Here is a 72089-nt window from a genome sequence, read left to right as displayed (position 1 = left end):
TAATGAAAGCATCACAATGGGTTGCTTCTTAGATGCCCATGCTATCACACCTGAAAGGTGGAACACATAGTGAGAAGTTCTCTTCCTATCATCCAAAATACCTAGAAAGTCACTTTCTGTGTAACCGTTCAAATCCTTCTTTTATGTGCTTTCATACATTATGCCACAATCCCTAGTTCCTGTTATGTATCTCATAATTATTTCTCCTACTCTTCAATGTGTGTCTTTTGGAGTCCCCATAAATTTGGAAATCAAACTTACTCCTTGCATAATATTTGGTCTTGTAGCTATGAGATACATGAGGCTACTAACCAATCTTTTTAATAGAGTTAGATTGACATATGTTCCTTCATCATCCTTTCTTAACTTTGTACTTGTTGCAACTGGTGTAGGGACAGTTTTCAAATTATCCATCCTAAATCTTTTTAGCAAATATTTGGCATATTTATTTCGACAAATAAATATTCCTTTTTTAGATTTGTCAACTTCTATGCCAAGAAAATATTTCATAACCCAGATCTGTCATCTAAAATTCTTTCATCATGGCTACTTTAAATTCATTCAATTCAAAATCACCTGTATAAATCATGTCATCAACATATAAGCAAAGAAACAAAAAATGTCATGCTCATTTACTTTTGTGTACAAGGTTGGCTCAATGTTTCTTCTGCAAAATCCCTTCTTAATCATGTAGCTATCAATTCTGCTATACCAAGCTCTAGGCACTTGATTTAGTTGATAGAGTGATTTCTTCAACCTATAAAGTTTATCTTCTTTACCTTCAACTCCATAACCTTGTGATTGCTGCACATAAATTTCTTCTTCTAGAATTCCCTTCAGGAAGGTTTATTTCACATCCATCTAATATAATTTCCACTTATTAGAAGTTGTTGTGGCTAGAACTGCTCTTACAGTATCCAATCTGGTTACTGAAAAAGTGTTTCTCCAAAATCTATTCTCGGTTGCTCCAAGAATACTTTTGCTACAAAATCTATTAATTTAACCTTTCTCATTCGAATTTTTCTTGTACACCCATTTCACAGTAATGAAACTTTTGTCCTTTGGCAAATCAACCAAATCCCATGTATCATTCTTTTCAATAGCTTCAATTTCTTCACCCATGGTTTGCACCCAATTTTCTTATCTAATTGCTTCTTCAAACGAAGAAGGTTGGAATTAAAACAATGTAAAATTTGAACTAACATCCAAATCATCATAAATATCCTTCAGACTTCTCATGTTTATCTTACCATTTCTTGATTCATCACCTGATTTACAATTAGGATAATATCGACCTATTGATCTTCTTGAAGATCCATGTTGCTCAGAAAATCTTGGAGTCCTTATTGATTTGTCTCTATTTGGTGTCTTCACTTGTAATTCTTTCTGCTCCTTTTTTGTTACATCACCTTCTTTGATTAGTGGCACTTGTGCATAAATTTCTTTGTCTACACTACCATTCCATGACTCTTGTTCATTAACACAAGATATATGCTAATTATGGTCTTCTTGGTGGCATGGTTATACAATTTGTAAGCTTTTGATTGCTCACTATAACTAGTAATTATGCATTTTTCACTTTTATCATCCAATTTGCCTCTTCGCTCCTTAGGCACATGTGTGTAAGCTACACATCCAAACACTTTGAGATGAGTTACACTACAAGATATACCTAACCATGATGGTTCTGGTACTCTATTCATTACACTCTTTGTAGGAGACTCATTGATCACATAAATAGCACCGGCAACTGCTTCATTGCAATACTCATTAGATAAGTTTTTTCCTTTCAACATGCTTCTTACCATGTTCATATGGTTATTTTATTTCTATTTGCTGCAGTGTGTACCTGGTTGTAAATTGTCGTATGATTCCACATTGTCTTTAGTAATCATGGAATGCCTTTGAATCATATTCTCCACCACAATCTGACCTCAATAGCTTGATCTGTCGATCACTTTGGTTCTCTGCTAAGGATTTGAATTATTTGAACATTGAAAAAGTTTCAGAGTTCTTCAAGAAGAAAATCAAAGTCTTTTTGTTGTAGTAATCAATGAAAGTGAGGAAGTAACAACTTCCACCAATGGAATCTGCCCTCATAGCTCCACACAAGTCTGTATGCACTAGCACAAGAGGTTGCTTTTCTCTATATGTAACTCCCTTTCAAAAAGTTTCACGGTGTTGCTTTCTCAAGATGCAACACTCACAAGTACTAGTAGGTTATTCATGGGAGGTAATCCTATGAACATCTATTTTTTTTGCAATAATATTAAACCGAAAAAATGAAAGTGTCCAAACCAAAAATTCCATAAACAATCATCATTAGAACATGAAATTGTAAGAAAAATAACCTGATCACTGTAATTCATGACTAAAGGAAAGAGTTTGGTCCTTGTCATTTACAACTTTTCTACTAGCTTCTTGCTTGGGGTCTTATCATAAATAACAGACTCTCGTCCTTGAAAGATAAATTTGTATCCTTTTTGTGTCAATTGACCAACACTTGCTAGATTATGCTTGAGACCAGGAACATAATATAACTCTGATATTATCTTCGGCTGCCCCTATTTGGTCAGAATGTTGACCAATCCTTTGCCGTCTACGTCTACAATGTTTTCAGTCCCCAACTTTACCTCCGTCTTCATAGATTCATCCAAATTTGCAATGAAATTCTTGTTTCCTATCATGTGGTTACTGAAACCACTATCTAATAGCTACACATTATTAGAAGGTTTAGGCATGGTATGGAAAGCTAGGAACATGGAGTTAGTACACTCTGTAGTGACATTAGCTCTCTGGTTTCCTTGATCAACTATCCTCTTCTTGAAATCACGGGCATAGTGACCAAATTTATTGCAATAATAAAATCTCACCTTTGATATTTCAACTCTTTGATTATTGTTGAATCTTCTGCAGTTTCTTCCACTTCCATGTTCATTCTCTTGTCGGTCATCTCTCTAACCACCATGTCTTTCGCCTCATCCTCTACCTCTCAATATACTTTTTCCTCAACCTCGGTTTCTTGAGATAGAAACGTGACTTTTGAAAGTAGTTTCTAAAGTGGAATCCTTGTTTCTATCTATCCTTGCCTCATGTGATAGAAGTGATCCCATCAACTCATCAACTATAAGTGATGTCAAATACTTCACTTCTTCTATGGCTACTACCACAACATCAAATTTGGTAGACAAATATCTGAGGACCTTCTCAATCACCATTTTATCATTAAATTTCTCACCTTAAATTTTTAATGGATTTACGAAAATCATGACCCGATTCATGAAAGAATCTATGTCCTATGTCTCCTTCTTCTAGAGACATTCAAAATCTCTCCTAGTATTATGCAACTTAATGATATTGAATTTGGTCATACCTTTATAGCTTGTATCCAAGGTATCACATTATTCCTTTGCTAAAGACGCGATGATAATATTCTAGAACATTGCTCTGTCCTCTCCCTGCTAGATAAGCTGCAACACTTGTGCATTCTTATTTTTTTCTTTCTTCCATAGATCCCTCTCTGCATTAGAGAGAGCTCATTCTTCTTCTTCATTTTTAGGTTATGAAAACTGGAATTGGACATAATCCCAAACATCATGATCCTACAATGTGTTCACCATCTTAATTGCCCATACATCAAAATCCTTCCATGTAAACGGTGGGAATTGGTGCTAGAAATTTGATAAAACCCTTTTTCTTCAAAAAACCCTAAAATTTCTCCTTTCCAATTCTTTAAAACCTTTTCAAAAAACCCCTTTTTGAAAACTTTGATATAATAAAAAATCATTTTCACCACCCCTTTTTTATTAAAAAATAATTAAAGAAAACATTTCAAGCCTTTCATATAAACCTTCACGTTGTATGAACTTCTCAATTGACGTTATATGAACCTCTCATATATAAACCAAATAAAATTGAATTCACACTTTTAAAAAGTATGTTATTTTCTCTATTAACATGCCTCGTGTGATGATGGGTTGTGTGCTAACGTCGTTCATGACAATGATGTCCTGCATTAGTCCTCTAACGCTACCAATGTGAAAGTAAATCGATGCGTTTGTAAAACATGGTAAGCTTGCACCCTGTAATGTGGCTCTTGGCTAAACCCACGTGTTATAATGCATTAAATACCATTTTAAGGTGCTTTATATCTCAACTGAGAGGATAAAATTATTTATCTCTTCTCTCTCACAGAATATTGTTGATCCGCTCTCCGTGGCTCTTTGAAAAGTTGCTTCGATGCTAATTTGATGGAAAGGAAAAGGAGCCAGAAAAAAAATTAACACACAAAACACAAGAGTTGCAACTCTTCTATTGATCACATAAAACATGATAAATTACAATCAACCCAATGAAGGGTATTTAAACCTTTTTGACTAGCAACTCACCTAAAATAACTTGACATGCAATCACATACTAATTTCAACTATGAATTAAGTCGACTTTACTCAACACTGAGTTAACTAAATCTCTAATTTTATATTATTCTCCATGCGGGAGTTAATTATCTATTTTAACATTTTTCTAAAGAATTAAAGGCTCAAAGGTGAATGTGGTGATAAATGACCATCAATTCAAGATTGCTTAGGTGACGGTGTCCCAAGGAAATTCCATGCCAGCAGTTGTGGATATATCCTCTTGCGAGTAGGGAACGACTATCTCTATAGCGATAATTGATTCTATAATTGTTGAGTTCATTTCCACTACTTAAATATGTAGTAAAGGGACTAGTGTATCATCAATGAATAAAAAATACAATGTGTTCATGCTTTAAATATCTTGTTTGAGGAAGTGTACAAAAAAGGAGTCATGTATAATAGAGTGATTAATATCACTATGGCTATATGCTATAACCCTCACCGATTTGAATGGAGATCTGTTGCACACAATCATGACTTCACTTTGGTCAAGGCACTATGGTCTTGCCTTCGAATGTATTAATCCTATAAATTTGTGCCCTAGCCAAGAATCTCAAGTTATTTTTCCTACAAGCCCAATTCCTAAGACTATATGGGTTATGGCTAATCAGCATTATGGCATAATGGATTTTGCTCAACAAAGGTCCTGACTAAGCACAACAGAGTTAAGCGCATGGGAATTATGGTCAGGCTTCACGTTTAATACAAATGGAAGATTTAAAGAAAGGAAAGAGGTGACCCCTGACTACCGACCTGTCGAGTGCTGAAGGGGGTTGTTATGAGGGAAAATCCCTCTTGTAAACAAGAGCAATATCCTTACACTTCTAAGAAGACCTAGTAACAAACACATAGTAATTTCTACCTTTATCTAAGTTCTGATCATTCGAAAGAAAATAGAATGAAATATGCATCTTACTACTTTACAGAACTGATTGACGAAGTCCCTCAAACCTTTTGATCACTCACCTTTTCATGCTCTAAATGTCCTCTCATCGCTCTCAATAAATTCTTTACAATTTTCTAGAAGAGACCTACAAATATAGATACAAACAACAGATCAAAGCAGACAACGTATAATCAAAGAAAAAAATGAATTAATTAATCAATTAAACATGTGAACTGATCAATTATGCAACCAAAACTCATGTAGGTTATCAAGGAAACCTACAAATTAAATAAATGGAGATATAACCTAGAAAGAACAATTTATTATATTCATAAAAATGGAGAGAAAATCCTTACAAACATGCCTTGATTTATCAATCCCTTTCTGCAATCTACAACCCTCTCCCTTGCAACACAAGCCTTCTAACCTAATCTCAACAACATAAACCTACTTCCAACTAACCTCCCTCAAATTTCAGACCTATAAGATATTTATAGGCTAAGGATGAGAAGTTATGGATCCATTCTCTAAGGGATGAGATCTACTATTACTGGGATATAGGTAACACAAAATAATGGGAGTTACTCCATAATGAGAGGGATAAACACTGAATAGGCACTCATTCAAAGCATGTTCGTTGGGATAAATTCTACCAATAATGCTTCCATAGTTTACCTTTTATTTGTACGTACTTCAAGTCATGTTCACAGGTCATAGTGGAGGACAATGCATAGTTTTTCGCAGAAAATAATGGTCTTCCCTACGTATGCGCAGGAATCAACTAGGTAACTGCAAACCTAGCCAAAATCAGGGTTTTGTACCATAGGATCTAGAAATTCCACTTTCTTTGGGATAATGTAGTTTTAAACTCTACAGGGTAATGCTTCAGAATACATGTGCGGATAACGATTGATCCAATTGATAACCATTTTCGTATATGACAAAATGATGTGTAACATATTGCCCCTTAAAGCACAAAGTCAGAAAAAATATTTTGATGAGTGGAGTCCCTTATCATGCGAAGGTTTGAGTTAGATACTGCAGTTGGAGAACTAAAACAATCCATAAAATGTTACAATGTAATATATAATATCATCACTGAGGTAGGCATTCCCATACTCATAATCTAAATTTCTCAATAGCATAGTATGGAAATACATCTGAAGATCCATGTCAAAATATGGCATAGTATGGATGTATCCATCAATGGACCTATGTTTACAATCATGAATATTTAGTAACTCCACGTAGCCTCAATGGATGAAACTAGATCCAGGGTCTTGATCTCCAGCTCTCAATCGATTGTACAAATCTAGCCATGCGAGTGAATGTCTCGAAGTCCAAAATGGTAGAAACCACTTGATTAATGATCAATGATGTGAACCATTAACAAGTGCGAGAGAAAAAAACAATAATGAAAATGGCTCTCAAGGTACTTTCAATATAATATATCAAGTGTGAATAGATTATTTGATGTCGAACGCTCATAGAATCATTCAAGCGAAGGCCAATTATGAGAACATGTCATCAAAGGTGAGAAACCTGCCATTAAGGCATGTAGGCCTCAAGGTACTGAAGGTTTCTAGATCAACTTGCTAGATAATGAGTTGAAGTCAATAGGAAGTGATATGTCACATAAGGGCCTATGACACGAAACTCATGTCAAGTTTTTAAGAACAACAACTTAGAGTGATTCAAGATTGATTCAGGGATGGTCAACGCAACTGAAGTCTAAGACTGACAAAGTAGTTTTGACTTAGTTTGAACTTTTATTAAACATATCAAAGACATGAGATGATGACTCAGAATCATTTGAATCAATAAAGAAAACCCAAACCAACTGAAGACTTTCAATGAGGTATGGTCAACTGAGTAACAAATGGATTTCCCAACCCAGACACAAAAGTGACTGAGTGTCATGTTCAAGAGTGACATACTACCTTGTACAAATGCAAAACAAAGATTCCTTCTCACTTTTTCCCCCACTATTATTGGAAAGAACCTCTTTATTTTTTACAAGGTTGAGGAGGATAACACATTCTTGTACTGTAAGCTCATCGTTCAGATGAGTCCTTCGAAGTATTTTTAACGAACCCTAAGCAGGAGTGGTTCGGTTTTGTCATGCTTAACGAGTCCTATACTTTTTAATTTTAACAAGTCCAGTAAAGGGGTAACTCGATGTCATTTTCATGTTTAAAGTGTTTGAAAAGGCAGAAAAGGAAAAATCATTCAGTTCTTTTACCATAAAGTTTTAACGAGCCCAGAGAAATTAAATCTCGATGTTTTTCAGTTTTAGGGAGTCAATAGAAAAACATAATGCAAGAGAGAACTCTATTAACCATGATTGGTCAACATATACCTTTTTCATAATATTCCAATTCATTCCATGAGAGGGGTAAACTTATACTGAATGGATGGTTGTTCATTTACTTTTACGAGTTCGAACAATCAACTACTTGGAAATCTTTTCATTTTTAAGGAGTCTAAAGAGGGCGTGAATAGAACTCCATGGTTTCTCTTTTTCACAAGTTTTAATGAGTTTGAAAAAGTTATAAAATGTACTCGGTGCCAAAATGATTTGTTTTCGTAATTATCCTGCAATCTGCACACTTAAACTGAAAATAATTATCTATGCTCAAAAAATAAACATGAAAAAATTCATAAAATCTGACTTAAAAGAAGCAATATGTAAAAATAATATTTCGATAACCCTAAAATCTTATCAAAAGTCTAGAAAGTAAAAAAATTCCACCATTTGCACTTTTACCCTTCTGAGAGAGATACAAGTCATTTTTTACCAGAAACTTCTGAAGTTGTTTCCGAGAAAACCGTTGGACAAAATCGTGAAACACTTTCACCAGGTAAATGGTTTATCCGAGATCTTCATTTTCTTGTCAATTTTTTAATTTTTCACCATGGATTTTGGTATTTTGGGAGTGTTTTTAAAAATGATTTTTGCCCTCGTTGTGCATAGGTACCCTTCATTGGACCTGTGCACATCGAGAATATTTTTAACACTATGTGCACAATTTCAAGGAAAGAAGCTATGCACATGTTCACTACTTATCAAAGTCAAATGCACATGTTTTTTGTTGCTAAATGGTAAGTGCGTAGATCTATGCAATTTGCCTAAAGTAAAAGTGCAGACAACAAGGAAATTCAGGTAAAACTAAAAATAAATCAAATTGAATTCAAAATCCATATTTCTAAACTTTCCAGGCACTCAAGTAAGGTTTATGCAAGAGGTTGAAAATATAAAACAAGGAGAAAGTCAAAGATTGAGACACTCCCCAGTGGAGTTGCCTATTTTTTATGTGGACAAATCCCTCTTCCAGATAAGATTGATCTCCCTAGACTTCTAAAAATACCTAGTAACAAACACACAATAATTGCTACCTTCCTCTAAGTTCTAATCATTTTAAATAAAATAGAATGAAATAAGCCTCTTAATGGTTTAGCAAACTGATTGACGAAGTCATTCAAAGCTTTCGATCACTCACATTTTGATGCTCCAAATGTCCTCTCATCACTCTTAACAACTTCTCTACAGTTTTCTGGAAGATATCTGCAAAGACAAAGACAAACAAGAGATCAAAGAGTACAACATCTAACTAAAGAGAAAAATGAATTAATTACTCAATTAAAAATGTGAACTCATCAGATTATGCAACCAAAACTTGTGTAGGTGATCAAGGAATCCTACAAATTAAATCAATGGAGATATAACTGAGAAAGAAAAAAATCTTATATTCATAAAACTAGAGAGAAAATCCTTACAACCATGCCTTGATGTAGCAATCCCTTTCTGTAATCTCCAACCCTCTCCCTTGCAAGACAAGCCTTCCAACCTAATCTCAATAGCATAAACCTACTTCCTACTAACATCCCTCAAACCTCAGACCTGTAATGGCTTTATATGCCAAGGATGAGAAGTTATGGATCCATTCTCTAAGGGATGAGATCCACTATTAGTGGGATAGAGGTACCACAAAAGAAGTGGATTTACTCCATAATGAGAGGGATAAACGCTAAATAGGCACTCATTCGAAGCTTGATGGTTGGGATAGATGCTACCAACATTGTTTCTAGAGTTTTTTTTTTTTTTTTTTTTTTTTATGTACTCCAAGTCATGTTCACAGGTCATAGTGGAAGACAGTACATACTTCTACACAGGAAATAATGGTATTCCCTGGGTATGCGAAGGAATAACCTAGGTAACTGTGAACATAGCAAAAATCAAGGTTTTCTACCATAGGATCTAAAAATTACACTTTATTTTGGATGATTTAGTTTCAACATCTACAAGGTAATGCTCTAGAATAAATGTGTGGATAGATATTGACCCAAACTAACAATCATTTACCGATGTCACAAAATGATGTGTAACAAGGTCCAACGTCACCGACCTCTAGTGGGCTAGTCTATTAGTCAACCCACAAAGTAGTCAGCTTAGTGAATGAAATGAGACAAATTTCAGTGACGTCCATGAGACATCTCAATCTAAGGGACCACTCACTATTGCTTAATCCATATTTAGATTTTTTTTCTCGGTTGATTCTATTGTTATGGATCTTGAATAAAAAATATAATGTTTTGTGAAGCCTTGTTTCCTCAAAATGTTCACTGAGAATATTCATCTTCAGGCTGCTATCAAACTAATGATGGATAACTTTGTACGCTTCACACTCTTTGTTAAAATTCCATTCTTTTTCCACCATCCCTCAGTTGCAAAAAATGCAAGTTTGTTCTTCCCAATCTTCTTTAGGGACAACCCCTCTACCAGTATCATATATAAACTGTGTGGAAAGGGAAAATGCTAACCTGTGACCAATCTAGAGTTTGATGATAGCGCAAGCATTTTGTGGTCGGTGAAGTGAAAACTGTACACGTGAAATAGGTATATCATTTGTGGATTATTAAGTCAGTTTGAGGACATTATATGGGCATTCCTATGTTTCTTTGAAAGTGATTTTAAAAAGAAAGTACACACCCTCCAAAAAATACCAAAGGTCAGCGATAATGTTTAGTTGGGAAGTGTGGTAGTGGAGGTTGATGATCCTCTTAAAAAAATATTGAGATTGTAATGTCCCCTAATAATAATAAAAATAATATATCATAAATAATAAATAATAAATAAAAGATAATAATAGTAAACAAATAATAAATAATTATGATAATGTAATAATAATAAAATAAAATAGTAAATAATAAATTGGAGTTCTAAATAAATATATATTAAAGTAAAATGTAAAAGTAGTAAAAATAAGTAAAGTTAACAAAAAGTAAAAAGGAATAATATTAGAAAGAGTTAAATTAAGAGAAACATTAAATTAAATAAAACTTAAAATAAAGAAATGAAGGTTGCATGTTGACACATGGAATGTGTGCATGCGGTCCCATTTTCATTTTTTTGTCTCTTTAATAGACAATGAGGGAGATTAGATTCATCATTCCTTCATCCATTCTATTGGGAGAAAATATTGTGAGATGAAGGATTCCCTGGCAGTAGTAGGTTGATAGTATGTTGATTGAGGTATCAGGGGTGGCCAACTGTAGAAAGATTATGTATAGTTGAGCCTATGGCTGGGTGGGGATTTGTCCCCAAAACTTTGTTGTTTTTAGCAGAATTCAAATAAAATCAACTCCGAAATCACAAGTAAGGAATATTGTCTCCACAGGTAAGTCATCTTTCCTCGTGTTTTCAGAAATTATATGTTAATTAGTGGAATAGTTATGTGCTGACTATTAATCATATAAATTGGTGTAATCATTTGTGTATTTTAAATCGAAGCTGTTACATATGGTATCAGAATTCTATATGACCTCAAGGTAAAAATTTGTGGAAAATATTTAATTAAATTCATCAATCATTTTGCCAACCATGACGAGGAGAAATTTAATGAAAGTAAATTTGAGAAACAAATACAATTTTTATCTTTTTTCTACCATATTTATTATATAAATTATTAAATAAATATCAATTTTTTTTTAAATAATCTTTGGATGTGTATACATACTATACAATATATAGTAACATGCATACTCTAATTATATTTTTCTATTTAAAAAAATAAAGAAGAACAATTAATAATATATATATGTGCAAATGTTATTAATCTCAAAGTATTAGTTTTGCATATTAAATATAAAAGTGAATTATTTGTGCTTTCAATTAAAATTTTATTTTAAGTTTTTATTTATTTAAATTAAAAATTATTTTAAGTTAATTGTTCATATAATTGTTCTTATAAGTTTTGTGGTTTACTTGTGAAGTAAAAAGTTATTTAAAAAAAGAGACTAAAAATAGTTATATTTCAAATTGAAAACTAGTTATTCATAATTAAAAGTTATATTTCAAACTAAAAACTAGTTATTAACTAAAAGTATTTTAAATTTTAGTATCATTATTTATTTAAATTATAAGTTATCTTAAGTTAGTTATATATAATTGGTCATAAATAACTAAAATTTATATTGTTATCTTAAACTTTATGATTTTCTTTAAATTAAAAATTACTTTGGAAATAACTAAAATAAAAGCTAATTATAAATAATTAAATTGTATATTCTAAATTGTAAATTAATTATAAATTAAGTATAGATAACTATTCTTATTGCACCATATTCTCTTTATTCATGGCCAACCTAGGTAGATCCAACAAGTGCATCAGCACCCGCTGCAACTAGCGGGGGGCTTTAGGCAGGTTCAACTTATCCATGGCTCGTTCATATAGTAAATAGTCAACTAGTTGAGGTGCACATAGGTTAACAAGTATATATGCCAACATCTTATATGAACCATTTATTTATGGACCACCGTAGACTAGGCAGAGTCTCTCTGATTGAGCTCAGCTATGGCAACGGACGACACCACAGGCCTTAGTCGTGGATATCCATCAACGATTCTCTTAGCCGCCTAGCTCTGGCATCAACTGGAACTAGGAAACCAACGTGTGGATCGACAACATCAACTAGCCCAAGCTCATATGGCTCATATGGCACTACTCCAGGTTCAACCAACTTCGTATCGATGCTAAATACGGACTAGGGCTAGTATGATCCTAGGGTCCCATGGCGATTAGGAGCTAGCCAGTAGAGTCATTCCCAGTAGAGTCAGTCCCAGTAACTTATAAGGAGTATTAATGATATGAAAATGTTTGATTGATCACTGATAAAGGGTCGCCATGTTGTACTTGTAATAAATCATCTCAAACCTTTCAACCTCAGGCAGGTCCCTCCTCATTAAGGCGGGAGCACCCCGAGGATCTCTCCAGCCATATCTGTACACCACTGTGTTGGCCATCCAGTGCAGCGTTAATGCACATAACTATAGTCTCCCATAAGGGTCTCGAGGTTTTACACCTGGCTTTCCATCCGTCGTTGGATTTGTTAAGTTCTACGACCTCGATCCTTCAGGTTTGGTGGGGAGGTATAATGTCTTTACCGGTGATGAGGGAGGTTCATTTTCTCCTCGTTCGGCTCAGCTCTCGGCTCTACTACGGTGACCTAGTGCATTGCTTCAGTAGACTTATGTCTGAAAACTCCAGGTGCTTTGTGATTCTTGTTGCTCTTACCATAGTAATTCTTCATTACAAATCTTGTGTGGGAGCTAGATGCACTGTGGTGGTTTGAGAGGTACCTGACGGGTTCCTGGGCCACTCTAGAATAGGTGCGATGTCCTCAGCATGGATTCGAAGACCACGGTGGAGCGGGTCGATTCCACGGTAGAAAAAGGTAAGCAATGATTCAGTTTCAAGTAGTCATTTAAAGTCTTTCTCCATTGTTGTTTTCGCTGAAGCTGCCTGATGTATTTGTAGGTTCGATTGCCACTGCGAGGGATGTCCAGCTCCTACTTAGGTAACCCACTTCGCCTTAATGGTTTTCATATAATAGTATTGGACTTGCATGTTTTCGGTCCAAACCTTTGGATTTTCCTGTGTAGGTAAGCCCACTTTTGCTCGCTTAAAACCCTTGTTCGACATGTCATCTGTGGGATGTGACATTCTTATTAAACTGTGTTTTGTTCTTCATTTTTCCAGGTGGGTCTTGGATTTTGACTTGTCTTGTGCTTGAGCTCCTTGAGCCAATATTTCCATGACAGAGATTTCAAGGACTATTTGATAGTTAGGGTTTAAGGCTACGGCCAAAATCTTAGTTTTTCGATAAAGAATGTATTAAATTATCTTTTCAGGACTCTTGGACTTAGAAATGCTAATACAGTTCCGGAATTTGTTTAGTATTTGTTTATGTGACTTCTCTGGAGGTTAACTAGGAATTTCTTGGTATGAATTCTGTATATTTATCTATTCTTACACCGATATATGGAGTTCGTTGTCGTAACTTGTCTTTGGATAACTTGATTTATGAAATTACAGTCTTATTTCTTATCAGTTTAGAATGAAAGATTTTAAAGTTTTTGTATACTTCCAGTTCGACCATGATATTATACTATGGCCTTGAATTCTAGTTTCTGGTACTCATATTTTCCTTTTTGTATTGTTTTTGTTTAATGTAATTCCTCATTAAGGATTTAGAGGTTTCGGTTCAACAAATCCTGGGTACTTGGTTCTTAATGAGTTCCTTCTGAAACTCATTCGGGAACTGATAAACCCTTGGCTGTTGTTATAAGTATCTCAATTGTAAGGTGGTTATCGTTTATATTTTTTTATGAAATTTCCTTCTGGTAAATGTAAAGAAATATTACCAGAATGTAGTCTGAGAACTAATATGTATATTTTGTCGAGGTATTAGTTCTCTTCCATGGATTGAAATTTAAGCGTTATAGAAAATTTACTGAAAGACTAGAAAAGAATATTGGTTTACTGTTGTAGCTTAGCATGTTCTTCAGAAATTGACCATTAAACTATCTACTGAAAATAACAGTGAGCTAGTATATTCACTTCCTTAGCATATTTAAACTATGAGTAAAGATCTACTAATAAAAAATCAAAATAGAAATCCCTACTCTATTCAAGAATCAATAAATGTTAATTACCTTTGCTAGTCTATCAATGTACTTTTCTACTATAACAGTAAAAGTCTATTCCTTCTACTAATATTGATTGATTTGGTGATAACACTTATCTGTTTCCTTATTATTGCATGTAACCTTTTGTTTTTGGAAGGTCTCTCCACCCAGCCTCGGAACTGGAAATTACGTCCAGATTCCCCCTCCGAGCTCTTCCACCTCTGATAGTGATGAACAGTTGGGCACCTTGGGCGCCAGGACTCTATCCAACCTCAAGTCTTGTAGCCCACAATTGTTATCACAATTTTCCTTCCCACTGGTTAAGCCTTTCCCAACTCATTGAAGAATTCAACACAGTCCAGTTCCTCCAACCCCCCAAGGTTTTTCCCTTTTTCCTCCTAAAGGAAAAAATGTGGAGGAACAATTGTAACCGTTCTTAGAAGTTAATTCAACTGCTTCTCTAGTATTTTAACAAACTGATCCATAATCTATTAATTATTAATTAACAACATTTGTTCTGGCTTTTCAGCCCAGTAGTTTTAATAATTCAAATAAAAACTAAAATAAAATTAACAGTGATAATTAAACTTGGTAAAAAAATTTATGATGTATTTTTGTATGTTACAACTCCCTCCCCTCGAGAGGAACACCGTCCTTGTTGTTATTCCTCTATGTAAACAATGTCGGATAAGTTTTTCGCATGGCTTCCTCTTCTTCCCAGGTAGCCTCGTCTGGGCCAAAGTGCTTCCACTACACTTTAACTTGGATGATGGCTCACCTCTGCAAGGTGGTTCTTTTCTGATTGAGGATACGAAGAGGCTCTACCAGAAATTCTCCCTCGGGTTCTACCTACACATTCATAATCTGCTGTCAGAAAAATTCCTATAACAACAATTCTTAACATATTGCTTCTATTTTATTGTTACCTAAATGCTTTCCCAGTTAATAATATGTCGAGAGTCGTAAATGTATTTTTTTAATAAGGTTGCATGAAAGACATTGTGGAATCAGATGTGGCCTGGAAGTGCTAGCTTATATGCCATAGGCCCAATCCATTCCAAAATCTGAAAGGGTCCACAGTACCAAGGTGCTAACTTGGCATAACCTTTCCATTGCAAAGTGATCTTCTGGGTTTAACCTTCAAATACATGTGATTCCCCATTTGGAATTCTTTATGAGTCCCCTTCTTATCTACATACACCTTTTTCCTATCACGTGTTGCCTTTAAATTATGGCGAACCTTCTTAACGCAGACCTCCATTTTTGCTAACATATAAGGGCCCAATTCTAAGTTATTATCCGGACTATCCTAGTCTGTAGGTACCAAACAATTCCTTCCATATAGTACTTCGAAAGGGCTCATACCCTAGGATTCATGATGACCATTATTGTAGGTAAATTCTACAAAGTGGAGGTAATCCTCCCATTTCTATGGCTGTTGCATTACAAACATTCTCAACATGTCTTCCAAGACTTGATTCACTCGCTGTATCTGACCATTTGTCTGAGGATGGTAGGCAGTGCTGAAATGGATTTGTGTACCCAACCGTGCAAAGAGAGTTTTTCAGAAAACAAATGTAAATTTTACATATTTGTAAGACATCACCACTCGGGGTATCCCGTGTAGTCAGAAGATTTCTCTCATAAATATGTTTGCAATCTCCACCATTTTATAGGTGGATTTTACCGGAATGAAATGAGAAGTCTTGCTCAGCTTATCCACCACAACCATGATTGAGTCATGTTGCCTTTTTGTACGAGGTAATCTAGTGATAAAATCTAAAGTGATTGTCTCCCATTTCCATTTCGGAATGGGTAATGGTTGCAAGAGACCCGTAGGATGTTGATGCTCCACCTTCACCAATTGGCACTCTAATGATTTGGATAAATATTTAGTGACATCTTTTCTTAAGCCTGACCAGAAATAACTTTTCTTGATATCCAGGAAAAAAATTTGGTATCTTGGGTGGGAGCATAAGGCTTCTTATGAAACTCATCTATTAACATCTACTTCACAGAGTTTTGGTTAGGAATATAAATTCTATTTCTGAATGTTAACAATTTGTCACAGGTTAATTTCATACTCACATTGTTCCCCTTTTGCTTGAGCTTCCGAAGCTTGCTACCATAGGAGTGCATATTCTAGATCTTGGATGGCTGCCTCTAAGATAACCTCTGGTAGGTTAGATTGTGCTTGACTGAAATGTACCTCATAGATGCAATGTACTTTTCTGTTCAAAGCATCTACTACCCGGTTTTATTTTCCTTTGAGGTGCTTCATGTCAAAGTCAAATTTTTTCAAGAATGCGGTTCATTTGGCCTACCATGCATTTAAACCAGACTGATTAAAAAAATTGGTCAGGCTGCTATGATCAGTTAGTAACAAAAATTTCTTCCCTAGAAGGTAGTGTCACGACATTTTCAATGCATGCACTAGAGCATTCAACTGTAGATCGTAAGAAGAGTAGCATTATTCATAATCTTTTGGATTATGTGACTCATAGGTAATGACCTTTCCTTCCTCAGCTAATACTCCACCTACACCCTCTTTGCTTGCATCCATGCATACTACAAAATATTTTTCCAGATCTACTACTTTCAGCACCGGAGCGGTTGTAAGCAGTTGTTTTAGCTACTCAAAACATTACTGGCATTCCACTGTCTAGTGAAATGCATGCCCCTTTTTCTGAAGTGCAGTCACTGGAAAGGCTATTTTTTGAAAGCTTTTAATAAATCAGAAGTAATACCCCGCTAAGCCCAAGAAGGATCTTATGTCGGCAACATTTTTTGGTGTGATCCATTAAATAATAGTTTTTATCTTCTCTAGATCCACAACTATTCCTTCTATTGATATAGCATGGCCTAGGTACTGGATATGATTTTTATAAAAATCACACTTACTAAACATTGTGTACATCTGGTTATCTCATAAGATCTACAATACTGTTCTGAAGTGATGTTCATGTTCCTCCTGATTGTTTGAATAAATGAGTATATCATCAATAAACATCAGTACAAATTTATCTAGAAATGGTTGGAAAATGTTGTGCATTAGACTCATGAAAGTGGCTGCAGTGTTGGTAAAGCTGAAAGTCAGTACCACGAACTCATAATGTCCATAACGAGTTCAGAATGTGGTTTTGGAAATATCTTCATCTTTTATTCCGATCTAGTGGTAACTAGACCTTAAATTGATTTTTGAGAAAAAGATAGCTCCCTACACTTTATCAAATAAATCATTGATACGAGGTAAAGGGTACTTATTTTTGATGGTTAACTTATTTAGATGACGATAATCAATACATAATCTTAAGGTTCTATCATTTTTCCGAAGAAATAACATAAGGGCTCCCCAAGGGGACATAGTAGGGCAAATGTACCCTTTATCTAAAAGCTCCTAAAGCTGCATTTTAATTTCTGTTAACTCAGGGATGCTCATATGGTAGGGGGCTTTTGAAATAGGGGCTGCTTTGGGCACTAGCTCAATGGTAAAGTCGATATCACATCTTGGTGGCAACCCAGGAATGGATTCAGGGAATACGTCTATGAAATCCTGAATTACAGGAATATTCTCTAAGGAGGTCATCTTATTTTTGTCATTGTTGTACCCTACCTAGACAGCATAGATCTGGCAACCTTTCCTTATGCATATTCCGAGTTGGTTAGATGTAATAGGGCGTAATCTGATATTTTTCTTGATTCCTTGAATTTCTTTTCTTTGTCCTGATTTTTCTTTGCAATCCACCAGGGACCAATGAGCTTCCAGCGAGTCCATTCCTATTAATACATCATACGAACCTAGGGAGAAGGATATTCAGATTAACCTGGATGGGTTTTCTATAAACTATTATTGGAATTTTTTTGTTTTTGTAGACACCTTCTTTTTTTTCGGTGGCTATCTGAACTAGTAAAGACTTCTTAAATTTACTTCTTTGCAACTGGCATTTTTCTACCACTTTAGGACTAATGTAGCTTAGGCTAGCACTGGGATCAAACAAAACAAAAATAGGTTGATCAGCAATCATACCTTCACATTCAATCATGGTGGGCTGGTATTCCACCTAATGATCGTCCAAGGCAACATTAATTATGTGCATGCTCCTTGCAATATCTCCTACCATAGAAGCTTCTTGCATCTTCGAAAGTTCTTCAATTGGAGCTTTGTGTGGGTAGTTTTTGTAATAATTCCCTTCCCCACATTCCCAAAATTGCAGTGGTGGATTTGGTGGCTATTCAATAGAAGTTCTACTGACTACTTCAGGTTGTCTATTCTCAGTGTATGTCTGAGCTCTCGGTGGATTTCTTGTAGATTTTTCGAAAGTCTTTTGTTGATTATTTGTGCTATTTATGACTTTTTGTTTCTTGTTTGGTGGTAAATTTCTCATTTTCTTGCCAATATCTCCTTTAGATCCTTCATTTTTATGCTTCATCTACTGATAACAGATGCGGGCTTTTTGTACTGCATCATCCATTATTCTAGGATAATCAAATTCTAGTTTTTCCTTCATGAAGTTGGGAAAACTGCTAATAAACCATTGAATCTTAGCTTTCTCCTCTTGCATATATGGGACATATCACAACAGGGAAGTAAACCATTTAACATACTCATCCATGGTCAAGGCTCCCAGCCTTAACTCATGGAACTCTTTTCCTTTTCATCATAGTAATGCTCTGTTAGATATTTATCTTTAAAATGTTTATGGAATTCTTGCCACGTTACTTGTTCCTCATCAATCTTTCTTACGATTTTAATTTCCTCCCACTAGAGGGTGGCCTTTCCCCGCAATTTTTAAAATGCCAACCGTGCTTTAAGCTTAGCAGTATATTCATAAATCTGGAAGTATTTTCCCATGTCTATTAGCCAAGCTTTTGTTGCTTCTTCTGACTCTCCTTCAAACAACGACGATTTGATTTTATTGAACTCGCCTTGTAGCTCTGTCTTCTACCTTTCATCTTCCTGTGATCAGAAACGTTATCTAAATGACCTTCTTCTTCATCTTTATGGCCTTCCGTGGATTCTTCATTATCTTCCCCATTATGGGCAATTGGGGTCTTTTCCCTATTCTCTATACTAGGTTCTTGTCCCCGCTAATTTTGTCAGTCAGACAGAATTTTAAGGATCTTCTCTTGTTCCTATCTTAACAGTTCATTGTCCGCCCTTAGGTTCATCATCTCTTCCCGTAATTGTTGTACTATTTTGAGTAGGACAACATTAGCTTGTAGCGATTCTTCTCCTAGTTGTACCCATAATTCTGGGTTGGCCTCCACATAAGGCACTTCTGGCTGGTTTGGTGATCTAGGGTTCCTCCACATTTTACCCTTGGTGCTAACCTCAATTTCTCACACTATCACTCTATGTTCATATTCAACATTACTCAATTATTTTTATTTCATCAATACTAAAGTATAATAACATAATTGAATGTTAAAATAACATAGAAGTCTCACTATGTGACCCTCGGCTATGATACCATTTGTAACGAACTTTAATAATAAAAAAAATTACTTAGAACATTAACCTTGAATTACTGAACTGTTGATGAGACACTATCCTACCTTATCCTTATACAAACCAGACCCTTTATATGTTAAACTTATATACAATATTAACCTTATGCAATATTAAACTCATACACTCTGGAATCCTACATATGTTAAAATTTATACAAGGTATTAAACTTAGACAATCCAGACTCTGCCATATATTAAACTTATACGGAGTATTAATGATATGGCAATGTTTGATTGATGACTAATAAAGGGTTAAGTTTGAAGCGGTTGTGGTTCCGCTTGGCCTCCTCGCTAGAACTCCACATGGGCCACCATGCTGTACCTACAATAAATCATCTCGAACCTTTCGACCTTGGGTAGGCCCCTCCTCATTAAGGCGGGAGTGCCCCGAGGATCTCTCTAGCCATATCTGTACACCACCATGCTGGACATTCGGTGTGGCATTAATGCACATAACTATAGTCTCCCAGAAGGGTCTTGAGGTTTTGCACCTGACTTTCCATCAGACATTGGATCTGTTAATTTCTACAACCTCGATCCTTCAGTTTTGGTAGGGAGGTATAATGTCTTTATAGACGATGAGGGAGGTTCATTTGCTCCTTGTTCGGATCAACTCTTAGCTCTGCTATGGTGACCTAGTGTATTCCTCTAATAGACTTATGTCCAAAAACTCCAGGTGCTTTGCGATTCTTGTTGTTGTTATCATAGTAATTCTTAATTATAAATCCTCTGTGGGTGCTAGATGCATTGTGGTGCTTTGATAGGTTTCCTTACAGGTTGCTGGGCCACTCTGGAACAGGTGTGATGTCCTCAGTATGGATTCGAATACCATAGTGGAGCGGGTCAATTCCATGGCAGAAAAAGGTCTGCAATGATTCAATTTCTAGTAGTCATTTAAAGTATTTCTCCTTTGTTGTTTTCAATGAAGCTTCCTGATGTATTCACAAGTTCGATTTCCACTGCGAGGGATGTCCAACTCCTACTTAGGTAACCCACTTCGCCTTAACAGTTTTCATAGAATAGTCTTAGACTTGCATGTTTTCGGTCCTAACCATTGGCTTTTCCTATGTATGTAAGCCCACTGCTGCTCACTTAAAACCCTTGTTCAACATGTTGTCTGTGGGATGTGGTGTGCTTATTAAATCATGCTTCGCTCTTCATTTTTCCAAGTTGGTCTTGTATTTTGACTTGTCTTGTGCTTGAGATCCTCGAGCTAGTATTTTCATGATAGAGATTTCAAGGACTGTTTGATAGTTAGGGTTTAAGGCTATGGCCGAAATCTAGGTTTTTCGATAAAGAATGTATTAAATTATTTTTGGGACTGTCGGCCTTAGAAATGCCAATACAATTCTGGAACTTGTTCAATATTTGTTTATGTTACTTCTGTGGAGGTTAACCGGGCATTTCTTGGTATGAATTCAGTATATTTATCTATGCTTACACTAATGTATGGAGTTCATTGCCATAACTCGACTTTAGATAACTTGATTTATGAAATTACAGTATTATTTCTTATTAGTTTAAAATGAAAGATTTTAAAGTTTTTGTATACTTCCAGTTCGACCGTGATATTATACTATGGCCTTGAATACTGGTTTCTGGTACTCATATTTTCCTTTTTGTATCATTTCTGTTAAATGTAATTCCTCACTAAGGATTCAGAGGTTTCGGTTCAACAACTCCTGGGTACTTGGTTCTTGATGAATTCCTTCTGGAACTTGTCTAGGAACTGATAAACCCTTGGTTGTTGTTATAAGTAATGTCAATTGTAAGGGTGGTTATCGTTTATATTTTTTTATGAAATTTCCTTATGATAAAGTAAAGAAAGATTACCAGAATGTAGTTTGAGAACTGATATGTATATTTTGTGGGGGTATTAGTTTTTGTCCACGGACTGCAATTTCAACGTTATAGAAAATTTACTGAAAGACTAGAAAAGAATATTGGTTTATTGTTGTAGCTTAGCATGTTCTTCAGAAATTGACCATTAAACTGTCTACTGAAAATAACAGTGAGCTAGTATATTCACTTCCTTAGCATATTTAAACTATGAGTAAATATCTGCTAATATAAAATCAAGATAGAATTTCCTACTCTATTTAGAAATCGATAAATGTTAATTACCTTTGCTAGTCTATCAATGTACTTTTCTGCTATAACAGTAAAAGTCTATTCCTTCTACTAATATTGATTGATATGGTGATAACACTTATCTGTTTCCTTATTATTGCATGTAACATTTTGTTTTTGGAAGGTCTCACTACCCAGCCTCGGAACTAGTAATTACGTCCAGATTCCCCCTCCGAGCTCTTCCACCTTTGACAGTGATGAATGGTTGGGCACCTTTGGCGTTAGTTTTATGTGCAACCTCAAGTCTCGTACCCCACGATTGTTATCATAGTTTTCTTTCTCGCTGGTTAAGTCTTGCGCAACTCAAGGAAGAATTCAACACATTGCAATTCCTCTAACCCCCCTAGGGTTTTCCCCTTTTTCCTCTTAAAGGAAAAAGGATGGAGGAATAGTTGTAATTGTTCTCAAGAGTTAATTCATTCAACTGTTTCTCTAGTATTTTAACAATCTGATCCATAACCTTTTAATTAATAATCAACAACATTTGTTCTACCTTTTTAGGAGAGTAGTTTTAATTACTCAAATAAAAACAGAAATAAAATTAACAATGATAATTAAACTTGTTAAAACAATTTATGATGTATCATTGTATGTTACAATAATTGTGTATTGTATTGTTTTTGCTAAGTTATATATATATATATAGATATATATATAATACTTTAATTTATTATAATGAAAGTTCAATAGCCTCTCTTTGTTACATGCGTAAGTTTACATCTTCTTGGTTACAGTCCACTAATCAGTTTAAAAACTTTACTTAAATTAAAAAATAAAATAAATTTAAAAATAAATAAATAAATCATTGCTTGTAATTATAAAATAAACATTTTAAAATAAAGAATCACTCATATTAAAAGTCGTACTCATGTAAACCTACTTATGAATTTACGGTTATTAGATTATAATCTATCGAAAATTGGAATTAGGTTATTTATATAAAAGTGAAAGTGTTTTAATATTAAATTATTATTTTGTTAATTAAAAAGGTGTGGAGTTATATTTAAATATTTTAGTTTAAATATTATTTTAATAGCTTAATCTATAAAAGATAGTTTATAGAGCATGTTAATTTTAACTTGGATTTTTGTTTTTATTTAACTTTTCTTTTTTCCTTTTCACCTTATTTAATGAAAGAATTTTAAAGCTTGAGAGTTAGCCCAGGTAATAGGCACATAACATAACAGATAATAGACATAACACAAAAGAGAATAGAATAGGCGGCAGTTAGACTTGCAACTTTTCAATGTTAGTTATGTAATAAATAAATAAGTTATAAATTTATTTAACTCATTTATTGGATACGAATAAATTTGGTAGGATAGGAAAAAAATATGGTAATGATATATGTTATATATTTTATACTTTACCAAAAATGGTAAAGATATAGTAAATATGGTTTATATAAGAAAAATAAGGGAAAAGTGATTTATAGTTGCTTTATTTTGAGAATATTGCTTATTTGGTGTCTTTACTAAATGATTTTTGGTAAAATTTGTTGTTAGAAATATCCTTTTGACATTTTAACTTCAACTATGAACCAAATAAAAGTTAAGAGATAATGGTAGGAAACTACATATGCAAACCTAAAAATCATGTAATAGAATCAAATATAAGTTTGTGCTTCATTAATATTTGAGCACCTCTAATATAATAATCAGTAAGAGTTAAAGTTTTGATACTCTTAGTAGTCATGGTTGAAAACTTGTAAATGAACTTAATGATTTTCAAACATTCAATAAGAAGTGTAATATAGAAGAAAGCGCATTACTCATGTTTCTTGTTAGTCTAGAAGATAGGCATGACTTTCTTTTCCAAGTATGCATGCCAACATAGAATAAGGATATGAAGAAACTAATATTGTTGGTATAATGGGGATAAGAGGAAACTAGAATTATAATATAAATTAAAGAGGTTTTTACTTGTCAACTTACGTCTATATGAGAATTATGATTCATAACTTCTCATCTTTCTTTTTAATATTATATAGGTCATAGTGATGACTTCCAAAATTTAAAAGTGTCAACATCGTAATTTGTGAATACTTGTAATTGGTGAGAAATGAAAAGCGATAAACTAGGAAAATGTTTCAAGGATAACGATTATTTAACTTATGGAAAAGGAAGTAAGCTAGGTGGATTAATGAGAAATCATTGAGAATGAAGCATAAGAACATATTTTGTTGGAAATTCTATAATAATACTTCAAGAAGAATATGCACAAATTGATAAAAGAAGTGAGGTCAAGTGGTATTGAGATAAGAACTTGATGAGATAAGTAGGTATTTTGAGGATGCATAATGATAATTACACAATGATGGATAAATTGCTAGGGATCAACAAACCCTCATGCAAGTTGATTAAGCAAGAAAACATACTTAAACAAAGATGACCTAGTGTATGTGTGTCATTAAGTAGAACGATATTAGAATGGATAAGAAAAATATGTATAGTGATCATGTAATTTTAACTTGATATTGAAGATTTAAATGATTGTACAAATGGAAATATATTAACAATGAATTTCACTAAAGCTTCCTTGGGGAAGGAAGATTATCTGACGATATATTTAGGATAAAGATGATGAGGCTCATTTTAAATTTAACGATGTACTTAGATGAGTATATCTACAATGTAAATGGTGAACTTCTTAATAGAAAGAACAAGAAATGATTATGACACAACACTAATAGTACTTATGAGATAACATAGATCCTAGAGAGATGTTGAATAATCTTAATTCATGGTTAGTACTCATTGTTTATATAAGTAAGTGAAATTAATTAATGGTAAGAATGTTTAAAGCACATTGCCGTTCTATATTTGATAAGTATTGAGACAATTCTCATATTAATGAGGTTTCATGACGTGATGGTATGTTATTTATGATGAAAGGTTAATGATGTATATGTGGTGGTTATTTATTTATTTATTTGTTATGATAATGACGTTGAATGCTCATGATGGATATGATATGCATAGAGATCATGATGTTATGATATGATGTATATTGACATGTGGTTCATTTATTATGTGATGCCATGATATATCTTTGACGAAAATATGTTGATGTTATAACTTGTGGGGGCATTTTATGATGCGGAGCATGTGGTAATCACATGCATATTTTACGACATGCAAGAGCATGCACTTCTTTACTATTTATAATGTTGTGATAACAAGGATGTTATGTTATTAGGATGACATCCAAGAATGGGCATATGGATTATTTTCTTTTACACTATGATTATAACTACTGCATTGGTTGTATATTCAGGTGTGGCGACTGACAGGAACTCCACAATGGGCTGAGAGGAAAAATTCAATCAACAATACATATGTCAGTGATTCATTTATCTTGTATAGCTCTTGAGGGGTTATGGGACCATATTGACGATACCGAGTGCCTAATATTGTAGGCTAAGTGATTGATATTGGATTGGGATGTCGAAGACTGGTGGGGGTGTAAGGAATTTGGTGCTCGGGGTTGTGCACTTTAGTGAGTGTGGATGGAGTGGGCCAACCTTGCGAGATGCCCAGAGTCATTGGGATGCTTGCCTTGCGAAAAATGATGTACGAGTCAAGTGCAAGCCTTAGGGCTAGTATTGGGCTATGGTACAGACCGACGAGGCTTACACCTGGTTCAAAAAGTTAGAGAAAGGACAATATTCCTTGAGATTCCTGGGTGTTGTGGAAACTTTGGATGCATGTTGGTTATACTAGTTCGGCAGAGGGCGTTGGGAAAACATGAAGTAATAAATAAGTAAGTAAATAAAATGTTAAATGATTCAATTTAACTTCGGGATGAAGTTCCTTAAAGAGGGGAGTATATAATATCCCCTAATAATAATAAAAATAAAAAAAAATAAATGATATAATCTAATATTAAAATATAAGTAAATAAATAATAAAGAATAAAGAAAAGATAATAATGATAAATAAATAGTAAAAATAAATAAATAAAATAAAAATAAATAATAAATAATAAATAATGAATAGAATATATAATAATAAATAAATAAAATAGTAAATAATACACTGGAGTTCTAATATATATATATATATATATTAATATTATATATATATATATATATTTATATATATTATATATATATATATGTATGTATGAAGTAACCTATAAAAATAGTAAAAATAAGTAAAGTTAACAAAAAGTAAAAAGGAATAATATAAGAATGATTTATATTAAGAGAAATATTAAATTAAATAAAACATAAAATAAAGAAATAAAAGTTGCATGTTGACACATGGAATGTGTTGATGCAGTCCCCTTTCCATTTTTTGGTCTATTTAATAAATTATGAGAAATATGAGATTCATCATTCCTTCATTCATTGTCTTTTGAGAAAAGTGTTGTGATACAAAGGATTCCCTGGCAGTAGTACATTGATCGAGGGCTCGAGGGTGACCAACTATAGAAAGATTATGTACAGTTGATCCTACAGTTGGGTGGAGAGTCGCCCCCAAAACATTTTGTAGTTAGTGGAATTCAAATAGCATTCAAGTATGAAATCACAAGTAAGTATTATTATCACCACATGTCAGTCATCTATGCTCGTGTTTTTTTGGAAATTCTATGTTAATTAGTGGAATAACTATGTTCTTATTATTAATCACATAAATTAATGTAATTATTTGTATATTTTAAATAAAAGTTGTTATGAAGATAAAAAGGTTCCTAAAAGGGAGTTCCCACTACACATGTTTACTTTAAGAGTTGGAAATTGACACCGAGGATCTCAATTTTTATGGAAAACTTTGTTTGGGAATCTTTTACATAACTAAGATTTGTGTAGCAGAAGAAGGACTTTGGGAAAATTAAGCAAGCCACCAGAAGGGCTTGCATTAAAGTTCCTCTTAGGTGCAATCTCTTGGATCAACGTGGGTGCTAGGAAGATATCACTCATTCCTTTTATCATCTACAACCACATATAAAGGACCTAAATCTATGTATTGGGTGTATTGAACAACATTTCTGCATCCCCCTAGTTGGAGGAACCTCTACAGACAATAAAGAGCTCATCTAGGTCATTTCCATGGACACTCACCCTTCTTCCTAGTATTATTATGTCTAAGCTCTATTGGTTTTGTTTTTTCATTGGTTTCCTACATCGTCTTTTAGGCCAGACTCTTAGTTTTTGTATGCTAATTTTATTTCTCCAAGCACACATTTACCTCTTACCTCTCTCTACATAGAGTTAATTTTCGGTGAGATAGACTTTTGAGTTTGATCTTATAATTTCCATTTTTGAAAGAAATATAATTTACCAAAAAAAATCAAACTATTTTATATAAAAACAAACATCAAATACGTGTTATAATTAAATATTTATTCATATGTCATAAACCTAAATACACTATTATAAAAATTTCTTCCACAATTCTATTTTATCTACGAACATAACAAATTAAATCTTTGATTATCACTGTTCATGGGATAACTCTATTTATAAAGAAAGAAACCACACATTTTTTATGCAAACATGAATTACATCTTTCAACACACTATGTCAACCATATTCTCAATGATACGTGGACATTAGAATATTCTATTTATAAACTGCATTATTTCTTATGTTTTTTTTAGTTATTAAAATAGTTGTATGTTGATAAGCATACCTAATTTGGAATAGGACTCCTGCAATTCAAAGGCTCATAGTCATTTCCAAAGTATTTATGCCTTTCTTTTCCATTTTAATTAAAAAAATATCATATAAACAAGAATCATATGAAATGAGTTACAATTTTTTAGGGGTGTGATATTGATGAGCCAGGGTATTGTAACAAATCCTATTTATAGATTAAGAATCTCCTTGACAAAGTGGGGGTAAATCTCCATGATTAAGAATCTTGTGGAATGTGTTTTTAAAATGGGTAAACTATTAACTTATATATTAATTATTTTTATCATTAATAGTACTAGTAATAATTTTAATTAAAGTTCTATTTTAGTTTATTATTTTTATTATTTTTATTATTATTTTTTAGGTCAAAATATTTCTATTAGTTCTTCAAAATTTTGCATTGGATATGCATGAAAGCTCCCTGCTCTCCCAGCTTCACTTTGACCACATTTGTTGGCCATAAGAACAATGCAAAAACTAAGGAAAAACTTCCAAGTTTTACAATATAATAAAAATAAAAAGGACCGTAAGGCCTATAACACATAGAGAATAAGGAGAAAACCAACAACCATCAAGGAAAATGAGGGAAATTTAGTGCATGGCTTGCACCTAATGCATCCAAAGGTCTAAGATTCCCATGGACATGAAATTATAGGTGAGCTAGATTCCCCTCGATCTGATATATGCGATCATTGTTGTTCCTTTGACTCCTTCTAATAGACGCCAAATGGTCGAGGATGTCCCACTAATTTAGTTGTATAACGTTCATGAATGCAGTAACTTCATTCTGATCATTATATCGTTGTTTCCTCATATCCTCCATCATTGTCATGATGTTCTGCATCTGAAGGTCCAAGGACACCATGGATGGAGGTTGGTCGACACGCCCAAGAAAAGGAACTCTATTGTGAGTCACGTCTCCCTCCATATCTTCCCCAACGCCCCCATCTTCATATGTCGTTCCCGCTTGATCACAATGACCCTTCGGTTGGCCATGAGGCCCCAGTCCCCTACGAGTCAGACATCGCTTTTGAAATATCTCTACAAGTGTGACTCACTACCAGATACTAAACACTGCTATGGCTCCAATCCAAAATCCCATTCACTAAGACACCTAGAAAATGTCTCAACGCACACAACCCCTCCAAGCTCTCAATTCACATAAATAAACAGCCAACCCGTCCACCACCCTCTTGGGGCTATAGTGCCATAAACAAAAAGAGAAGGTCCAATTTCTAGACCCCCACATTGTGACACCCCAAATGTTAGGGCCTCGAGTTGGTCGAGCATCTGTGACGACCACCGATAAGCGAGAGAGTAAAAAAATGTACGATGTGGATACGGGCATGCCCGCGTTATATGAAGGGTGTGCAGATGTAGTAGCGGATGCATTGTAGTGACGAGCACCCAAGTTTGGTTAAAGGTGACTTGTGTTCAGTTAAATGCGCGCGATGGACAAGTTCGCATGAAGTCGTTCGATCAAGTGCGACTTGTTGGAAATGTAAAACATGCATGGAGATTGGGCAGTGCGTCGGGCATAGGGTGGCAACGTGGTGGAATGTGTGAGTGTGTGCGAGTGAGTGAGGGCCCTAACCAACCAAACGGAGGTTGGCCCATTACTTATAAAATATGAAAGGTCGCGTGGTTGGCAAAAGATAGGTCAACTAGGAAAGCATTGGGGCGGGCCAACCCTTGGAGATGACCAAGGCTTGAAACCTTTGGAGAAATGAATGGGAAACTAAGGGTATAATTAAATAGAGTTCGTAATTCATTTAAGTCAAGCAAGTCTTTCAAGTCATATGAAGTGAATGAAGGGCGAGTTTGGAATGAGCCCATAGGGCAAGTGAATTAAGTGAATAGAATGAATTCGTGTATAGCTTGGGTCATGTGTACAACAAAGCTCAGGTCGGGGCGTGCAACCCATGTCATTCGGGTATAGAGGTGGGTCATGTAGGCTGTGTCGTTTGGGTGAAAGAGAAGGTTGTGTAGGTTCTGTCGTTTGAGTGAACAGGAGGGTCATGCAAGTCATGTCGGGCGAATAGGCGGGTCGTGTCTTTTGGGTGAATAGGTGGGTCATATAGGCCATGTTGTTTGGTCGTTAAGTCAAGTCCTTCAGGTCATTCAGGTGTATCATGCAAAATGTTAAGGTGTGTCATGCAGGCAGGGTCATGCAGAAGCAAGCAAGGCATGCTAGGGTAGAACACGACGTCTTCACAAGGTTGTGTAGAATTTGGCAGGGCGTACCAGGGTGGGGAAGGACATTTGTGCATGGCGAGCTGAATGGCGTGTGTTTGTAAAACAAGAATTTGGGGTTTCGCTGGGTAGGTTCATGCGAAGCCACTGTGAGTTGAACGAGACTGGTTGTGTGATGGTGCATGGGCATGTTGTGCACAAATTTGTGTGGAATATTTGTACCTATAAATATTTGCATTATATTATAAGTATATTTGGAAGACTTATTTCAGAGTTTCCCCTCCCTTCATGAATGTACGTAATTGATGTTAATATTGATTCTCAAGTATAATTTATGAAATTTAAATGAATGTATTTCTGCTTCATTTATATTAAGAAGTGAACAGTTAACGAAAGTTAAACTAAGTGTTGTTGATAGGCATAGGTCATGAACTATAGTAGTGCTAAAACGAAAAGGTTGGGCAATGTCACACCACACCCACAAGTGGAAATTGAGTCACCACTACTGTGGGGGCATGACAGATGGTATCAGAGTTCCATTTTGTAAAGAATGGGCTTTGTTGATTGAAGTTGAAGGAAGCATTCTGATCACAAGGATAATAGTGTAACATTAGGAAGTTGAGTAGGAGCAAGGAATCGAGGTTGGGCGAGGTTGCATGATGGAAGAGTGTTGTGAGATACTTGTTTAAAAATTGCACCGATTGAAGCACATGAATGAATAAAGACCAAGAATTTCGGAAAAACTTGATGTCTTGGAAGAAAATGTTAAAAGAGTGTTTCTTCAACTTGGTATGGAAATGGAGAAATATGAAGCCACAGATTGCGACCGAGAGGAGGAAGGCACTTGTCAATGTGTTGCAGAAGTGCCAACAGAAGAGTAAGATCTTGTGGCACCATTACTTTCCAAAGTTGAGCCATATTCGTGCACAATGCAGACATTGATGGAAAGAGGCACTCACATGGAAATACCTCATGAAGATGTACGTGTTGCCATGATTTGTGTTTCATTGGAGCTCTTAGAGGATGGGCCATATGCAGGGATTGGAAAAGGTAATGTTCCAATGCAATTGAAAACCTTTCCATGGATGATTACAATGAAACCTTGTGCATTGGGGCAACGAGGAACATTGATTGTTCTAGGACTTGTAGAGGCAATTTGTGACCTTATGGCAGAAGGTGCAAATGTCGATGAGAAGGGTGGAACATGATGAGCTTTTCCATGGGTCAGTTATGCTTAGCCAAGTAGATAATTGGCTAAGTTCCTGGCATGACTCATGGACAAAATGAAGGAAGGGCACATCATAGTGAAAATGATATGATACATACATGGGTAGACTTCTTCATAGTTGGGTCCAAGAGGTAGTCTTGGTGAAACCTTTGTGGAGGAGGCAACAATGAAAGGAGTCGTGACAACATTATGAGGGTAGAGTGACTGAGGGAACTAAGCTGAATGAGAGTGAGGATGTGATGACCGAAGTTGTGTTGGCTTTACTAGAGTGGACAAGATGGGTAGTTGAAGTCATGGACATCGAGTTGGATAGATGGGTACATGGTAGACTTTGTGTAGTGACATTTCATAGGTGAACTTATAGAGATGTCACTTATGGGCATAAAAGGAAAAGTGCCAAGGCAAGGATGTTGTGTAGATGGACTTGCTGGTGTGACATGAAGATATTTTGCAGAATATGGAATGATGGGTATGTTGTGGACATATGGAAAATAAGGCCATGGTTTCTCTTGGAGACATGCGTAGCCTATGAGAGTATTCATACGTCTAAGAGGTTAAAGGAAGCTTGTGATGGAACTTGAGACCAAGATAAGTGTGCTTGCCAAAGAGTTGGATGGAGATGGTTCATGGGAGCTCACAGTGACTTGAGAGAGTTGTAGTTGATGAAGACTTCATGATATGGTGGTCTTGGAGTATCTTGTTCGTTGAGAAGCTAAGGTCAGATGTTGTACTTGACTTTGATGCAGTATGGGATGCATATTTTGGGAACATTATAGGGTGTGTTTGTGAGGAGTGAATTTATCGATATGATAAAGATGAGAGACTTTGGAGTTGGGAGGCATTGCAGAGATAGGGATGTCTTGGTGGGAGCACTTGAGCATGGGTTGAGTTAATGAGACATAACCATTTTTTATGGACATGGTGACTGATTGGTCTATGGGAAACACATGGATGAGATAATGAGGTAGGTGTAGACTTGCCCCTTTGACAGATTTTATGCATAAAATATTGCAAATGAGATGGAGGTTTCTTCATGGCCTGGATATGGCACATTGAACATTGGATTGATGGAGAGAGTGCTTGATGAAGTTGAGGATGTGACAAAATGTTGGAGAAAACAACCGATGATGGCATGAGGAGATTCATTTTCATGGATTTGGATGATGGTTGGGTTGGCCATCCAACTAGTTCAAGCCATGGGATCTGGAAGTGTGTTAAAATGTGTTTTAGTTGAGTTGGACTATCATAGCAAGAATTCACATGGTGATGATGATACATGGTGTATTAACACGATGAGAGTTGTGGCCGTAGCATACAACTGAGTTGGAGGGGCAAACCTTCCACATTATGGGGCGGTATGGAGGATTGCGACGAGTGTGGTTGATGAACATGGCTTGAGTCATACCCATATGTAGAGTTGTGAGCGTTGGTGGAGGTCCATGTAGTGGAGAGCAGGGAGTTCATGCAACATGACCATTTGATGTTGGAGCTCATAATGATTTGTCACTGTTTGGTCTTGGAAATGGGTTTTTCCGAAATGATGTGTTGTCAAGGGTGACAACCATTTTATAGTGGGGGAGGATGTCAAGGCCTCGAGTTGGTCGAGTGCCCGTGACGACCACCAATAGGCGAGAAAGTTGAAAAACTGATGATGCGGGCACGAGTGTGCCTAATTTGTGTGATAGGTGTGCAGACATAGTAGTGGGTGTGTTGTAGTGACATGCACCTGAGTTTGGTTAAATGTGACTTGTGTTCAGTTGAAGGCATGTGATGGGAAATTTAGGTTAAAGGAATTTGGTTAAGTGTTACATGGTGGAAGTGTGCGACAGGTGTGGGCAACGGGGAAGTACGACAGGCATTGGAGGATGAGACAGTGCGACAGGCAGGCATGTGTGGACCAGCGATGGTGCCCACCAGACTGAGGGAAGGTCGACTCATGACTTAGAAAATATGAAGGGTGCATGTTGGGAAAAAGACAGGTCATTTGGGCAAGCAAGTGATGCGACCTTTAGAGAAATGAATGGGAAGTGAAGGATATATGTAAACAGAGGTCATCATTCATTTGGGCATCAAGAAAGTTGTTCAAGTGATTTGATGTGAACGAAGGGTGAGTTTGGAATGAGCTTGGAGGGTGAGTGAATTAAGTGAACAAAACTCGAGTCATGTGTACAATAGAGTTTAGGCCAGGTCGAGCAGGCCATGTTGTTCGAGTAAACATGTGGATCATGCATATCGTGTCTTTTGGGTGAATGGGTGGGTCGTCCAGGCTGTATTGTTTAAGTGAACGAGTGGGTCATGTAGGTTGTGTCAAGTGAATAGGTGGGTCTTGCGGGCTACATCATTTGGGTGAACAAGAGAGTCATGTAACCCTGTCCTTCATTCATTAAGGAATGTCATGCAGATCGTTCAAGTGTATCATGCAAAACGTTTGGTTGTGTCATTCAAGTAGAGTCATGTAGAAATAGGCACGGTATGATAGGGCGCAACAAGGAATCTAGGGAGGATCATGCAGAATTCGGCAGGGCATGCCAGGGCATTTGCGTAGGCTGAGTTGAATGATCGCCTGTTTGTAAAACATGAAATTGGGGTTTCCACTAGGCAAGTTCGTGCAAGGCCGTTGTGAGCTAAATGAGAGTGGTTTTGCAATTGTGCATGGGCAGGCCATGCACAACCTTGTTTAGAATATTTGTACATGTAAATACTTGCAGAATTTTATAAGTATATTAGGAAAACGTATTCTAGATTTTCCTCTCCCTTCATGAATGTGTGTAATTGATGTTAATATTGTTTATGAAGTATAATTTATGAAATTTAAATGAATATATTTCTGCTGCATTTATATGAAGAAGTGAACACTTAATGAAAAATAAACTAAGTGTTGGTGATAGGCATAGTTCGTGAATTGTAGTAGTGTTGAAACGAAAAGGTTGGGCGGTGTCGCACCTCACCCACAAGTGGAAATTGAGTCACCACTAGTGTGGGGGCATGACGCGAGGGATAACGACTAGTACTTCCCAGGACCAATTTTGAACTAGTACACAATGCCCCATCGATGGAGTGATAAGAAAAGCTTAAGAAATACACTCCCATAATTGAAGTGTAAACAAAAAAATAAAAATGAAATACCCATAAGAAATGATTTACCTAAACCTTGCCAATATTTCTAACATGTTTCTTTTGATGAATGCCCATGAAACAAACTTGCAATAATTTTCCCCCTGCTAGCCCAAGCTAGAAGAAATACACGCCGCAAAAAAAAAAATTGTCCATGGATCCAGAATTAAGCATCAATGCTTTCCTACAAGACCACACTGCAATCCCCTTCGATAAGCCACAATGAAATAGACCATGTTTACCAGATGGTGGAGCATGCACAGGTTGGAAGCCTATACATACTCTAAGTTGTCTCTTCCACCCACACAATCACCCATACCTGAGACCACAAACACTGCAAACAAACTAACACCCAAAGTTTATACCACATCCCTTCCTTCTCAAAACTTCTATGCCACCATCGCTAGGTGTCACTACTGCCCACCTCACGTCTACCTCTTTTCATCAACAAGGGTCCTATTTGCTCCATACCGCACTGTTTATACTGTGACCCTATGCTCCCATTAAGATTAGTTAATTATTATTATTATTTAGTTTTAGAAACTTGAGATGTATGATTAAGTGTTATCATGTTTATTATGAATTGATACTTCTCCACATTTATATACTAGCTAAATAGACTTCAATATATTTAGTTTTATATATTGAAAGATATATATATATATATATATATATATATATATATATATATATATATATATATATATTCATGATTATTTTTTAATTATTTATGAATGAGAATAAGAATAAATATTTATTTTTTATGGATTGTAATATTAATAAAAAAAATAAACATATACAATGAAAATAATGTTATTAATATTTTATATTCTTTTCAATTGAAAATAACCCATATATACTATTTTTATTATATATAATATTTTATTTTTATTTTAAAATAAATATAAATTTTAACAAAAATATTTGAATTTATGGAATCTATTCATTTAGTACATATTTTAAAATAAATATAAATTTTAACAAAAATATTTGAATTTATGGAATCTATGCATTTAGTACATATTATTTAACCCATCAAAATTCTAAAAATCGTATTTCAAAATAAATATAACTTATATTAAAAATGACAAAACATGATATCGTTTGTAATATACATTAAATAAGTGGACATACATGATTCAACGAATGAAAATAACGTTGTGAAATAGTTTTTCCTCTCCCTATGTCGCCTGAGTTACAGATTCTCAGCCTTATAAATATTTAGATTTAGATGGTTATTATTAATTATTTAATCTATATAGTTGTTGAATAGATGTTTTACTACACGGTATGTGCAAGTTATAGATTTGGTTTATTTTATTGAGAATTTTTATTTATTTTTTAAATAATTAAATTTAAAATTATCTTGTCATACGTTTCCAAATAATTTTCCTATATAAAAATAATAGATACTTCATCAATTATTTAGTTTATGTAATGAAAATAAATTCTTTATCATCATTTAATCTATATAATAATTTTATAAAGTGGAGAACAAAATCAAATATTTAATAATAAATCGAAAAATTACATACAAGATGAACCTGACATAGATTTGAAAGAGAGCTGCTTTCAAACCTAAATGCGCACCACCACGCTATACAAAAACGAATTTAACTAACGATGTGATATTGTGTACATCACATGAAAGGCGATTGGGCATTTGACTGTCCATAGTCGATGTTGGATTAACTCTATGGCTGTATAAGCTACCCTTATGCTACGACCTTATGGTCGTTCGAACTATGCAAACAGGTCAGTTTCAGAAGCGTATGGCTCAACCCTTTTCCTCATTCTTCTTGTTCTTCATTGTTTCTATCACCATTTCTGCTGTATCAATGCCTGTTCATGCAAATCCAGGGATTTTAAATCAAATCACTGCAACTGCGATGGATCCATCTTGAGCTATTTTTACATAAACAATCATACTATTTGAAATATAAAGATAAGAGATGATAATTTTGTGGCTGTAACTGTGAGGCCTGAATTATTGAGAGATGCTTACAGAAACCAACATATCCTATGAGATTAAAGGAAAAAGATTGGGACTGACATACCTGAAAGATAACCACCATGTGCATACCCATTGAATTTCGCGCTAGTATGTTCTCCTGTGAAGTAAACGGGACCAACCGGTGTCTGCACTCAAATAACATTTTGTGCACAACATGATGTTCAAATCAACTGAATGTTTTCTGCATATATTATATTGTCACTGTGTTTTGTCTTACCTTTATGTCATGGAAATGATTCGGGCTGACAACAATTGGGTAATTACTGTAACTTCCTCTCTGAAACCGGTTATTCCACCAAATTGGAATCAGGATTTGCTCTGCTTCAGGAATCCCATCGCCGAAAATTTTCCTCAGAACCGCCATTGCTTCTTCTTTGGTTTTCTCATCGCCCTGTTCCTCTATCCGCCTAGATTCGTCGTCTGTGACTGTTACAACCAAGATGTTCGATCCTGAATATGCGTTTTCCATATGCTGCAACGTATATACTAATTCCATGAGTCGTGAACATATCCAATAATATCATCACAACGTTATATCTATATATATATGTATAGAAAATAATATTGCAGTTGAAATGTCAACAAAGAAATTGATTGTTTTCCTGCAATTAGTATATAAATAATCAGATGGAAAAAATCTAAAATCTGTGATTAAAATTAAACATCATTTTAAATTCTATTATGTCTTTATATTTTTTTCATATCGAAAAAGTTTGATTGAAATCTTCATTTTCTTCAATTACTATTTTAATTTATCTGGGGATCCATGTGGATATACACATAAATATCTAAAGATTGATTAGATATTGACGTAGTTTTCCCAACTACATGTGATATGAACATCTCAACAAACATTCATATAAAATTGTTTGATATCAATAGTTATTTTGAATTCGTTTTCTTTAAACATCGATATTCAAAGCTTTATTATATATTAATGTAATTTGCAATATACGATATAGACATTTAATACAAAAATGCTTGATATCAATAGTTATGTTGACAATTGATCTAGGCGATCCATATTTTTGTAGACATAAATATCCAAAGATTTATTATATATTAATGTAATTTCTAATTTGTAATATATGATATAGACCTTTATTATATAATAATGTAGTTTGCGATATGTGCTATAGACATTTCTACAAACATCCAAAAACCTATTTACTGTTATAATCGGTGGCAGTATATGGACCATAAAGTCTCGACACGAAAACATCCAATTCTGTCATGTGGCGGAATAGATCTTTGAATACATCCACCGGCGCATAACCAAGTTAAGCTCAGTTTCAGGAAAAGAGCACACAAATGTCGTCATAAAACCCACCTGCCAGAACGTGTAATATCCTCGCTTTTCGGCAGCATATAGAAAGAATTCAGTACCATCCTCCGTAGGCCAGAACTTGCTCGGAAATTTTAAGAATATCTTTGTGTAAACTCTCATCTCGCATGAGAAGAAAGTTTTCCTTTTCCAACTCTGCATACAATAGGTAATGTCAAATTTTTAAACGATAATGCTCAAAATATATATGAAAGGTAATAGGAATAATCTAGGTAAGATTTTTTGAACTCATGTGAATTGCCAATTTTGGAAATATTTGGGAATTTCAGCCCAATTGTTCAACGCTTATTAGATTTTGGGATATTGCTGAAATCTGTTATTGACATAAAAGTCCCTGTTTAGGTAAAAAAAATTGAACTCATGTAAATTGAGGATTTTAGAAATACTTGAGAATCAAAATCTCACTATGAAATGAAATCAATTGTTCAACCCATTCCTAACTATTAGATTTTGAGATATTGCTGAAATCTACCACCAACCTAAAAATGCCCAATAATCAAAGTAAAATAGATTTGACCTAACCTCAACAAATTCTAAAATTGTTTTACAAAATTAAGTTTAAGAAATTAAACGTTCTAGAAATGTTAATATCAGAGAATATGGAATGTAAAATTAATAGAATCAGTATTCATGTAATTACATGCAGAGGAGGATTAAACTGGATAAGATCACTTTGAAGAACTCCCAAGCTGACAGACAGAATAGCATAATTGCCACTGTAAACCGAGTCGTCTTCTATCTTAACTGTAACACCGCAGTCTGTATAATGTATTTCTCGAACGACCTAAAACATTCAAGAAAATCCCGTCAGAGAACAGCCCAATAAGTTTTGCCATCATTCGATAATATTTGACATGGAGATTCAGTGACTGACTGATTGCTGGCCCATAGAAAGGGCATTTTTATGAAGATTCAGAGATGGCCTGATTGGCGGGGTACTTTTATGTAGATTGCAAATTCTAGGAACAATTAGCAGTTATACCTTTTTCAACTTTAGTCGCTCATCGACGATATCACCGCCTTCGGAGTGGAGGAAATCTTCCGCCAATTTATGGACGATGTATTCGTAACCTCGATCATCAGCAACCAAATATTCCTGTGCTCCAAATTCGGTGTAAGTGGGAATTGGCTCCACTTCTGCATCCACAACAACATTCGGTATCGGTAACTACTAACGACCGGAAGACTAAAACCCAATTGAGAAATATCAAGTGTGGCCATACCTGCGATCTCAAAATCATGCAAAATAAAGTCTACCGCCAATTCCAACGGCGTTGATGGAATTCTGAAAAAAATAGAAATTTCTATTTGATGGAATTCTGAAATAATTGGATTTAGAAGTATATTTTAAACTATATGATCCGGCAGATAGATACATTTTATGAACATAATATTGTGTTTAGATGTATATTAATAATTTGTGTTTAGGGGTATATTCTAAACGATAATAGGATCTAAGTTTTAGTATCTTGGCGAAATAGTAATACATATCCATTATCTCCAAAATATGATATTCCTAGAATACAAATATTTTCTTCAAAGAAGTACGGATCTACACAGATCATTATCTTAAATCAATGTTGGTGTGCATACTTACACTTCTTGAATTTTACTGTCTGTTAATGGCAATGGCGTATCAGGGTTAGACCTTGCAGTCACTTCGGCACTTCTGGAAACAGCTTCAGTTGCCAAAGCACGATTGGCGGAATCCACAGCCGACTCATAACAAGCTGCCGCAACAGTTCCAGGTACTTTAGCACCGCTGTTAAGCATACGCAAACAGTACAACATAAATTTTATTAATTGGATTTACTTTGAGTTGGTTAAGCCAGAGTTTCTCTGTTTTGCAAGTGTAAAGTTTTACTAAAATAATTATTTTGGATCGTAAACTCTTTACCATCTGAATTTTTTAGTTTTTTTGGTTCGTAAACTCTTTATAATCTCAATTTTCAAAAAAAAATTGATCATATATATATAGATATACCAAAAAAAAATGGCTATTAAACCCAAAAAACAATAGTGATTAGATTTTTTTTCAAAATCTTGATTATATATACATAAATCAATATTTAACTCAAAAAAACTAGTATTTAACCAAAAAAAAATGGGTATTAAACCCAAAAAACAATAGTGATTAGATTTTTTTTCAAAATCTTGATTATATATACATAAATCAATATTTAACTCAAAAAATATAGTATTTAACCAAAAAAACACTAAACAATTTAGTTGATTAATAATTTAATTGGATTGCAAATTTTGAAATATTTATAAAATTTAATAGATAGTAATAAATTTAAATAATTGCTTTTATTTTAGTTTTATTAGATTTTCAAAACAGTGCAAATCTTTAATCTGATCAGACATATCTATTGATATATATTCAAATTTAATATATATTATTTTTTTAATTATATAAATACAAATTTTAAAACAACACTTTTATAGTTGTTTAAAGGTCCTAAAATATCTAGAAATCCAGAATTTATCAAAATAAAATTATTAATATAAGTTCAATCTAATATATATTAATTTTTTAAATATAGATAAAATTATTAATATAAATTCAATGTAATATATATTTAATTATATGATTAATTAGATTAATAAGTTAAACAGTTTTTTTATTAGTTATCTTTATATTAGTTATATATCAATTTTTTTAGAATTTTGAAATTGTTTTATTGTTTATATAATAAATGTTGGTGTAAAGTGGTTGATCAAAATTTTGTGAATAAAAATGTATCAATATTAAAAATTGATTGATGTGGTTAGCTATCCTCAATTATGCTCTTTCAAATTGATTTTCAAAGCTTAAATACCTTCGGTCACCATTACTCAAACCATAAATTACAAATTAGCTCATAGCTAATAAATTTTACTACTTTCAAAACAACAAAAAGATGAAAACAACTTACCATAATACTCATTTCGAAACAACAAGATGACAGCCATTTTCAAAAAATAACTAAAAAATAAATTTTCCCTCGCAGCTAAAACAAACTTTGAAAACATTCTCCCATATATATACAACCACAAATGCTACATATCTGGTGCATATTTCTTGTCTTGGATTGTACCTCTGCTCATAGATGTTGAATGCGGCATTACTATAATCAGAGTAACAGGTGCGGATATTGTGTTTCTGGGCCAACTCCCACATGGGATTTACTTTATTGCCTCCAACGCCTGCTATCCATCCTGCACCACACTCCACTGAAATTCCAGCGAACTCATGCTTTATGAGCCGCCCACCAATTCGATCTGTAGCCTCCAAAATAACAAAATCTTCAACTCCATTCTCTGCCAGTACCTTAGCAGCCGCTATCCCTACAAGCAACCTCACACAAAAGCATAAGTAAATAATAGAAACATGCTAACTGAATGCCTCTTGCTAATCTAGTTTCGTTACCTGAAATGCCCGCGCCGACTATAATGACGCTGCTGCAGCTGGAGGACGTTGAAGAATCCATACCTCTAGCGCGAGCACTGGGTACGTCCTTCAAAGCCGATATATATACATATATATATTACGCTATACTTGGTTTAAATAAAAAACATCTAACTTGGGGCCAAAGACAATCGATTCGCTGACCTTGTATATGCAAGCACGTACGTATGCATAGCTATAAGTCAGCTACAACATTGGTGTATATGCAAGCACGTACGTATACATAGCTATAAGTCAGCCACAACATTGGTGTATATTGTAAGACGTTTTTTTAAACATTATATCTGGTGAAGTGGTGAAGTATAAGTCAGCCACAACATTGGTGTATATTGTAAGACTCTTTTTTTAAACATTATAGCTGGTGAAGTGGTGAAGTTTTTGGTAGGAATTCAATGAAAAAAATTTCGAGTGAATTTTTGAATTTTTCTATTTAAAATTGGTTTTCTACTTTATATATGTAAATTTAGAATACTATTTTTTTTAAGAAACTTTTAAGGTACTAGAATTGTGATGAGTTGCCAAAAAAAAGCTTCAAAGAATTGTGGAGAGTTGCCCAAAACAAAGCTTCAAAGACATATAGTGAATAAATTATGGCATATTGGTGCTAGTGAAATTAAACTCAGGAAAATTTAATATTACTAATTCATCAAATTGAATAAAATTTGTTAAAATTATAAATTGAAAATGTGAAACCGGGCCATAATCAGAATTCTTCTCTGCAGCTACCCCTACAGCCTAGCTTACACAAAAGCAAGCTGAAATAAACAATACAGCCTAGCTTACACAATAGCAAGCTGAAATAAACAATAGACACTAATTCACTGAAAGCATAGCCTATATGTTATACTAAGAGTATTTTTTTGGGTAGTTTTCTAATTAAAATTGTTCAAAATTTAGTAAAAATATAATAAAATCACAAATTTGAATTATATGAACTCTACTCTGCATACTACAAAGATTATTCAAAATACTAAATTCAGATATACAATTAAAAACCTAATTTAAATAACAAAAAAAATTAACAAAATAATTCACTCAACCAAAATTTCCAAAATATCCCATAATTAGAAAACTCCCTAACTAAATGCCTCCATGTTATCTGAATTGCCGGCGCCGACTACAATGGCATTGCTGCAACTTGAGAAGGTTGAAATGGAGGAAGAATCAATCCATCCTGTTGACTGAGTACAGGGTAGGTCCTTCGAAGCGTATATATATATATATATATATATATATATATATATATATATATATATATATATATATATATACTGAGTACAGGGTAGGTCCTTCGAAGCGTATATATATATATATGGATGGCAATTAATCTATACTTTGTTTAATAGAAAATCTCAAATTTTACGGCAAGAGAATAGTTGATTCTTTGTATATTAATGATATTCGCTGACTTTGTATATGCACGCACGTACGTGGTTGTGCGTAGCATGCACAACAGCAGTAATAATCAGGTTACTGTAAAGTTTTTGGTGTTGTTAGGTGCAAATCATTAATCTAATTTCATAATATTTAAAAATTATTTATAAAATATATGTCAACTTTGTTTAATTAGAGAATGTTACTATTTTATATTGCAGTTGTCTATAATGCTATTTTTTGGAGATTCTGATAACGGAATCCGGCCGAAGAAATTGAGGTTAAATTTTGATTTGTTGCAGTTAAAATGGTTTTTTAACTGCATATTTGGATTCAACACCCTGGAAAACCCTGGGACGCTTTGATTGTGCAGAAACTAGCTATCAAACTTGCGATTCCAATAAATTACTGCCGGATTTGAACCAGAAAAACCCACCGGAAAAGCTTCCAAAAAATCGCATTATAAACAACTGCTTTTATATTTTTTTGTATTTATTTATTTTACTTATTTTTTTATTTTTATTTTTTTCCTTGAATTGATTCAGAATCTTATTAGATTTATTGAAATCAAATCTTTGAATTATAAATTATACACAATTAAAATGTCCCAAAATTTTCAAATACCCCGTATAAGTCAAAAATATATTTTGAAAAACACAAAACATGAAAAAAAAGGTCAATCACCGTTTAATAGATTTCTAGATTCCAACCTACAAGTCCAGAAACTTTATAATAGTTACACAACGCCTCTATGTTAGCAAAAACCTGACGCAAACATATGCTGGTTGGTATCGAAATAATAATGTTAGTGTCCGTCTTTTTAAGAATTATATATGTCTGCTGATCATTGACTGTTCGTGCTGAAATGAAAAATTTAACCTGAGCATACATATTGTGATTGAAATTTCAAAGGAGATGATGTATGAGAGCCCGTCAGACAATATTTCGAAATTTCAATCAATTGGCTTTCGACTAATTAAATATGATCTTCCTTTCAGCGCCTATTTTTTAAAGAATTTCCTTTCGAATCGACTTCCATAACTTCAAAAATGACCTTTCAATGATTTAATGGACCAAAAAAATATATCTGAAAGTTTATAACTTCATAAATGACTTCTCAACAAATTAATGCGAAAAAACTGAAATTTCGTAATTCAGAAATGGCTTTTCAAGCTTAAAAAAAACCTTTCAGGTCATTTCCCGTCGAATTATGGGGTTGATTATGCCGATTTGTACAGGTAAGCGTATTTTATTATTTTGCCCTAACTTCTTGACCATTTAGTCACGCGGAATTATCAGATTGCTTAACCTATTTAGTAAGTACTACTTTGTTATTTTATTAGTGACGTTAAAATAATTTAACAATTTAATTATTAGTTTTTCAGAGTTTAACCTGGACATTTCAGGTTGCGTAAGCCTATTTGTATAAGTAGAACTTTGTTATTCTATTACCTACTTTATAGGCAGGCGAGAGATATGGACAACATGTAAGATCTGTATGGAGAGAGGTCATACTACCACCCAACTAATATGGTACCGCTACAGCGAGGATAGAGACCAGGTCCACTCCTTCATCCACCAAATCATCCAATGGGGATAGTGCCACTATAGTGGGGTATCAGGCCTATAGTATGACTGGCTCTTCCAGACAGGAAGATGCCTTGCACTAGGATGCTTGCACATAAGGAGTATTATACTATAGCTAGGACACGGCTCACATAACTATGACAGAGATCAGGGCCTATATTGGATGAGTTAGTGATTATATATTATGATGATAAAATATTGGTTAGCATCCTACAACGGCAATAGATTAGAGGGCTAGTGGAGTAGAGAAAGAAAGTGTGCCTCCTATAGGACCCAGGCATCATATGAATCCATTAGAGTAGGCACCTCTAGCAGTAGTAACAGGCATATCATTTAATTATGAAATCACATAAAATCAATTAACTTTTTAAATCAAATAAATTATTAAATCACATAAATTATTAAATCACATAATTATTAAACTTTTTGAATCATATCTTTAAAATATCATGAAATTTGAGGGAGGGAATCTTTTTAATATAACTCTTGAGCCTTACATTAATTAATAGAAACTTATTAAAGATTACTTTAATTAATGTAATACAAAAATTAGCCTATTAAATTTTGAAAGATAAAATGAATTTTTTATTTTAATGAATGTAATATATAAATTTATTATAATTAATGATATATAAAAATAATAAATGGCATTCTGAAAAATAAGATGAACAATTAAAATAGAAAAAGATGTATTGAAATATTAAAAATATTGTATAATTATTTGTCCATAACTATTTTATAATATAATAAGTTTAAATAATTAATAAATAATATCAAAATTAAGATTATAGTTGATGTGGTTTACGTAGAATATATATAGTGATGGGTACACTATTAAGTCATTCTCTGATGTGAAGGTTTGTAATTTGAAATTTTGTGGGCAAATATCTAGTCATGTGAAGGGCTGGTGTGGCCCGGGTGCGGTTTCTAGGTGATTTTGATAGTTTAGATGCCCTTGGTCATCGTTTCTCAAGCCACAAGTCAAGTCTGATGTAATCCTCCATGAACTCAAAACACTTGACAAAAACAAAAAAATTAATGTTGATGTTTTAAATAGCAAGCGATCTATTTAAATTAATCTAAAAATCGTAAACATTATAGGATGACCAATTTTGTAAAAAAAATTATCACAATGATAAGCATGAGTACTAAAGTTTCAATGATAAAGATGAATATTAAATTTCCAAGGAAAAAAGGAATAAAATTCCTTGAAATGCACATTTTTTTTAGAGTTCAAAATATCAACAAAAGGTTTAAGTATAAAGAGAGTTTATCCCCTATGATTTTAATAAAATAATTTACAAGTACTTTATTAACCATATATTTTCACATATTTTTTTCTATTCTACTTTTCGATTTCACACTCACCCTTAATATTCAAATCAATATACAAAATCAATTTATTTAGGATTATTCTTCGATCACTACATTATATAATTTTGTGTTAGAGCATTGTACACTATATATATATATATAATTTTATTTTATGGAAATTTTTCACATATAAACAACCAAATGTATAGTCACCAAAATCTATGCATTAAATCATTTTTTTTTTATAATTTTATGTTTTTAAAAGCTAAGATGTTGTTAACTTGGTTAATAGTTTTATAATGGAATGTAATAAAAGGTTATTGTTGGCTAAACTAATTGTTTAATAAATCTAACATAAATTATTAACCAAAAGTTCATAGAGTTGCAGAGTTGGAGATGCTACAATATATGTATAATTCAAAACATCAATCGGTTTTCTAACCTATATTATAACATGGAAACAAAAGAGATTTCATCCCAGAAATAAACTTACCAGATACCCTTTACTAGTCAACTTCTCTTTTATTTTGATATTTTATTATTTTATTTATCATAATTTATTATAATAATTCCATCTTATAGTTATTTATGTTCTTGTGTTTAAATAATATTGGTTCTCCTTTATTTTTTATATATTAAAAATTATTATGAATTATATTTCCAATGACGTTTGATGAAGAGATTTGTTATAATATCATTCACAGTTTCAACCTCCAAGATGTCTTCCAGACTGCAAATCCAAACCCCAGTTCATAGTCAAATATTCCAACTTACAAATTCCTTGGGATAAGAAGCGATGATTTTGCATCTTAATTTATGGGCAAATCAAGACGAATCCAAAAAATAAAAGGCATGGATTTTATGCAGAACGCGGCTAGAGGGGATGATTTTTCATCTTAATTTATGGGAAAATGCTGACGAATCCAAAAAATAAGAGACGTGGGTTTTATGCAGAACGTGGAAAATTAGCTATTTTAAAGTGTTTTTCCAAATTTGGCCCCAATTTGAGAGATACGGGAGCTTCTACGAAGGTGATTTTGAAGATTTGTTGTTGCGACGAAATGTCGCTTTTCCACAAACTGCAAAACAAAATTCGACTTGTTCTAGTTGATTGGTGATGGAGAGATATTCCACATTTGATATCGCTAATTTATCGGTTGTAAAAAATAATAAATTTCTAATCTAAATCATTATGTAATTCACTTATAAGATCATAATGAGATGACTGGTTCAGTTTTAATTTCCCTTTGCTTTTTGTGTATTTAAATGAAGCCATAAAGCAAGAAAAGGACCGAAGGAATAATTATAATTTGAAACAGAATAATAAATCGAGTATGGATTGTATTTACTCTTTCAAATATTTTTCAAATATTATTGAATGTGAATATTTATTAATTAATTTCACTTTTGTCAATCGTGTGTTGATTTGAGCTTCATTGTGACTCCTAGTGGTTTGGGCCTACTTCTTAGCCCAGGGGAGTGTCTTACATTTGTAAAATTGCATTAGAATAGTTCTGTACTATTTCTTTCTTCTAAGAAAATAACATTTCAAATAGTTCTCTGAAGATTGTATTTATATTTTCAATAGATGCATAACTTATAACACTGATTCTCGCCATTGTTTCTACGTGAATGCTGGTTGTTCCTTAGATTTCTTTTTTAATCGTTGTTAGTTTTCAATTACTTGTTATTTTTTCCAATAGACATTTGTTGTTCCTTTAACTTCTTATTGTTCTTCCTCTAATTTCTTATTGCTTTTATTTAAAATCAGTTTCTGAGCTACTCCAAAGATATTGAATAGGTACTCGAAATAGACTCTGAAATTTATCTTATTGTTTCTTCGTTAATTAATAGAATGATTTTGTTAGTGGTTTATTACATTGTTATTTGCGTATGTGTGATTATAATTAGAACACAATTTATTTCTAGTTTTTTCATTTACTTTCACAGATTTACTTTTCGCATTTACCTCATTTTGTCAAATCTAGATCGATTTAAGGTTATGCATAGAACAAATTCACTTTGAAAAGTATAAGTAATTTTTAAGTTATCATAAGGATATCATACAGAACTAATTAGTTGTTATTTTTCAAGTTGATTAGTTATTCTTATTAAGCAATTAATTTCCCCAACAATATGAATGTCAAATGGTTTTGGCTTCAAAGGCATAGAAATGTATAATAAGAAGAGTAAGTTATAATTATAAGGATAAGATATAAGGGTTAAAATGTCAAATTGACCCTTTACCTTTTTCTTACAATCACGGCTTTGCTTTGGTCTTTCCAATATGAGACGGTTCTGTAAAATTTAATAATAACTCCAAATACATTAACCATATCAGCAGTCGACTCATGCAGTTCTCTGTAGCCTATAGGACCAATATGAGACGGTTCTGTAAAATTTAATTATAACTCCAAATACGTTAACCATATCAGCAGTCGACTCATGCAGTTCTCTGTGGCCTATAGGTTTTGGTGTAGCACTTGTTGTTTCCTCTCTGGGAGAAACATATTTTTGTAAATAGAAAGTACTTCATATGCTAAATCATTAAATATCCCCAGCTTTTTGTTCCAAAAATTTTCTCTTTGAGTTTTAAGATATTCTCCTTTTTCTCCAAGAATCCATCATTTATTATTAGGAATATGAAAACCCATCATAATATCGAGTCCTTTCCATGTAGAGCAGAAGGTTTCCTAATTGACTTTTCTTTTGGGTACACTTTGATCACATTCCATATTTTATATAATGCATGTACCCAGTGTCCAAGCATCCAATTTTGTTCTTTCATAGTATTTCTTACAATCTTTTTTAGGGGACACATAATTCTTGAATTTAGGTATAACTATCTAGTTTATGTCTCTATCATAGTAGCACCTTCTAACTCCTATGATTTGACTTGCAGATATTCAAACTATGTAGTATCACGTTTTCAAAGATGACACCTTGCAGTTTATTTTCTTCCACTTGATAAAGATATATTTAATAAATGATTATGCTAGTTGCAGAGGTAGAGGTTACAAAACATGTAAAGATGGTGATATGCCATCAAATACATATTACAACAAGGTAGTCATTATCAAATCCAATACAATAACAAAACCCTTTCAGACACCACCAACCTAAGTACTCACTATGAACCAACAAAGGTCCACCCTTTGTTAAGTATTCCCAAGCCGCCTTCTTTTACCATAAGTATCAAAGAACATAAAACCTTTGAACACTTACAAATTAGGATAGATCAAGTCATAGTTACTATTTCTTGTTTAAGCTTTCATGTTCCTGTATCGATGTAGGAGGATGCACATTGGACATTGACTTCACTATTATCGAGCTCTTGACCCCATGACAAGACCAGAACAGGTATGTCAAGAAATATTTTTTGCAATTCCAACGAGTTATTCTAGATCTCCCCGACAGTGTAGTGTCTTTTTAGAATCTCATGGACCACTTCAATAGTTTTCCCTTTTCTCTTGTTACTGAATCTCCCTCCGCAACATGTTTTCACTTGTTACTGAATCTCCCTCCGCAACATGTTTCCACTGAGATGAAAGACCTCATTCCCTCGATTAGGGTTCTCAATGATTGTAAAGGAAATCCATGTAGTCAAAGCAAGCATATCCTGTTCAATTTGGTTTCCCACAAATGAATACACATGTTCCATCCCTGAGTTATCTCCAAACAAAGAGGAGAATTATTGTTTGCAGGGTGCATCTAAGATCCGAACTAGACTTGTCCTCATTAACCATTGTTACAAAAAAATAAATTATTTCATTGCATAATGAAACATACTACTTATTGTCAATTTTAGTTGTTTTCCTCTACCAGCGGACATTATTGGAGGGCTAGTAAATCCATCATCATTTAAACTACTATCGGGTTAATTGCGCGGTTTACTATCGGGTTAATTGCGCGGTTTATTTAGTGTCGGGAGAGCGCAAGCCCCGTCACATATGGAAAAAAGGTGGAGTCTGTGAGAATACGAAGACATCGTTTGTTCCATCCCTGAGTTATCTCCAAACAAAGAGGAGAATTATTGTTTGCAGGCTACATCTAAGATCCGAGCTAGACTTGTCTTCTTTAACGATTGTTACACAAAAATCAATTATTTCATTGCATAATGAAACATACTACTTATTGTAAATTGTAGTTGTTTTCCTCTACCAGCAGACATTATTGGAGGGTTAGTAAATCCATCATCATTTAAACTACTATAGGGTTAATTGCGCGGTTTATTTAGTGTCGGGAGAGCGCAAGCCCCCTCACATATGGAAAAAAGGTGGAGTCTGTGAGAATACGAAGACATCATTTGAAGATTGAAACTATCACTCGTCAAAAGCTTATACGATTTCTTTTTAAAGTGGCTCGTTACAAGGCGTATGTTTAACTCACATGGAGTGTTTTCACAAAAAAAAGTCACGTGGGTGGAAGTTTGTTAAGAATCGATTTTGATTCGAAAGGTTATTTATTTGAAGGGGCTCCATAAAGTTTATATAGTGTTGATTTATAAAGGTTTTTTCTATAAAAAAAAATTATAATTTTTTTATATTAAAGTTTTTTTTTTTTTTCCTCTTATATATAAAAAAAAAGTTAAAAGATTTTTTATTAATCAAAAGAGATAAAAAGGGTTTTATGTTTTATTCCTAAGGAGTTTTTATTGAAGAATTTTGGAAGATTATAAAAGGAGAGATTTAGGGTTTCATAAGAGGATTTTTTCCTGAAGAAAGATGGCTTTCTCAAATTTCAAGCTCCAGTTCCCACTATTTACAAGGAAAGATTATTATGTGTGGGTTATTAAGATGACGACCACATTGCAGGCTCATGATGTTTGGGATTATGTCCAGTTTGAGTTTTCAAAACCTAAGGATGAAGTAGAAGAATGAGCTCTCACTAATGCAGAGAGGGAACAATGGGAGAAAGACGAGAAGAAGAATGCACAAGCGTTGTAGCTTATCAAGCAAGGAGTGGATCAAACAGTGTTCCAGAAGATTATGATCATGTCTTCAACAAAGGAAGCATGGGATACTTTGGCGACAAGCTATAAAGGTATGGCGAAAGTCAATATTGTTAAGTTCCAAAATACTACGAGAGATTTTGAAAGTCTGTAGATGAAGGAGACACAGGACATTGATTCTTTCATGAATCGGGACATGACTATCGTAAATCAATTAAAAATATATGGTGAGAAAATTATAGATCAAACAGTGGTTGAGAAGGTCCTCAGATCTTTTTCTACCAAATTTGATGTTGTGGTAGCAGCTATAGAAGAAGCCAAGGGTTTGGCATCATTAACAATTGATGACTTGATCGGATCCCTTCTATCACATTAGACAAGGATAGGCATAAATAACGATTCCACTTTAGAGACCGCTTTCAAAAGTCATGTTTCTATTTCAAGACATAGAGGTCAAGGTAGAAGTAGATTGAAAGGTAGCTAATGAGGTGGATGATATGGTGGTTAGAGAGACGAACGAGAAGGGCATGAACATGAAAGTGAAAGAAACTACAGAAACCTCAACGATAATCAAATATTTGACAAATCAAAGGTGAGATGTTATTATTGCAATAAATTTGGTCAATATGCTTGTGATAGCAGGAAGAAGATAGCTGACCAAAGGAACTAGAGAGCTAATGTCACTATAGAGAGTACTAACTCCATGTTTCGAGCTTTCCATACCATGCATGGACCTTATGATAATGTATGGCTATTGGATAGTGGTTGCAATAACCACATGAGAGGAAACAATAATTTGGTTCCAAATTTGGATCAATCTGTGAAAACATAGGTAAATTTAGTGACTGACAAGACTTTGGATGTAGATGGCAAAGGAGTGGTCAACATTCTAACCAAGCAAAGGGAGCTGAAGAAAATCGTAGAGGTATATTATGCTCCTAGTCTCAAACATAATATGATAAGTGTTGGTCAATTGACACAGAAAGGATATCGAGTTATCTTTCAAGGTCAATAATGTGTTACATATGACAAGCCCCCAAGCAAACAGTTGATAGCGAAGGTGAAGATGACGAGGAACATAATCTTTCCTCTAATTATGAATTACAATGATCAGGTCAGTTATTTTACAATTGCATGTTCTAATGATTATTGGTTATGGCACTTTCGATTTGGACACTTTCACTTTTCTGGTTTAAGATTGTTGCAATAGAAACGGATGGTCATAGGATTACCTCCCACCAAAGAACCTACTAGTACTTGTGAGTGTTGCACCTTGGGAAAGAAACACCATGAAATTATTCCAAAAGGAGTTTCATACCGAGCAAAGCAACCTCTTGAGCTAGTGCACATAAATTTGTGTGGACCTACAAGGATGCAGTCGATTTGTGGAAATAGTTACTTCCTTAATTTCATTGATGACTATAGCAAAAAGACTTTGGTTTACTTCTTGAAGCAAAAGTTTGAAACTTTTGCAAGGTTTAAAGAATTCAAAGCCTTAGAAGAGAACCAAAGTGATCGATAGATCAAGTTATTGAGGTTAGATCGTGGTGGAGAATATGATTCAAAGGCATTCCATGATTATTGCAAACAACATGGAATCAGAGGACAATTTACAACCAGGTATACACTGCAACAGAATCGTGTAGCAGAGAGAAAGAACAAGACAATTATGAACATGGCAAGAAACATGTTGAAAGGAAAAAAATTGTTTAATGAGTATTGGGCAAAAGCAGTTGCATGTGTTATTTATGTGATAAACATATCTCCTACAAAGAGTGTGATTAATAGAATACCATAACAAGCATGGGCAGGTATGTCTTGCAGCGTATCTCATCTCAAAGTATTTGGATGTGTAGCTTATGCATATGTGCCTAAAGAGCAAAGAGGAAAATTGGATAATAAAAGTGAAGAATGTATATTTATTGGTTATAGTGAGAAATCAAAAGCTTACAAACTGTATAACCCTGTCACCAAGAAGACCATAATTAGCAAAGTTGTTGTGTTCAAAGATTAAGAGTCATGGAATGGGACTATAGATAAAGCATTTGATGCACAATTTCCACTGGTGGAAGAATATGATGTAGCAGAAAAGGAACAACAAGAATCACACGTGAAGACACCAAACATAGACTCACTAACAAGGACTCCAAGATTTTCTGAGTAGAATGCATCTTCAAGCAGATCAATAGATCGAGATTCTCCTAAAAATCAATCAGGTGATGAACCAAGCAATGGTAAGAGAAAGATGAGAAGTGTGAAATATATTTATGATGATTTGGATGTTAGTTCAAATTTTGCATTGTTGTCATTCCAACCTTCTTCGTTTGGAGAAGCGATGAGAGATGAAAATTGGGTGCAAGCCATGGATGAAGAAATTGAAGTTATTGAAAAGAATGATAGATGGGATTTGGTTGATTTACCAAAGAAAAAAATATCATTGGTGTAAAGTAGGTGTACAAGACAAAGTTGAAGGAGAAAGTTGAAGTTGACAGATTTAACACATGACTTGTATGAAAAGGGTTCTCACAACAACTAGGAATAGATTTTAGAGAAACCTTTTCTCTTATAGCCATATTGGATAATGTAAGAGTAGTTCTCCCCACAGTAGCTCAGAATGAGTGGAAATTATACCATATGGATGTGAAATCACCCTTCTTGAGTGGAATTCTAGAAGAAGAAAATTATTTGTAGCAGTGTCGAGGATATGAAGTTGAAGGTAAAGAATATAGAGTTTACAGGTTGAAGAAAGCACTCTATGGAATCAAGTAAGTGCATAGAGCTTGGTATAGTAGAATTCACAATTACATGATCAAGAATGGATTTTGCAGAAGCAACATTGAGCCTACCTTGTACACAAAGGTAAATAAGCATGGACTTTGATTATTTGTGTATATGTTGATGACATGATTTTTACAGGTGATTTTGAGTTAGATGAATTTAAAGCAGCGATGATGAAAGAATTTGAGATGATAGATCTTGGTCTCATGAAATATTTTCGTAGTATAGAAGTTGAGCAATCTCAAAAGAAATTTTTATTGGTGAAAATAAATATGCCAAAGATTTGTTGAAAAGATTCAGGATGGAAAACCGCAAACCTACCCCTACACCAGTTGCAACTGGTACAAAGTTAAGCAAAGATGATGAACGATCAGATGTCAATCCAAATCTATTCAAAATATTGGTTGGCAACCTCATCTATCTCACAGCTACAAGACTGGATATCATGAAAGGAGTGAGTTTGATTTCCACATTTATGGAGACTCCAAAAGACTCACAATGGAGTGTAGGAAAAAGAATTCTGAGATACATAGCAGGAACTAGAGATTGTGTTATAATGTATGCAAGGACAGAAAATAAGGATTTGATTGGATACATAGATAGTGATTACGACTTAATGTATGCAATTAGAAACAACAAGGATCAACAAAAATATGTTGTGATAACACCTTAGCGATTGCATTATACAAGAGCAGTGTGATTCATCAAAAGAGAAAGCATATTGATACTAGATATCACTTTATTAGAGATCTTGTGAGAAATGGAGAGGTTCACTTAAATATAGTAATCAATTGGCTGATATATTTACTAATTCATTATCAAAAAAATGTGTTTGTGTTTCATAGAAGAAACTTGGGTGTTGTAAGCCTAGCTAAGACATAGACCAACATGCATGTTTGAGTTGTTATGAGTGAGATTTAGTTTAGCGGTCATAATTAAGGGGAAGTGGTAAAATAAGCTAATTACTCTCGCATGAAGAGTTGGCTAAAATTAGAGACTCAGTATTGAGTGATGAGTGTTGAAAAAATAATTTAATTACGAAATCACATAAAATCAATTAACTTTTCAAATCATATAAATTATGAAATCACATTAAATTATTAAACTTTTTGAATCATATTTTTAAAAATATCATGAAGTTTGAGGGAATCTTTTTCATATAACTCTTTAACCTTACATTACTTAATAGAAACTTATTAAACATTATTTTAATTAATGAAATACAAAAATTAGCATATTAAATTTTGAATGATAAGTTTAATTTCTTATTTTAATTAATGTAATATATAGATTTATTATAATTAATGATATATGAAAATAATAAATGGCATTATGAAAAATAAGATGAACCATTAAAATAAGAGAAATATGTATTGAAATATTAAAAATATTGTATAATTATTTGTCCATAACTCTTTTATAATAGAATAAGTTTAAATAATTAATAAATAATATCAAAATTAAGATTAATGTTGATGTGGTTCATGTAGAATATACAATGATGGGTGTACTATTAAGTTACTCTTTGATGTGAAAGTTACTAATTTGAAATTTTGTAGGAAAATATCTATTCATGGTAAGGGTTGGTGTGGCCTAGGTGCTAGTTATTTTGACAGCTTAAATGCCACTGGGTCATTGTTTCTGAAGCCACAAGTCAAGCCTGGTGTAATTAATAGCAAGCCATCAATTTAAATTAATCTAAAAATCATAAACATTATGAGATGACCAATTTTGTAAAAAACATTTATCACAATGATAAGTATGAGTATTAAATTTTCAATGATAAAGATGACTAATAAGTTTCCCACGCAAAAAAAGAATAAAATTCCTTGAAATGCACATTTTTTTAGAGTGCAAAATTTCAATAAAAAGTTTGAGTATAAAGAAAGTTTATCCCCTATAATTTTAATAAAATAATTTACAAATACTTTATTGACCATATATTTTCACATATTTTTTTCTATTCTATTTTTGGATTTCACACTCACCATGAGTATTCAAATCAATATACAAAATCAATTTATTTAGGATTATTGTTCAATCACTACATTATATTATTTTGTGTTAGAGCATTTCACATATCTATATATATATATATATATATAATTTGATTTTATGGAAAATTTCACATATAATCAACCAAATATATGGATACATTAAATCATTTTTCTCTTTTCTTATAATTTTTGTAAGGAGGAAAAGAATATTTAACCTTTTCTTTTGTACTACTTCTTCTTTTACACCCATATATGGATAAATATATCTTAATGGTACTTATCCATATATGGTAAATGTAGGATGAAGGACCTTGTACCATAAAATAGCGGAGCTAATCACATCACCTTCTTCCTGCTCCTGGAAAAATAGACCCAATGCAGACAGACTTAATTCTGAACGTACTTGCAGATTCTTTAGGATCAAAGTTGAACATCTTTTTTCTGGTATGAACATCCATATCTAGCACATGTTAGATATAGCACTTGAAATGGTATATGAAAAAGCTAAGGAATCTATCACTTATGTCCCATATTTTTCTGAGAACGGAATTCATATCAGATCCGATCAATTCAGAACCATCAGATAAAACAGGGACTCTTTGTATTCCTACTAAGAAAGAGAAGAGAGATCATTCTTCAGTGAAAGAAATGAGATTATCGACTCATTCTAGAAAAGAACTAGTGAATTCAAACTTGTTGAAAAGAATAAGATTTTTTTTAGGAAAATGATAATGATAAGGGATTACGTACATCCCTTACCGGGATAAAGAGGCAATAATTCCATGTAGAGTGTTTCAATTTGGAACGAAGATTCAATATTACTGGATCCTTATGGAACAGAATATATTATCATGCATGATATGGAAGGAACGCAATAATTGATTCTTAAGCATTACCATTATAGCCCACTTCTCCCCTATACTACGAGTGAGGCTATATTCCATTATCTAAAAGAAGTGTTCTCATGAAGTTCAATTAGCAATTTGATACAGAATATCTAAACCTTGGACTAATTCCTCTTTCTCAACATCTTGAAAAGATGCTTATAATTCTAAGCTTCATGCTACTCCTCTACAGGGTCATGTTAGAGCTAAAGGCATCCCAATGAGATTTAATAGGATGACAGTTCCTGATTATGGATCTGTATGATCGGAACTTGTGATCAAGTCACACATCGAAGTATACTGGACCTTCTAATTCTTTCTGAGTTTTAGCTAATAGATTCGCAATATAACTGGGAAGACATTTCAAATACCATACATGAACCACCATACATGCTAGTTTAATGTATCCCATTTGATATCTTCGAATTCGAGAATCAACGAATTCAACTCCACATTGTGTGCAAAATTTTAAAAGCTAAGATGTAGTTAACTTGGTTAATAGTTTTATAATGAAAGGAAAATTGGAATGTAATAAAAAGTTAATGTCAAAGCTAATTGTTTAATATATCTAACAAAAATTATCAACCAAGAATTCATAGAGTTGGAGATGTTACAATATATGTCTATAGTTCAAAACATCAATAGGATTTCTAACCTATACTATAATATGGAAAAAAAAGAGATTTCATGCAAGAAATAAACTTACCAGATTCTTTTTAGTAGTTAACTTTTTTTATATTGATATTTTATTATTCTATTTATCATAATTTATCGTAATAATTCCATCTTATAATTATTTATGCTTTTGTGGTTAAATGATATTTGTTATTCTTTATTTTTAATATATTAAGTATTATTATGCATCATTTTGCCAATAAAATTTTACGAAGAAATTTATTATATTATCATTGACGGTTTCAACCTCCGAGATCTTTTCTAGATTACAAATCCAAGCCCCAGTTCATAGTCAAATATGCCAACTTAGAAATCCGTTGGGATAAGAAGTGATCGTTTTTCATCTTAATTGATGGGCAAATAAGGACGAATTCAAAAAATAAGAGACATGGTTTTTATGGGGAATGGGGCAAGAGGTGATGATTTTGCATCTTAATTTATGGGAAAATGGTGACGAATCCAAAAAAGCTTACACGTGTTTTATGCGAGCCAAATTAGCTATTCTATAAGCGTTTTTTCAAATTTGGCCCAATTTGAGAGATACAGTAGCTTCTATGAAGGTGATTTTCCAGATTTGTTGTTGCGACGAAATGTCACTTTTCCCCAAATTGCAAAACAAAAATCGACTTGTTCGAGTTGATTCATGATGGAGAGATATTTCAGATTTGATCTCGCTAATTGATCATTATGTAATTCACTCATAAGATCATGATGAGATGAATTGTTTAGTTTTAATTTCCCTTTTCTTTTTGCGTATTTATATGAAGCCATAAAGCAAGAAAAATAGAGAAGGAATAATTATAATTTGAGACAGAATAGTAAATAGAGTACGGATTGTATTTACTCTTTCAAATATTATTTAATGTGAATATTTCTTAATTAATTCCACTTTTATCAATCGTGTGTTGATTTGAGCTTCAGTGTGACTCCTACTAGTTTGGGCCTACTTCTTGGCCGATGCGATTGTCTTACATTTGTAAAATTGCATTAGCATAGTTCTGTACTATTTCTTTCTTCTGAGGAATTAGCATTTCAAATAGTTCTCTGAAGATTGTATTTATATTTTCAATAGTTTCATAACTTATAACACCGATTCTCGCCATTGTTTCCTACGTGAATGTTTCTTGTTCCTTAGATTTTTTTTTTAATTGTTGTTCGTTTTCAATTAGTTGTTGTTTCTTCCAATAGACAATTGTTGTTCCTCTAGTTCCTTATTGTTTTTATTTAAAATCATTCTGTGAGCTACTCCAAAGATATTGAATAGTTACTCGAAATACACATGGAAATAGACTCGGAAATTTCTCTTATTTTTTCTTAGTTAATTAATAGAATGATTTTGTTACTGGTTTATTACATTCTTATTTGCGTATGTGTGATTACAATTAGAACACAATTTATTTCTAGTTTTGTCATTTACTTTCAGATATTTACTTTTCGCATTTACCTCGTTTCGTCAAATCTAGATAGCTTTAAGGTTATGCATAGAAAATTTTCACTTTGAAAAATAGAAGTAATTGTTAAGTTATCATAAGAATATCATATAGAACTGATATTAGCATTGGGTAGTTATTTTTCATACTTTCGTTAATTAATGTCTAGTTGATTAGTTTTCCTTATTAAGCCATTAATTTCCCCAACAATATGAATGCCAAATAGTTTTGGCTTTGAAGCTATAGAAATGTATGATAAGAGGAGTAATGTATAATTATAAGTATAGGATATAAGGGATAAATGGTCAAATTTCCCCTTTCCCTTTTTCTTTCAATCACTTTGTCACAATCACTATAGGATTTGCTCTTATCTTTCCAATATGAGATGGTTATGTAAAATTTAGTTATAACTCCAAACACGTTAACCATATCAACAATCAACTCATGTAGTTGTATGTGGCCTATAGGTTTTGGTGTAGCACTTGTTGTTTCCTTTCTTGGAGGAAACATTTTTTTCTACATAGAAACTAATTCATATTCTAAATCATTAAATATCCCCAACTTTTTGTTCCAAGTATTTCCTCTTCGAGTTTTAAGATATTTTCCTTTCTCTCCAAGGATCCATCTTTTATTATTAGGAATATGAAAACCCACCATAATATCCGGTCCATTCCATGTAGAGTAGAAGGTTTCCTAATACTCCTAATTGACTTTGCTTTTGGGTACTCTTAATTTGATCACATTCAATAATTTCTATAATGCATGTACTCCATTCTACAAGCATCCAATTTTCTTCTCTTATAGTATTGCCTACATTCTCTTTTGGGGACACATAATCCTTGAATTTGTATGAGCCATTCACCATAGACCAACCAACCAATCATTTAGGTATAACTATCTAGTTTATGTCTCTATCATAGTAGCACCCTCTAACTCCTATGATTTGACTTGCAGATATTCAAACCATCCAATATCACCTTTCCAAACATGACACCTTGCAGTTTATTTTATTTCACTTCAAAAGGATATATTTAATAAATTCTTATGCTAGTTGCCACTAGAGGTAGAGATAGAAAAATAGATAAAGATGGTTGTATGCCATCAAATACATATTACAACAAGGTAGTCATTATCGAATCCAATATAATAACAAAACCCTTTCATACACCACCAACCTAGGTACTCACTATGAACCAAGAAAGGTCCACCCTTTGTTAAGTATTCCCAAGCCGCCTTCTTTTACCATAAGTATCAAAGCACATAGAACCTTTGAACACTTACAAATTAGTATAAATCAAGTCATAGTTACTATTTGTTGTTTAATATTTCATGTTACTATATCGACGTTGGAGGATTCACATTGGACATTGACTTCAATATTATCAAGCTCTTGACCCCATGACTAGACCAGAACAAGTATGTCAAGAAATATTTTTTGCAATTCCAACGAGTTATTCTAGATCTCTTTGATAGTGTAGTGTCTCTTTAGAATCTCATGGACCACTTCAATAGTTTTCCCTTTTCTCTTGTTATTGAATCTCCCTCTGCAACATGTTTTCACTGAGATGAAGACCTCATTCCCTCGATTAGGGTTCTCAATGATTCTAAAGGAAATCCATGTAGTCAAAGCAAGCATATCATCTTCAATTTGGTTTCCCACCAATGAATACACATGTTCCATCCCTGAGTTATATCCATACAAAGAGGAGAATTATTGTTTACAGGTTGCAGTTAAGATATGAACTACACTTGTCTTCCTTAACCATTGTTCACAAAAACCAATTATTTCATTGCATAATGAAACATACTACTTATTGTCAATTTTAGTTGGCTTGTGGAACATTGGTTCATTAGAGCTTGGGAGGGTATTACACAAACCAATTTTATGGTCCAATAGAGTGCATTCTTTCCTTGTTTGATTGTACCATAAGTTGTAGAAAAGAGTTGGTTTTGTCCTAGAGTAATGGTTTTTCCTCTACCTGTAGACAATATTGGAGGGCTAGTAAATCCATCATCATTTAAACTACTATCGGTTTAATTGCGTAGTTTATTTAGTGCCAGGGGAGCGCAAGCACCGTCACATATGGAAGAAAGGTGGACTCTATGAGAATACGAAGACAATGTTTGAAGTTTGAAACTATCACTCGTTAAAAGGTTATACGATTTTTTTTTTTCAAGTGGCTCATTACAAGGCATATGTTTAACAAAATCACATGGGTGGAAGTTTTTTAAGAATCAATTTTGATTAGAAAGGTTATTTATTTGAGGGGGGCTCCATAAAGTTTATTATATAGTGTTGATTTATAAAGTTTTTTTTATATAATTTTTTTCATATTTTTTTTATTAAAGTCTTTTCTTATATATATATATATATATATATATATATATATATATATATATTTGGTTGATAAGTGGGTGAATCCTGAAAATCACTCTTACCCTATGGCTGAGAGGCCACGACTCAGGGGCATCTAAGCCATCAAAGTCACCCAGGGATCGCCCCTGGCCTGAGCCACACCAGCGGAAACCATGCTGGATTTTTTGGTATTTGCGAGACTAGAACCGGTGACCTTTTGCTTATGGAGCGCCTTAACAACACGCTCCTTCACCAAATGTTCTAAATCTCTTTGATAAGTCCTCTCTTATATATAAAAGCAAGTTCAAAAGATTTTTTTTATAAAAAAGAAAAGAAAACAAGGGCTTTATTCATAAGGATTTTTCTGAGGAGCTTTGCAAGATTCTAAAAGGAGAAATTTAGGCTTTCATAAGAGGATTTTTTTTTAATAAAGATGGATTTCTCAAATTTCCAACTCCAGTTCCTACTATTTACAAGGAAATATTATTATGTCTTGGCCATTAAGATGGCGACCACATTGCAGGGTCATGATGTTTGAGATTATGTCGAGTTTGGGTTTTTAGAACCTAAGGATGAAGCAGAAGAATGAGCTCTCACTAATGTAGAGGGGGGGGATGGAAGAAAGACGAGAAGAAGAATTCACAAGCGTTGTAGCTTATCAAGCAAGGAGTGGACTAAGTAGTATTCAAGAAGATTATGATCACGTCTTCAACAAAGGAAGCATGGGATACTTTGGGGACAAGATATAAAGGTATGGCCAAAGTCAATATTGTTAAGTTGCAAAATACTAGGATATTTTGAAATTTTGTAGATGAAGGAGACAAAGGACGTTTATTCCTTCATGAATCGGGTCATGAATATCGTAAATTAGTTAAAAATCTATGGTGAGAAAATTAAGGATCAAACAGTGTTTGAGAAGTTCCTCAAATCTTTGTCTACCAAATTTGATGTTGTGGTAGGAGCGAAAGAAGAAGCCAAGGATTTGGCATCATTAACAGTTGATGAGTTTATGGGATCGCTTCAATCACACGAGCAAAGGATAGATAGAAATAAGGATTACAGTTTAGATACCACTTTCAAAAGTTAGGTTTCTATTTCAAGAGACAGAGGTCGAGGCAGAAGTAGATCGAGATGCAGAAGATGAGGCAGAAGATATGGTGGTCAGAGAGATGGATGAGAAGAGAATTAACATGAAAGTGGAATAAATTGCAGAAACTTTAGCAATAATCAATGATCTAACAAATTGAAGGTGAGATGTTATTATTGCAATAAATTTGGTCAATATGTTCGTGATTGCAGGAAGAAGATAGATGATGAAGGGAACCAGAGAGCTAATGTCACTACAGAGAGTACTAACTTTATATTCCTAGCTTTGCATACCATGCATGAACCTTCCGATAATGTGTGTCTTTTGGAAGGTGGTTGCAATAACCACATGACATGAAACAAGAATTTGGTTGCAAATTTGGATCAATTTGTGAAAATAGAGGTAAAGTTAGGGACTAAAAACATTGTGGATGTAGATGGCAAAGGAGTGGTCAACATTCTGACCAAGTAGAGGGAGCCAAAGACAATCTCAGAGGTATATTATGTTCCTAGTCTTAAACATAATTTGATAAGTGTTGGTCAATTGACACAAAAAGGATACAACATTATCTTTCAATGTCAAGAATGTGTTATATATGATGAGGCCCCAAGCAAGAAGATGATATTGAAGGTGTAGATGACGAGGAACATATTATTTCCTCTAATTATGAATTACAGTTATCAGGTCAGTTCTTTTATAGTTGCATGTTCTAATGATTATTCATTATGACACATTCGATTTGGACACTTGCATTTTTTTGGTTTAAGATTGTTGCAATAGAAACAGATGGTCAGAGGATTAATTCCAACCAAAGAACCTACTAGTACTTGTTAGTGTTGCATCTTGGGAAAGAAACACCACGAAAGTTTTCCAAAGGGAGTTGCATAACGAGCAAAGAAACCTCTTGAGCTAGTGCATATAGACTTTTGTTGACCTATAAGGACACAGTCGATTGGTGGAAATAATTACTTCCTCACTTTAATTGATGAATATAACAAAAATATTTTGGTTTACTTCTTGAAGCAAAAGTTTGAAGCTTTTGCAAGGTTTAAATAATTCAAAGCCTTCGAAGAGAAACAAAGTGATCGACAGATCAAGGTATTGAGGTCAGATCGTGGTGGAGAATATGATTCAAAGGAATTCCATGATTATTGTAAATAACATGGAACCATAGGACAATTTACAACTAGGTACACACTGCAGCAGAATGGTATAGAAAAGAGAAAGAACAAGACAATTATGAACATGGCAAGAAGCATGTTCAAAGGCATAAACTTGTCTAATTAGTATTGGGGAGAATCAGTTGCATGTGTTATTTATGTGATCAACAGATCTCCTATAAAGAGTGTGATGAACATTGTACCAGAACAAGAATGGTCAGGTATGTCTTGCAGTGTATCTCATCTCGGAGTATTTGGATGTGTAGCTTATGCACATGTGCCTAAAGAGCAAAGAGGAAAATTGGATGATAAATGTGAAGAAATGCATATTTACTGGTTATAGTGAGTAATCAAAATATTACAAATTTTATAACCCTATCACCAAGAAGACCATAATTAGCAAAGATGTTCTATTCAAATAATAAGAGTCATGGAATGAGACTATAGACAAAGCATTTGATGCACAATTTCCACTGATGGAAGAATATGATGTAGCAAAAAAGGAGCAACAAGAATCTCATGTGAAGACACCAAACATAGACACACCAACATGAACTCCAAAATGTTTTGAGTAGCATAGATCTTGAAGCAGATCAACAAATCGATATTCTCCTAAAAATAAATCAGGTGATGAATCAAACAGTGGTAAGAGAAAGATGAGAAGTCTGAAAGATATTTATGATGATTTGGATGTTAGTTCAAATTTTGCATTGTTTTCATTCCAAAATTCTTTGGTTGAAGAAGCAATTAGAGATGAAAATTGGGTGCAAGCCATGGATGAAGAAATTAAAGCTATTGAAAGTAATGATACATGGGATTTGGTTGATTTACCAAAGGACAAATATCTCATTGGTGTAAAGTAAGTGCACAAGACAAAGTTGAAAGTATATCAAATGGATGTGAAATCAAACTTCTTGAATGGAATTCTAGAAGAAGAAATTTATGTGCAGCAGTCTCGAGGATATGAAGTTGAACGTAAAGAAGATAGAGTTTAGAGGTTGAAGAAATCGCTCTATGGACTCAAGTAAGTGCCTAAAGCTTGGTATAGCATAATTGACAGTTACATGATCAAGAATGGATTTTGCAGAAGCAACATTGAGCCTACCTTGTACACAAAGGTAAATGAGCATGGAGATATTTTGATTGTTTGTGTATATGTTGATGACATGATTTTTACAGGTGATTTTGAGTTAGATGAATTTAAAGCAGCGATGATGAAAGAATTTGAGATGACAGACCTTGGTCTCAAGAAATATTTTCTTGGAATAGAAGTTGAGAAATCTGAAAAACGGATTTTTATTTGTCAAAATAAATATGCCAGATATTTGTTGAAAAGATTCGGGATGGAAAATTGCAAACCTGCCCCTACACTAGTTGCAACTGGTACAAAGTTAAGCAAGGATGACGAAGGATCGGATGTCAATCCAACTCTATTCAAAAGATTAGTTGGCAGCCTCATGTATCTGACAGATACAAGACCGGATATCATGCAAGGAGTGATTTTTATTTCCAGATTTATGGAGACTCCAAAGGACACACATTGAAGTGCAAGAAAAAGAATTTTGAGATACATAGCAGGAACTAGAGATTGTGGCATAATGCATGCAAGCACAAAAAAGAGGGATTTGATTGGATACATAGATAGTGATTATGGCATAAAGGATGCAAGCGGAAACAATAAGGATCAACAACAATATGTTGTGACAAAACATCATCGATTGCATTATCTAAGAACAATGTGTTTCATCAAAAGGGAGAGCATATTGATACTAGATATCACTTTATTAGAGGACTTGTAAGCAATGGAGAAGTTCACTTGAAGCCTTTAAATCTAGTGATCAATTGGTTGATATATTTACTAAGTCATTAGCAAAAGACGTGTTTTAGTTTCATAGACAAAACTTGGGCATTGTAAGCCTAGCTGAGACATAGACCAACATGCATGTTTGAGTTGTTATGAGTCAGTTTTAGTTTAGTGGTCGTAATTAAGGGGGAGTGTTAAAATAAGCTAATTACTCTCGCATGAGGAGTTGGCTAAAATTAGAGAGCCAGTTACCTGAGTGTTAAGTGTTGAGTGTCGATCATTGAGTCATGTCGGTTAAGTCATAGTTGAATTAAGTGTGTGGTTGCATGCTAAGATATTTTAGGTGAGTCGCTAGTTGGAAAAGGTGAAATACCCTTCACTGGGTTCATTGTAATTATCAAGTTTTATGTGATCAATAGAAGAGTCACAGCTCATGTGTTTAGTGTGTCAATTTGTGTTTAAGCTCCTCTGTCTTTCCAATAACTTTGAAATGTTTTCCACATAAGAAAAAAATGCATACTAAATTTGTGCAGTTATCATAAAAATATTCTTATTTCTATAGATATATACAACCATAAATGATATAGAGTTGGTGCATATTCATGTTCTTCGATTGTACCTTTTCTCGTAGAATATGTTGAATGTTCCATTGCTATAATCAGAGTAACAAGTGTGCATGTTGTGTTTCTTGTCTAGCTCCTAGATGCGATTTACTTTATCACCTCACATGTTATCAATCCTGCACCACACTCCACTATAATTCCAACGAACTCATCGAAAATACCTGGAAAATCACTTTCTGTGTACCCATTCAAATCCTTTTTTTATGTTCTTTCATACATTATGCCACAATTCCTAGTTCCTGTGATGTATCTTATAATTATTTTTCCTACTCTCCAATGTGTGCCTTTTGGAGTCTCCATAAATCTAGAAATCAAACTTACTCCTTGCATAATATCTGGTCATGTAGCTATGAGATACATGATGTTGTCAAGCAATCTTTTGAATAGAGTTGGATTGACATATTTTCCTTCATCATCCTTTCTTAACTTTTTACCTATTGCAACTGGTGTAGGGACAATTTTGCAATTATCCATCCTAAATCTTTTCAACAAATATTTGGCATATTTATTTTGACAAATAAATTTTCCTTTTTCAGATTTCTTAAAATTCTATGCCAAGAAAATATTTCATGAGACCAAGATCTGTCATCTCAAATTCTTTCATCATGGCTGCTTTAAATTTATCCAATCCAAAATCAACTGTATAAATCATGTCATCAACATATAAGCAAATGAACAAAATTTGTTCATGATCATTTAACTTTGTGTACAAGGTTGACTCAATGTTTCTTCTACAAAATCCATTCTTAATCATGTAGTTATCAATTCTGCTATACCAAGCTCTAGGCGCTTGCTTGAGTTGCTAGAGTGCTTTCTTCAACCTATAAAATTTATCTTCTTTACCTTCAAATTCATAACCTGGAGGTTGATGCACATAAATTTCTTCTTCTATAATTACATTCAAGAAGGTTTATTTAGCATCCATCTAATATACTTTCCACTTGTTAGAAGCTGTTGTGTCTAGAACTACTCTTAAATTATCCAATATGGCTATTGGGGAAAACATTTCTCCAAAATATATTCTCAATTGTTCCAAGAATATTTTTTCTACAAGACTTGCTTTAAATTTGTCAATTTCACCTTTCTCATTCAACTTTTTCTTGTACACCCATTTCACACCAGTGAAATTTTTTACCTTTAGAAAATGAACCAAATCCCATGTATCATTATTTTCAATAGCTTCAATTTCTTCACCCATCTCTTGCACCCAATTTTCATCTCTACTTTCTTCTTCAAATGAATAAGGTTGGAATGACAACAATGTAAAATTTGAACTAGCATCCAAATCATCATAAATATCTTTCAAACTTCTCATCTTTCTCTTACCATTTCTTGATTCATCACCTGATTTACTATTAGGAGAATATCGATCTGTTGATATTCTTGAAGATCCATGCTGCTAAGAAAATCTTGGAGTCCTTATTGATGTGTCTCTATTTGGTGTCTTCACTTGTGATTCTTTCTGCTCCTTTTCTGCTACATCATCTTCTTCCATCAGTGACACTTGTGCATCAACTATTTTTTCTATACTACAATTCCACGACCCTTGTTCATTGAAAATGACATATCTGCTAATTATGGTCTTCTTGGTGGTAGGGTTATACAATTTGTAAGCTTTTGATTGCTCACTATAACCAGTAAATATGCATTTTTCGCTTTTATCATCCAATTTTCCTCTTCGCTCCTTAGGCACATGTTAGCAAGCTACGCATGCAAACACTCTAAGATAAGTTACAATGCAAGATATACCTAACCATGTTGGTTTTGGTACTTTTTTCATTACACTCTTTGTAGGAGACTCGTTGATAACATAAATAGCACATGCAACTGCTTCTTCCCAATACTCAATAGACAAGTTTTAGCCTTTCAACATGTTTCTTGCCATGTTCATATTGGTTATGTTCGTTCTCCTTCCTACACCATTTTGTTGTGGTGTGTACCTAGTTGTAAATTGTCTTCCGATTCCATTTTGTTTACAGTAATCATGGAATGCCTTTGAATCATATTCTCCACCACAATCTAACCTCAATCTCTTGATCTATCGATCACTTTGGTCCTCTACTAAGGCTTTGAATTGGTTGAACTTTGCAAAAGTTTTAGACTTCTGCTTCAAGAATAAAACCCAAGTCTTTCTGCTATAGTCGTCAATGAAAGAGAGGAAGTAACAACTTCCACCAATCGATTGTGTCCTCATAGGTCCACACATGTTTGTATGCACTAGCTCAAGAGGTTGCTTTTCTCTATATGCAACTCCCTTTGGAAAAATTTCATAGTGTTTCTTTCTCAAGATGCAACACTCATAAGTAGTAGCAGGTTATTTGATGGGAGATAATCCTATAAACATTTGTTTCTACTGCAACAATCCTAAACCACAAAAATCCAAGTTTCCAAACTGAAAATGCCATAACCAATAATCATTAGAACATGCAACTGTAAACAAACTAACATGATCACTGTAATTCATGACTAGAGGAAAGAGTGTGTTCCTCGTCATCTACACCTTTTCTATCAACTTCTTTCTTGAGGTCTTGTCATATATAACAAACTCTTGTCCTTGAAAGATAACTTTGTATCATTTTTGTGTCAATTGACCAACACTTATTAAATTATGTTTGAGACCAGGAACATAATATACCTCTGAGATTATCTTCGGCTCCCCCTGCTTGGTCAGAATGTTGACCACTCCTTTTTCATCTACATCTACAATCTTTTCAATCCCCAACTTTACCTCTTTCTTCACATATTGATCCAAATTTGCAACTAAATTCTTGTTTCCTATCATGTGGTTACTGCAACCATTGTTTAATAGCTACACATTATCATAGGGTTCAGGCACAATATGGAAAGAGAGGAACATGGAGTTAGTACTCTCTGTAGTGACATTATCTCTCTGGTTTCCTTGATAAGCTATCTTCTTCAAATTTATTTCCATAATAACATCTCACCTTTGATTTTTCAACTCTTTGAATATTGTTGAATCTTCTGGAGTTTATTTCACTTTCATGTACGTCTCTTCTTGGCCATCTCTCTGACCACCATGTATTTCGCCTTGTCCTCTACCTCTCAATATACTTCTGCCTCGACCTTAGTCTCTTGAGCTAGAAACATGAATTTTGAAAGAAGTTTCTAAAGCGGAATCCTTATTTCTATATAGCCTTACCTCATGTGATAGAAGTGATCTGATCAACTCATCAACTAGCCTTGCCACGACATCAAATTTGATGGACAAATTTTTGATGACTTTCTCAATCATCATTTTATCTTTAATTTTCTCACCTAAATATTTTATTGATTTACGAAAGTCATGACCCGGTTCATGAAAGAATCGATTTCCTATGTCTCCTTAATCTTGAGACGTTCAAAATCTCTCTTAGTATTCTGCAAATTAACAATATTTACTTTGGCCATACCTTTATAGCTTATGTCGAAGGTATCACATTCTTCCGTTGTTAAAGATGTGATCATAATATTCTAGAACACTGCTTGGTCCACTCCCTGTTAGATAAGCTTCAACACTTGTGCATTCTTATTTTTTTATTTCTTCCGTAGATCTCTCTCTGCATTAGTGAGAGCTCATTCTTCTTCTTCATTCTTAGGTTCTGGAAACCCGAATTGGAAATAATCCCAAACATCATGATCCTATAATGTTGTTTCCATCTTAATGTCCCACACATCAAAATCCTTTGTTGTAAACGGTGGGAATTGTTGCTCGAAATTTGAGAAAACCGTCTTTCTTAAAAAAACCCTACAATTTCTCCTTTCCAATTCTTTAAAACCTTAAAAAAAAAAAAAAAAAAAAAAAACTCCTTTTTGAAAACTTTAATATATTAAAAAACCCTTTTCACCACCCGTTTTTTTTAATTTAATTAAAAAAAACTTTTCAAGGCCTTTCATATAAACCTTCACGTTATATGAACTTCTCAATTCACATTATATGAACCTCTCATATATAAACCAAAGAAACTTTGAAAAATTGATAAAATGTACTCAATGGAAAAATGATTTGTTTCCATAATTATCTGTAAGGACCAGTTCTATACTATGTATATATATATATATATATATATATATATATAGATTACTCAATTCACAATAAAATACAACCAGAAGAGAAAAACGTTGGGAATTCAAATTTATTCAGCATCTATCTAACACATTCCTAAATCTGATTTCAATGAACATATCATAAAATGGACATATATTTAACTAAGGCCATAAAGAAATCATACAAAATCATATTGCAACACATATGTACCGTTCACCAGAAGATAAGAATCCACTTGATTTTTTGTTACTTGTCTTCCCTTGTTGCCGATCACCTCTGAGAGTGAATGACGTCGTACTTGATCCGAATGCGATGACCCACTGGTTAACCTCCCAGCCTACTCCTTGGGTCCTCTTCTTCCCTGTGGACCCCCGAGCTATAATGTGGTTGTACAATAGAGGAATGCAATAGCTGGTAGAGGAGAGCACTCCTTGGCTCAAGAGTCCCCTCTCCAAAATCCTCTACCTCACCACACTCACTATAATATCGCAATCACTGCTCTGACATAGACTCATCCATCCAACAATAGGGTTTACCCCCAAAAAGTTCCCTTCACCCATAGCTTGCCCCTTCTTTTATAGGAGTCATCATAGGTGACACTTGGCATGCCATGCATAATTAATTTTTTTTTATAATTCAATAGTTTGATTATTCACCAACCCTTGTGTCACTATCTCATCAAGGGTCTCCAAAATTATTTACTTAAATTTTAATTTAATAATAATATTTTCCTCACCTCAACAAGATTCCTACTTCTTCTCCTAGTTGCATCCTAATTCCCCTTTTTATTCCTTAATTTGTGTTCATTACTAAAGTCAATTAATGAGTCAAGATTTGATCCCCTATTTACTCCCTAGTTTAACTCAAGTTATCTCTTAGATGGATATTCTTACGTTCGTTGTTACCACATGGAGGTTCTCTACATTTCTCTAGAATTTAATTTATTAATCTTATTTTAATTCACCTTCCTCTTATCTTAATTAGGTTTAACTAGTTTAGGATTAATCTTTATCCTTACATTTATGTCCCTCTTTCCCCTTTTTACCTAATTAAACTACATAATCTACCTAATATTTTCTAGCATGGGGAGGATAGAGTTTTTAAGATAACATATTTTATTTCTTCCCATGATCCTCTTAACCCAGGTTTTATTCTTGATTTAATTACCTCACTTTCTAACATTATTTTCCCTTGATGTAAATTTACCTTGTTTTTATTTCTTGTTTATATTTATTAATTAAATTATTTTTAATGATTCCAAGGGTGCCAAGTTTGGTCGTTTCCTTCAAGAAATTCCCTTGAAGTTCCAAGGGTGCCATGCCTAATAGTTTATTTGTGATGCCAAGGGTGCCAAGTTGGTCGTGCCCTTCAAGAATTTCCCTTGAAGTTCCAAGGGTGCCACACCACTTGCCCTTGAAGAATTCAGTGACTAAAAGGGGAAAGTATAGGTGCAATGTCATAGACTGCTATCATCTCTTATGTTGTCTGCTATAGTGAGACTAATGGTGTTAGGGATCAAGGAATCCGCCTTGATGCGTGCCCCCCGGTAAAATACTCATGAGCGACCCAACTTTGGGACCTACCCTCATGGCTTCGTGATCTTCAAGGCAAAGGTGTTTCAACCTTTCCAGCCCAAGTCACGGCGGGAGTGCTAGTGGATGAGATCAGGGACACTATCGCACCCCTCTCATGTAGTTCCATCCACTTGTACAACCCCATCACCCATATGTGAGTCATTCGGACAAGAAACTAATATGTGCCTACAACCACTAACATATCATTAGAATATAGATAAACATATATAGCAGGTTTCAAAATTGACTTAGAATTTCAAGGATCAATTAATATAAATTTTCAGCAAACCAGGTGTCGTCAACTTTTCATATGCGATTGCCTCTAGTGGTTTCCTACCATACTGAGTAGTCATCAATAACAAGGTTTCTTAGTGTTAGCCATTGTCACAATAACATCATCGCCATCACCTAGTCATTCATATCATTTTTCATTGTGAACCAAAACTAATGCAAGTAGGTAACATAAGGGACAGATCCATCATGGCTATCATCATCATAACATCAATGAAAACATACCTATCTGTTATGAAACTAGCTCACAAAAAGATAGAAAAGATAGATCAACGCCTTAGAATTCAGCCTCTTCGCGGAGGCAACCTCCTTTACATTACATAAATGAACAATTCTTGGATGATACAAATGAAAAGACCTCCTTTATATATATAGGAGTCTAAGGAGTCATAATATAATCAGAGACGACATAACAATAATAATGTAAGGGCACAATAATAACAATAGTGGGCTTCTATGGGGCACAATAGTAACAATATTGGGACTACATGGGTACAACAATATAATAGGTGGGTTGTACTAATAACAATAAGGGGTTACACTAGTATTATAGGGGCCTAACATGCCCCTCTCCTTCAAAAAGTGTTGTCCTTAATGCTTCAGTAGTTCTTGATGCTTTTGTAGAATATTCTTGTCCTCCCATGTGGAATCCTCAGCAGGTAAGTTCTTCCACTTGATGAGATACTCTGAAATTGATCGATTTCATAGCTGTTGGGTTCTTGTTTCTATGACTGCTCCAAATTCCAATATGATTTTTCCTTTCTCTTCAAGTTTTGGCAATATTGTTTGAATTGGGATCTTCTGCAACTTTTGAATGAATGGCCACACTTCTTCTTCCTTCTTCCATTCATCCCTTTCTTCATTTATCCAATCTAGTTGGATAATAGAAATAGCACAAAACAATGCTTCCACATCCTCATCCTTTCTTGAGAGTGCATCTGCAACAAAATTTTGCTTCCCTTTTCTATAGTTGATGTCAAACTCATAACCTAATATATTTGTGACCCATTTTTTCTGGTCTTCTACAGATAATATTTGTTCTAAAAAGTATTTAAGACTATCATGATCCATTTTTACCTTGAAGTGTCTTCCCATTCGGTAAGGTCGCCATTTTTTAAGTGCATGTAGTATTTCCAACATTTCCTTCTCTTAAATAGCTTGCTTGAGATGTAGCAGTAAAAATACCCAATCACCTACATCAAAACATTTTTCACTACAATGTTGATCTACCTATTGTTTCACTCAATTTTGCACCAAAGT

At 33.8% G+C, this 72089-nt stretch overlaps 1 protein-coding gene across 1 annotated transcript; it reads right to left on the bottom strand.

Annotated features, from left to right (window-relative positions):
- Window positions 1–35866: 35866 nt before the first annotated feature.
- On the bottom strand, window positions 35867–40921 carry LOC149239989 (polyamine oxidase 1-like). Its single transcript, XM_089370023.1, has 10 exons — window positions 40861–40921; window positions 40529–40778; window positions 39076–39210; window positions 38672–38733; window positions 38431–38585; window positions 38089–38232; window positions 37434–37583; window positions 36321–36575; window positions 36147–36228; window positions 35867–35931 (listed from the first exon to the last, which is right to left on the bottom strand). Exons 1-10 carry the CDS (start codon window positions 40919–40921, stop codon window positions 35867–35869), a joined length of 1359 nt encoding a protein of 452 aa, XP_089226149.1.
- Between the last annotated feature and the right edge of the window lie 31168 nt (window positions 40922–72089).

Source organism: Pinus tabuliformis, chromosome 8 (assembly GCF_031772625.1).
Source record: "Pinus tabuliformis cultivar Carrire ecotype Pingquan chromosome 8, CPIR1, whole genome shotgun sequence".
Classification (NCBI taxonomy): domain Eukaryota; kingdom Viridiplantae; phylum Streptophyta; class Pinopsida; order Pinales; family Pinaceae; genus Pinus; species Pinus tabuliformis.
Note: the sequence above shows the minus strand (reverse complement) of the source record. Positions and strands in the feature narration are given on the sequence as shown.

What these genes read in the sequence shown, in the direction of transcription:
- LOC149239989 (XM_089370023.1), bottom strand. Translation starts at nt 40,921, where the DNA reads ATGGATTCTTCAACGTCCTCCAGCTGCAGCAGCGTCATTATAGTCGGC. An exon ending in GCATGATTTTGAGATCGCAG is followed by an intron (nt 38,586 to 38,671) that starts GTATGGCCACAC and finishes TTGTGGATGCAG; the next exon opens with AAGTGGAGCCAATTCCCACT. An exon ending in GATATTACACGTTCTGGCAG is followed by an intron (nt 36,576 to 37,433) that starts GTGGGTTTTATG and finishes TATACGTTGCAG; the next exon opens with CATATGGAAAACGCATATTC.